Source organism: Miniopterus natalensis, chromosome 9 (genome assembly GCF_054644295.1).
Source record: "Miniopterus natalensis isolate mMinNat1 chromosome 9, mMinNat1.hap1, whole genome shotgun sequence".
In the NCBI taxonomy this organism is placed as follows: Eukaryota; Metazoa; Chordata; class Mammalia; order Chiroptera; family Miniopteridae; genus Miniopterus; species Miniopterus natalensis.
In genome coordinates, this window is record NC_142089.1 from 59512417 (window position 1) to 59584505 (window position 72089).

The 72089-nt window shown below is 45.2% G+C and overlaps 1 protein-coding gene across 2 annotated transcripts; it reads right to left on the reverse strand.

The window, feature by feature from the left end:
* Nucleotides 1-221: 221 nt before the first annotated feature.
* GCLM (glutamate-cysteine ligase modifier subunit) lies at nt 222-16635 on the reverse strand. 2 transcript variants are annotated; one of them, XM_087820603.1, is made up of 7 exons: nt 16379-16613; nt 11694-11759; nt 10318-10402; nt 6966-7025; nt 5343-5545; nt 4058-4172; nt 222-906 (listed from the first exon to the last, which is right to left on the reverse strand). In XM_087820603.1, exons 1-7 carry the CDS (start codon nt 16502-16504, stop codon nt 737-739), a joined length of 825 nt encoding a protein of 274 aa, XP_087676729.1. In that variant the 5' UTR covers nt 16505-16613; the 3' UTR covers nt 222-736. The 2 variants fall into 2 exon arrangements, with proteins under 2 accessions (XP_087676729.1, XP_087676730.1); XM_087820604.1 differs by lacking the exon at nt 4058-4172 and having other exon boundaries at nt 727-906; nt 16379-16635.
* Between the last annotated feature and the right edge of the window lie 55454 nt (nt 16636-72089).

Here is a 72089-nt window from a genome sequence, read left to right on the forward strand (position 1 = left end):
CCCTGTGTCCTCTCTTCTCTTCAGAGTCCACAGTGCCCAGCACATGATAAGAGCTCAATATTCGTGAATGGAAAGCAAAATATTAAGGATAAACCAAGAATTTACTTTGGTTTGTAAATAACAGCAAGAGAAAATATGGCACAAGAATACAAGGTTAAATCATTACAGGTAAACTTAAGCAAAGTTATTACGTAAACTTAAAAAAAATTGGTTTCTATCCATGTATTAAAGAAATGAATTTTATTTACAGTACTACTAGATCCCAGCTACTCCAGTTACTCTGAGATATAATCATCAACAGGAAAAATATCTTCCAGTATTTCAGTTTTAACAATTGTAACCTAATTGCTTAGTTATACTATAGAGTAAGAAGCAATTAATGAGTTTTTTGGAAATAAAAAATATGTATATACATTACCCTGATGCCTAGGCCAAAATATATCTAACAACAAATTTTCTGGATTTCTATTAGTCATAAAAATAAAGGAAAAATATATTGCAAATATTTTCTTTGTAGATAATTTCAATTAGAAAACAATAGTTTAATGAAAACAATACAGAGGTTCAGTGAGTGATAGGAGGCAAGAGAAGTATTCAAAACTTGACAGATAACATGTCAGATATAACTAAAGGATATCTGCCTCAATGACACTGCGGTAATTAGATTTTTACACATTTCAATTTTATCTTATATTCGAAGAAATACAAGTCAGTGGGTTATGATCCTAAGTCATAGTTAAGAACCCCTTCTTTTAGCTTGTAAGATGTAGCCTTTTGATTTGATGATTCCTCTACTTTTAACAATGACTGAGTATCTCAGCAGCCACAGTGGCACCCACTCATGTGCTTGGATGTCAGGGATGCTTTCCCGAAGAGCTTCTTGGAAACTTGCTTCAGAAAGCAGTTCTTAAAACAAACAAACAACAACAACAACAAAAAATCCAGAGTTAAATTTGAAAACAAAAGCACTTTCTATGTTGGTAAGCATTTAAATATAACAAAAGAAACACCTCAAAATTGAATATAAAATACGCTTATCCTTAATGTGTGCTGTAAAACTGAACCAGAATATCAGAAGGTCAGAGGCAGTCCTTCAGAAAGTATCTATACCTGTACTCCAGCCTATTTAATTCATAACTTTTAGTGAATGGAACCTGAATACTTGTATTTTTTTGAAGATCTCCATGTGATTCTAACATACTGCTAAGAAAAATACAAGAAAGTAGAAAGAAGAAAATAAAATGTTACCCATTAGCCTATCAACCAAAGACGGACCATTTCTGTTGCCATGTATTTTTTCCCATTTTTCCTATACCTATCTCCCTATCTCAGTATCTTTTTTTTCATGCTTTGTCAAGTAGTTTTATTAGTTTTCCATATGTATTTCTTTCATTTATTTAAAAATATTACAAATGTCCCTTTTTTCCCCCAATGACCCATTCCACCTTGTCCCATCCCCCTCCCCAGTCCCTCTCCCCACCGCTGTCCATGTCCTTGGGTTATGCATATATGCATATAAATTCTTTGGTTACTCTCTCCCCCTCCACCCACCCACCCTCCTCCATCCCTCTGACATTCGTCAGTCTCATCCATGCTTCCATGTCATTGAATCTATTCCATTCATCAGTTTATTAAGTTCTTTAGATTCCACGTATAAGGGAGATCATGTGATGTTTGTCTTTCTCTGCCTGGCTTATTTCACTTAGCATAATACTCTCCAGGTCCATCCATACTGTCCCAAAGGGTACGAGATTCTTCTTCTTTACAGCTGCGTAGTATTCCATGAGGTAAATGTCCCACAGCTTTTTTATCCACTCATCTACTGATGGGAACTTGGGCTGTTTCCAGATCTTAGCTAGTGTAAATTGCGCTGCTATGAACAAAGGGGTGCATATATTCTTTCTGATTAGTGTTTCAGGATTCTTAGGATATATTCCTAGAAGTGGGATCACTGGGTCAAAAGGCAGCTCCATTTATAATTTTTTGAGGAAACTCCATACTGTTTTCCATAGTGGTTGCACCAGTTTGCATTCCCATCAGCAGTGTACTAGGGTTCCCCTTCCTATCTCAATATCTTAAAAACTAAAAATCGTACTGGAGTTACAGCTTTCTCCTACCTTCCTGTACTCTTTATGTTCCCTCCTTTCATTCGAAATATATGAGAAGCTGCAAACTACTGTTCTCTGGAGATTTGGAGATTTTGCTTCCTGGCATTGCCATCAATTTGGCTCAAATAAACTTATAAAAATCTCTCCAGGTTTGGACATTTCTTAGGTAAACAACACAAAATCAAAGAACTATGCTAGTCATTAACTACATATTTATTTATTAAATAATCCTCACCCGAGGATATGTTTTTATTGATTTGAGAGAGAGAGAGAAACATTAACTGGCTGCCTCCCATACGTACCCTGACTGAAGATGGAACCCAAAACCTAGGCATGTGCCTTGACTGGGAATCAAACCAGCAACCTTTTGGTGTATGGGACAATGCTCCAACCAACTGAGCCACCTGGCCAGGCTTAACTACATACTTTTGATTAAACTATGTTAACTCCTTAGAATCAGTAAACATGAGAAATCTTTTAAGAGAATTGCTTCATTTCTAGATCAAAGTGTATTAAGATTCATTAATGGCATTTGCAGGATCAGCCTATAAATTCTAATCAAAGGGTTTAGACTTAAAATTAAAGAGACATCCAACTGTCAAATTATGTCCGTAAAACAAAAACATACAAAAAAAGCATCAAATTTCTCTTTTCATGTACATATGCACTATATTTTGCCATAACAATGATGTATTAGCATATAATTCACATGCCGAAATTTAGATAACCTGGAAACAAAATACTAGATACCTTAGTCTTTTTCTATTTCCTTTCCTATTAGCAAAAGGATAGTTTTTTTTCCCAAGTGGAGCTAGACTGGGGTACAGGCTCATCCATCTGCTGCTGGTAACAACTGCTATTGGTAATAATTACTGTTGGAAGAGCACCCAACCCAAAGTAAACAGGTAAGTTGATATAATATTAACAACATATGGAAAGTTAAAATTTAAATGGTTTATATTACAGAATGAATCAGCAATAGCAACTGTTAGGTTTTCACTAAAATGACTTTTTTTGTTGTTAAGTCTCACCCAAGGATATTTTTTCCATTAATTTCCAGAGAGTGGAAGGGAAGGAGGGAGGGGGAGAGGGGAGATTGGGGGGGGGGGAGGGGAGAGAGGGAGAGAGGGAGAGAGTGAGAGGGGAACAGGGGGAGGGAGGGAGAGACAGACAGACAAGGAGGAGGAGGAGGAGGGAGGGAGGGAGGGAGGGAGAGAGGGAGAGAGGGAGAGAGGGAGAGGGAGGGGGGGAGAGAGTGAGAGGGAGGGGGGGAGAGAGGGAGAGAGAGAGAGAGAGAGAGAGAGACTGACTGGTTGCCTCCTGCACCCACCCTGACCAGTGCCTGGATCTGCAACCCAGGTACTTGCCTTGACTGGGAATTGAACCAGAGACCCCTTGGTGCAAGGGCCAATGCTCTAACCACTGACCCACACTGGCCAGGGCTAAAATGACTTTTAAAAAATTTGAATCTATATGTTATGCTGTACTATCTCTCTGCTTTGAAATGTTTCAAATCAGAGAGCCTATATAGCATAGTGGGGAAAGGCTCCAAATTCAGCCAGGACCTATGTCCAAGTTCAAACTTTGCCCTAAAATAAAAGCATGTATGTTTTGAACTAACCATTAAGAATAGTTCTAGCCCGGCCGGGCGTAGCTCAGCGGTTGAGCATCGACCTGGGATCCAGGCGATCAGGGTTCGATTCCCGGTCAGGGCACATGCTTGGGTTGCGGGCTCGATCAATGACTCTCTCATCATTGATGTTTCTATCTCTCTCTCCCTCTCCTTTCCTCTCTCTGAAATCAATAAAGATATATTAAAAAAAAGAATAGTTCTAAGTAACAGCATTGGACATTTATCACTGTACACAATTAGAAAGTCAATTTTAACAAGTAGCTCCTTGTAAGATAAAAGCTCGAGATCAAAGTCTATAAATGAAAATCTGTCTTACCTTTTGGATCATTATGAGTCAATAATTGTATGTCATATTGTTTAGCAAATGCAGTCAAATCGGGTGGCATCACACAACAGGAGGCAAGATTAACTTGGTTACTATTTGGTTTTACCTAGATGTGAAAAAAAAATTATATCTCCTCTAAATTAAGTGTAGTACTAAAAGTAGGTAATGGTACAAGGACTCAATTTTAGAAAATATGAACTATCCCATTCTAGAGCACTTGAAGTTTATAAAATACTTCTCCATGAACATGTTGATTAATGTATGCTTTTCTAACTCAAGTTAGTGGTAACAGAAAGAAAAAATAGCTCTGGGGGGGGGGGGGGGGGAGCCAATATAGTACCACACTATTGAAGTCTCCAGTTAGAACCTGCAATCTAATACATCTGCCTCAGAAATCAACTGGAGTCTCAGTGTGACGGTTCCAACCTCAGAGGGAGTATGTGTTAAAGCAGGAGGGCGATCCAATACAAATGGTAAGTACATGTAATGTTGAAGCAAAACACATGGTTATCACTCAGACACATTTTGAAAAAGAGAAGAATCAGATCATTTCTAATAGCTCCTCTGGTTAATTTGTAGGTATATTCTGGATCACCCAAGGCTCCCCAGCAGGATCTTAGCCACATTCCAGCTGCCACCAAGTCAAAGGGAGAAAGGAGAACACTTTCTCTAGAGTCTTCCTGTCTATAAGAAACTGAAAGCTCTGAAAAGGACAAGACTGCAGGTGGAGTACAAGGAATAAAGAGAGATACGGAGAGTAAAGATAAAATACTAGTAAGCAACTTTCCTAATAATTTGTACTTATTAGGCCAGATTGTGGTGGGGATTAATTTATGATGCCCACTCCATTATCAAGTATATGAACTAAGTCTTATATATCTCTAAATAACAGTCAGCAAAATATTTGTTATAATGATATCCCCTTACTTAGGAAATTAGAACCATGGTCTAATAGTATCTAGTGAAAAATGTACTATTTTTATCACATAAAACTGAAGGAAAAAGACTTAATTCACTTGGCTATGAATACTTCAATACATATTTTCTACTGTTTTTGTCTCTCATTAAGTTCAATTAGACATATATTTGTTGGGAAAAAAACCCAATGCTGTATATAAAGTCAGCCTCAAAACTTCCACATTTGCATACAAAGTCACTTCACAGTGAATGTCACTATGTGCTTCATGCTCAACAGTATACAGCAAAGACTGTACGAGACAGTCATTGTCCCGCCCCGCCCCCGGCCCCCAGTGCTCGTGATCTAGCTGTCCTTTACCTGGGCCCACTGATACAGCTGTTCCAGCTGTGTTTTGTCCAGATCAGAGGTACCTATAGCAACAATCTTTTTACTCTGAACTAAGTTTTCCAATTCCTCCCAGTAAGGTTGCAAATGCTCCAAGGAAAGATTAGCTCCATCTTCAGTAGGAGGTGAAGCAATGATCACGGAATCCAGCTGTGCAACTCCAAGGACGGAACAGGCTGATGTGAAGGAAAACACACAGAGGATAAATGCTCGTCACATAATACAAACAAGTATTTCTGACGCCCTTCAAGCACCCCACTGAACTCTGAGTAGATATTCCTTAGCTTTATTAGTTTTCTATATAACAGATTACTCAGTTTCATAATTTATCTGTTACTTAGAGTATTTCCATCTTTTAAAAAAGTTTAATTGTCCAGCCCTGGCTGGGTGGCTCAGTGGGTTGAAGCATTATCCCTTACACCAGAAAGTTGTGGGTTTGATTTCCGGTCAGGGCACATATGGGAGGTAACAGTTGTTTTCTCTTTCTCTTTTTCTCCATCCCCTCTCAAAATTAATAAAAACATATCCTCAGATGAGGATTTAAAAAGAAAAGTGTAAGTTCATTCATCTACTTGGTCTTTGTGGTAGGTAAGTGGGTTTCTTTGATCTGCCTCTTCTTTCGGAACCCATAGCTACTTTAGGCTTCTCTTTCAGGGGGAACAGGCCTCCTTGTTTCCTAGGTCCCAGGATTTTTTGGCGGCTTCCTTAACTTCATAACATTTTCTTTTCTAGTTCTCTCATATAGGTGATTACAAGAATCCTGACCTAATATTCTGCAATTAGTAGTCATAGCAAAAAATAAGCTTGAGACTTGAAAAACCAAATGTATGGTCTTAATATATATTTATAAAGATAGATAATTTCTTAGTTTCTATAAAAATAATTTAAGTTTATTTTTATTGATTATTGTTTACTCCACAGTTATATCAGAGAGCTATTTAAATGTTCAACCTATATAAATACTAGAAGAATGTTTTAAAAGAAAAAAGTACTGAATAACTGAAATAATACCACAATAACATAAACCAAGTACTGAAAATAGATAAAAATGCTTTGCTTGTTTGTTGTTGTGGTGGTTGTTTGGTATTTCATCTATAGTATTAAAAGGGCTAAGAATATGATTAAGGCCCGGCCGGGTGTGGCTCAGCGGTTGAGCGTCGACCTAGGATCCAGGCGATCAGGATTCGATTCCTGGTCAGGGCACATGCCCGGGTTGTGGGCTCGATCAATGACTCTCTCATCACTGATGTTTCTATCTCTCTCTCTCCCCCTCTCCTTTCCTCTGTCTGAAATCAATAAAGATATATTAAAAAAAAAAGAAAAAAGAATATGATTAAGGAGAATTTCTATCTCCAAACACATAGTTAACATTTAATTATGTTACATCTTTTATATACCTCTTATATATCAAAATATTACCCCACAAAAGTTAGTATGATTCTATAGAAGCCTTAGGAAATTCGCCTAGAACTCTAAAAGGTAAAACTGGAATGAGTTCATTTTCTTTTTTATGTGGACCTGAACATAAGATATAACTAATACACCTACACTAATTTAAAGTCTGCTATAAAGATTAAAAGTCAACATTTTGCTTACCCATGTCAACTGCACTTCTAATTGATGATGAAGAGTTTGATCCTACAATGAACAGTTTTGCTGGGTAACAAAGGAAACAAAAACTGATTACTACATTTGGGTAACATTCTGCTACATAGTATTAACATTGCTAACAATACTAAGATGACAGATAATCCTGAATTTTTTTTTCTTTCCTAGTAATGTAATTTTATAGTTTTCATTTTAAGAAATAAAAGTGTATTTCCATTGTAATTTTTAAATTATATGCCAGTTGCCAACAAATATCTGTCAAAAGAAAAAAGCAAATATCAACTACCCATTTGTTAGAAGGCAGCTCAGATATAGAAATTTATTACCCAAAAAGTACATTTTATGAATTAAACATGAATGGAGCATATTATTTACTTTCTCCAATAAACTAAAATCTATATATAGACTAAATTTAAATTGTTTGTAATGGCCCGGATGGGTGTGGCTCAGCAGCTGAGCATTGACCTAGGATCCAGGATATCGAGGTTCAATTCCCGGTCAGGGAATATGCCCGGGGTTGAGGGCTCGATCTTCTGATCGGCGTGCAGGAGGCAGCCGATCAATGATGACTTTCTCATCATTGATGTTTCAACTCTCTCTCTCCTTCTCCCTTCCTCTTTTTGAAATCAATAAAGATATATTTAAAAAAAAATTGTTTGTAATGATTAGAAAAATGAAAACAAACAACCCACCCCTCCCACACACAATCCTATCTTCCTAATTCAATAATTTTTTTTAAATGTTAAACATTACCTTCTAGTTCTTGGTCATATGAAGCAGGGTATAACGTTCCTAGTTATATTTGGTTTACCTTTATGTAATTTTTTTTATATCTCTATGCAGTATTTAGTTATCTTAATTTTTTTTATCATAATAATGTATTCACTCTAGAAGTAAGGTAAACTTAAAATGAGTAGAAAGACCAAAAAAAAAATTGCCAATAGTGTCACCACCAAAAGCAATTATTGTTTACATTTCTCTGTGTGGTGTACTTTTAATGAATAATTTTACATACTCATTTATTTCTATTGAATTTATTGGGTTGACATGGGTTAATAAAATTACATAGGTTTCAGGTGTACAATTCTATAATATACTATCTGTATGCTGTATTGTGTGTTCACCACCCCAAGTCCAGTCTCCTTCCCTCACCACTTCCCCTGCTTATATCCCCTTCTCCCCACACTCATTTTTAATGGTTGAACATTATTCTGTAATTCTGATAGGATATAATTTACTAGATGATTTTCCACTGTTTGAAAATTTAGGTTAGTTCTAGGTTTCTGTTATCGCATATAATGCTAATGTAAGTATCTTGGTGACTTTTTATTCAACATTATGCTGAAGCATTTCCCAAAGACAAATTGTCAAAAATGAGATTTTAAGTCAAAGGATATGATTTTTTTGTATGAATATTGTTCTATTTTATTTACTTCCTAAAATTTACCAGACTACTAAAAGTGAAGAGTTGTTCTCAGAATAATATAGAATGTTATTAAAAATGTTATTAAAAATATACATGTATCTGCTAATTTAGTAGGTACAATATATACCTACCTAGGACCACATTAATTGGCATTTCTTTCTTCAGCTTCAACCAAGAAAGTTCAGTAGCTTTCTAAATTTATAAAAGTATAGCTTTGGCTTGATTTCAACTCAACTTTACATATCTATATTCACTTTATGTAAATTCACTGTTCAAAAATCTAAATTTACTCACATAGATAAATGTAGAAGGAGAGAAGGAAGAGAGGGAATCCAAAAGGGGAATGGATAGGAAACCGGCCAATGAAATACCCTATATAAGGTGCCTGGCGTTCAACATACACAACAAACTTTCCTTGTACATTTTTTTTTTAAATTTCTCCTCTCTTTTCTACTGCTAGATAATCTTCCTAAAACATTGCTTTCCTCATGTTACTTCTCTATTTAAAAGCCAGCACAATTCTTCTACCAGGTGAGTCAATCTTTACCACTTTGGTCCAACCTTAGCTCCACAATTATACTCTGTAAAAACTCTCCCCACCAAAGTCCCTCTGGCCATGAATGTGTGCCATTTGAAAGAAGAGGCATTTTTAGATAAGTAGAGAGAAGAAAGCTGTTCATATGGGGAGAATTTTGATATTTATCAAGCCTGCCGGGAACTGAAGACAACTTATAATAGCTCCAAGATTCGTCTAAACCATGATGAACTGCAATCAACCACTGAGAAATGCTGCTTTCACTTCCTTTTCAATACAAATAGCAATGTGAAATTAATAGGAAAAAAATGGGTTTTAGAGTCAGGCACCCCTGAATGGATTCCTGGTTCAATCACTTACTGGCTGTATGACAACTTTCAAGTTATTTAATGTCACCTGTGCTATGGGATAATAGACCTATCTTGTAGAATTGTTCTGAGAATTGTAAGAAATATAATAAAAAAGGGCAAATACAGTGCCTGGTACAAAGTAAGACTCAACAAATGGTAGCTGTTATTAGAGTCAAAAGACAATGCCCTATCTCATCTTATATGTCCATCCCTCCCCCAAATAATAAAGTAACAACCATAACACAAACACAAATGGTAATAAATAATAGCTACCTAGCACTTAACTTTGTGCCAAGCACTGTGGTAAGTGCTTCTTTTGTAATTTCAAGTAATTCACAAATAAGTCTGTGAAACAGATGCATCCCCATTTTATAGATGAAGAAACTGAGGCTCAGAGAGATTAAGTAACTTGTTAGCCCAAGATTATACCAGTAAATAATCTGCTGCACACCCAGGAATTTCAACCTAGTCAAGTTCAAGCTTTTCATCATTGTGCTGACTATAAGCTGAGTGCAAGAACAGTGCAGCTTTTCATTTTCTCATTCTTTGAGTTTAGCATAGTCTCTGGAAGTAGTCACTTGATACATTTATTGAATGGGTATAATATGTATTTTATTTCTCTCATGTAACTTGTTGCCCAGACTTCTTTCTATACTCCCAGGCCATCTCAGCCATTGTTTGGCAGTGTCCCACCAGGAAGGGAGAGCTTATGCCTGCTTTGGGTAGACAATGTTCTCAAGAATTCCCTTTATTCTTTCCATTTTCTCCAGCTTAATCTTCCCAATGCTCTGAAGTCCAAAATATAAATGAATAAAAAGGACTGCCAAGAACAGCAAGGTAAAGTTCTATTGTGACCACTGAAGTACCCAACACTGACCCATTATAACTCCCTCTAAGAGTGGACATTAACACCCCACACTTGATCACTAAGTCACTCATTAGCCGAAGCAAAGAAAGGCTTATTCCCATGCTCGACAAACCTATCACTTCTATTGTATAACACAATGAATTAGAAAGGCTAGACTTTACCAGAAACTTTCATTTCTTCTCTTTCATCGGGATTTATCTTTTCTACTGCATGAGATACAGTACATTCCAAGACATCTGGAAACTCCTATAATAAACACACAATGTTTACAATAAATATAAAATGTTTCTGATTAGCTATATATTTTCTATTGTCCATAATGCCCTCTAAAAGCAGCAGGGAACCCACAAATAAGATGGTTTTTTACCTGAGGTCTGAATGGGCTTCATTAGGTTTGCAAAGCTCTGAAATACAGGTAAAACACTGTGTGCGTGCGTGTGTGTGTGTGTGTGTGTGTGTCCATTTTCTGGGAAAAATGTCTCATTTTGATCAGGTACTCAGATTAAAAAACACACAAATAAATGGGGGGCGGGAGGCCTGTAAGGAGTTACAAGCACTAGGACAGTAGATAATTTTACTTAAAGAAGAAACCAATGAAAAATAGCATTATCCATTCTGGATAATGATATGTTAAAAACTTTCTACATTAGTCACAAACATTGGAAACCAAAACATTTTTTCTGAGTGCAATAAAAAAAAGTAAAAGTCATTCCAATACATAATGAATAATTTATAAGGAAAATAAAATGTTAGCACATATAAATCAGAAACATATTAACTCACATTTATAAGATTAAAACAAAGTAAACAGTGAGGCCTTTCTCATAATTCTTGAGCTTATTACTATAATGCCTGGAGCAGTAACTATTTACTAGACATAAACAGAGTAAATGGTCATCTCAGAGAAACAGAGACTGATAGAAGACATTAATCAACGCATGTCTAGCAGCTATTGAGTATAAAACTTGCAATATGCCCAAGGGAACAAGTATGTCCATTCTTTTAAAGTAGTCTATGTAATTTGTTATATACCTTTGGCTGAGTTGGATCCCAAAAAGTGGTTTACAGACAGATGTTCTGTATATTAACATTTATGATAATAATCATATATTGACATTTAGTGAAACACAGTTCCTTACTGTTTCAGCAGAAACTGACATTTTAAAAATTATTTTTAGTGACTATATTATTGGGGTGATCCTCTACCAAAGCAATACATCAAACAAAACTGATTAACAATAGTCATTCCTTTATCAGGCCAAATACAAATTGGAACAAAATACATTATGAGGAAACTCTGACGGGAATTAGCACAGAGAATTCTAGTGTCTGGTCTAGTTGAAGAGTTGTTCACACAGTCTAGATTTTCTGTTTTATGCTTAAGCCTACCGAGTCAGGCTGCATCTCAGCATATACGCCACAGGGAGTTTTATGCTATCATCTACTTGACTTCCCTATCAAGACTGAGGAAATTAATTTCCTGCTTACTTCACTTCCCTTTTGGACTACATCATTTCTTGACCCACATGTTACTCACCCTGACCAAATCAGGGCTGATTTGGGAGCTCCACTCATTCAAGGTCTTTTGGATACAATCTCGAAGCTGCAAAAGGAATGCATTTTGAAATTGTTAATCAAACTCTATACACTTTTCTGTATTTATATGATAAGAATGTATTTGTCTGATAAATAGGAAAAAGGTGTCAATAGGAAATACCATACAAACCAAAATTTTAGTTCTATAAGGTTGTTTTCTTCAACAAAGATAAATTTATATCTATTTTATCCTACTGTTAATTTTCAAATGTTGATGACCTAAACCCGTAATCTAATTATTTTTAAAGTATTTTACACCAATAAAAATTTAACTAAACTTCTGAGACATAAAAACATCCATAAAGAAACAAACAAAAAAAATCAAGAATAAAGTTTGCCCGGCTGGGCGTGGCTCAGTGGTTGAGCTAACACCTAGGATCCAGGAGATCGTGGTTCAATTCACAGTCAGGGCACATGCTCGGGTTGCAGGCTCGATCCCCAGTAGGGGGAGTGTAGGAGGCAGCCAATCAATGACTCTCTCATCATTGATGTTTCTATCTCTCCCTCCCTTCCTCTCTCTGAAATCAATAAAAGATATATTTAAAAAAAAAAGAAAAAAGAATGAAGTTTATACCCCTGGCCAGTGTGGTTCAGTTGGTAGGAACGCTATCCTGGACACTGAAAGGCCACTGGTTCGGTTCCCAGTCAGGGCACTACCTAGGTTAAGGGTTCCATCCCTGGGCCTGGGGCATGTAAGGGAGGCAAATGATCGATGTTCCTCTTACGTTGATGTTCTCTCTCTCTCCCCGCCCACTTCCCTCTAAAAATCAATGAAAATGTCCTTGGATGAGGATTTAAAAAAAAAAAGATAAGGTTTATAATGGAGAAACATGGGTTCAAGCCCAGGCAGCCTGACTAGAATTAATATTAACCACTATGTTAAATTTCTCAAAGACAAACAAGTGATTCCCTAAATGCGGCCAGAGGAACTCCTACATCAGATTCACCTGTGGTGTTTATTGTACATTAAAATTCCTGAGTCCCATAGTAGACCTGCTTAATCACTATAAAGGAAGAACTTTTATTTAACAAGCATCCCAAGCAATTATGTACTCTAAAGTATGACACATCCCACAGCCAAGTGAATGTCAATCCATATGTCATTTCCTAACACTTAGGTAGACCTCCAATTTGTCTTCAACGTTTTCTCATATAAAAAAATAAAATGTTTCCACTAACATTACAGTATGTTATAAATTCATTCAAGTGTTTATATTCTTTTATCTCTTATGTCAGTATATTTCAAACTTATTTGATAGTGGTCCAAAGTAAGGCACACATTCACATAGTGAGGACCTACATACACATAATAGAAAATTTATAAAACAATATTTATGTTCACTACATGCCAGGCACATTCTAATGGTGTCTATTAATTAGAAAAAAATATGCTGCTCCATAACTCACTAAATTGATTTATGACTACTAATGGGCAACACTAGCAGTTTGAAATCACTGCCTTATAAATATCCAAGGGCACAGTGCTTTGCATTCTGTGGACAATCAATGAAAAAATAAAGGTGTAACTAGAAAAAGTCCCTGAATTGCAAAAGCACTTTGCTAATAGCAATAACAGAGACTAAACTTCTGAACTATCTATGACTGCTTATGATAAAAACTGATATACTCACTTTACTGCTTATATCTTGGTACAAATAATTACAAGGGACAACAGGTTTATCAATTGAAGAGCTCAGAGTCACTTATGTTAAGATTTACAATCCACAACAATACAATAACCCACATGGATTCAATTCACAAGGTCTATCTTTACAGAAAGCATATTTATACTCAAATTAAGACCATAGATAAAAATTAGTTGATAATTATTCCAGACAATTACAAGTCAATATTCTTTTAAAAATTAGTAAAAGCTGAGGCAGCAGGATGGACTGGAAGTTAACAATTCTATCAGGAGTGCTTTGGTTCAAATCATGGGAGAATTGGATGAAATTTTCCTTTGGAAGGATGGCTCATTTGCATACTTAAGGCTTTCCTGGTGAATTCCAATTTAGAAACCATTTCTTTAATTAATCTTGGATTCTGAAGTGTCAGGATAAACCGTAGGAACAGTCCAATGTTACAATAGGAGAAATTTATTGACTATATCACAAACCTAGTGATTTTTAATCTTTTACTTTTAATCTTTAATCTTTTAATCAATGTTATCTATATTGATTGAACAGTAACCTTGTACTTTTTTGTTCTTTGTTTTCTTCATTCTTCTCACACACACACACACACACACTCAATGAAGATAAGTATCATCATAATGTAGTGTCATTAAATCTGCAGTTGTATAAAGTTTAAAAAATAGCATATGATTCAACTGGTCAACTACCCTTACAACAAAGAACTGGGCAAAACAGTCCTATAATGAATGGCCTGCCTTGCCAGTGTGGCGCAGTTGGTTGAGTGGCATCCAGAGTACCAAGAGGTCACAGGTTCAATTCTGGTCAGGGCACATACCCCGGTTGCAGGCTCTGATCCCCAGTAGGGGGCGTGCAGGAGGCAGCTGATCTATGTTTCTCTCTCATAGATGCTTCTATCTTCCTCTCCCTTCCTCTCTCACTAAAATCAATAAAAACTTATTTAAAAAAATATCTGATTTCATAAAATTCCAGTGTAACAAAACATCTAGGCAGAGATCACAGAATAAAAACAAAGCAAGTATTAGCACTAGAAGAGAACTTTTAGAAAATGTAAACTCTCTACCCAATGTGTAAATTTTCTCAGTCATGAGTGATTTATTCAGTTTCTTTATTCAACGAGGTTAAACTGTTTCAAGTAGCATATTCCAATTTGAAGCCCTAGTTATTACAAAGTTCTTTTTCACATGGAAACATAAACATGTATATTTTCCCTACAAAATGCTGTCATATCTCAAGTGTTCCTCAAATATTTTCTAGTTTCTTTAGTTTTTCCGTCTTATGCTGCACCCAAAATGAAACCAATAAACCAGAATTAGTCTTTTGAATGATGTGTGGGGTGTGACTCATAACTGCAATAAGAAATCAAGTTTTTAAAAATTAAAATAGGATAGGAAAAAAACATGAGAATATACAGTCCGTAATAAGGGTTAATATCTTCATGAAACCATACATACACATACAGTGTGTATATGTGCACACACACACACACACACACATACTGTACTGCAAGATAAAGGCATGTCTTACTGAGTTTGCAGTAAAAGACTTTGAAAGCCACTACTCTAGTGTGTGTTATAGTGAGATAAGAGAAAATTTCACCCAATATTATCAATGTACATGCAAAATGGTTTACTGAACCAGCAGCACTGGTGGAAATTAAAGATCTAGAACTAAATATAGAAATATAGGATCCAACCGGGGAGGTTTGAAGAAAACAAGACATACAAACTGAGCTGGAACTTGAAACTGAGCTGGAACTTGGACACGTTATGGTAAAGGATTCTGATTCCTATTAAAGTTACAACCAAGAGTTTTCATCCGGGGTTGAGTACTCACTCCCAACACCAGACCCGTGCACAGGTCCGGTGCATACTCAGAGGATGCCATGTGCTGCTGTACAGTGTATCACCAATCTCTTATATTGAAAAGCAGGAACTGCCTAGGAACACAGCTGATAACATCACATTATGATACAGTTTAAGACATTTTTTCTTTTAATCGAGATCTGTCTTATCTGGATGGTGTCAGACGGGTACCAGACTTACCCGGGTGATCACTTCGTAAGTTACATAAATGTCTAATCACTATGTTGTACAACTGAAACTAATACAATATTATATGTCAAATATAATTGAAAAATAATATTAAAAATATTTATCTTTTCGACTGAACCAGAAGCTAAGGGAGATAAAATGCCTGTATTTTAATGCACATATATTTTAATCCTCACAACGACCTGCTGAAGAAGATAGCCAACGTTAAAGCTACAGTCAGAGAAGAGTAACTTTCCCAAAGTCACAGAGCTCCATTTATTTATTGTTACTTTTTAACACTAAAATTGTCCCATAGCACCAATATGCCTCTGCAATTAATTGTGTAGAGTCAATGATTTACTTGTCCGCTCAGAAATGGCCGGCTACGTTACGAGCGTATGATGTCAGATTAACCTCTGCCACTTCAAACTAGTTATTAGTCTTCAGGCAAAAAAACTAAGATTAATCTTCGGCAAGAAAAATATATACTTTGTTTCAAAGCTGAATTTGAGTGTTTAGTCATTTGTCTGACAGCAACAGAGAACCTATTGTCAACATCCTACAAGCTAAGTGGATTATTACTATTTCATCTGAATTCTCCAAACACGAATCTCTCTTTTTCATCTGGACACGCCGTGGGGGAGGGAGCGGGACCGAGCTGTACACTGGCCTTTTCTGACCCCTAGCCGGGGACAGGGATCCGATACATTTGAGTTTGTCATCAGGCATAAGCACGAATGGAGGCATCGCTCTGTGTGAAGTTGCACCTGCCAAGTTTTTAAAGACCGACTGCCCCCAACAGCAGCCTTGGGGACTGCGGCCCCGGCCCGGCCCAGGTGCGCGCGGAGCCCGCCCGCCCCCGCTTCTCGGAACCGCCCGGCCGGCCCGCGGCCTGGCCCGGGAGCTCGGCGCCTCCGCCGGCGACGCTCGCCCGCCCTCACCTCCTCGCTGTGCGTGGACGGGCACTTCTTCCGCAGGCGGCCCCAGTTCAGCAGGTTCCCCGTCTGCAGGTGCAGGGTGCGGGCCCGCGCCAGGAGCGCGCCCGCCGCGCGGCTGTCGGTGCCCATGGCAGCGGCCGGCGGAGGGGGCCAGGCGCCGATGGGGACACACGGGCGGGGAAGAAGGCCGCCCCGCGGACTCAGTGCCCGAGGCCGAAAGCCGGGCGCGAGGCTGCCTGCCCTGCACGGCGGGACCTCGGCTTGCGCTCGGGCCCGAGGAAGGCCGGGCGGCGGCGGCGGCGGCGGCGGCGGCGGCCCGGGAAGGACGCGCTGGTGGCTGCAGTTCCTGCTACTGCGGCCGCCGCAGAAGAGTTGGCTTCCAGCTGAGGAAGCCCTTTCCGGGAAGACAATGACTAAGCAGAAATCGCGGCGTGAAAGTGCTTCGTAACCGTTACCCTTCCCGGGGCGAAGCGGGGCGGGGCGGGGCGGGGCGGGGCCGCGAGCGCGCTGCGGGTCGTGGGCCGGCCTCGCACTGGCCTTCGGCCTGCGGCGGGCGTGACGCCAGGACACCGGCGGGCGCGCGGGGCGCGCAGGGCGGGGCGGGGCGCGCAGGGCGGGGCGGGCGGGGCCGCCGCTCGGCAGGGCTCCCCCTGTCGGTCAGCGGACCGCTCGCAGCTTAGCGCCGCCTCCACCGAGTTGCACCGACTGCGCTTAGGGTCTCGGCCCCCAGCCAGTGGATGGTCATGCTGGTGGTTTCCTCACACACCTCTTGTTAAAAACAACAAGTAAAGAGCGGCAGTATCTTCCAAGGTTTTGAAAAACTAGCTGGTTTTAGTTCTCAAAAAGAGGTGTTAATGCACCAGCGCCCGTTCTCCTTTGCTGTGCTCCCCTTAGTTCATTTCCTTCCCCAAAGGCTTTCCCTCAAACTGCTCATTTCTCATGTTCATTAATTAGAGGTCCTTTGACTTTGCTGGGCAGTGTGTGAGGTCAAAGAATAAGAATCTTTACCCTTAAGAAGCTTCTAGAGACAAGGCCTGAGCATGTCTTATGAAACAGTAAGTGACAATATGAGGCAGTTTCCAGATGACTTCGGATGAAAGAGAACACTTAACCCCGTGAGACCAGGGAAGATTTTATCGTCCATTCCCTTCGATTATTTATTCCTATTACATTTCATATATGGTAGACTTAGTATGCACCTCAAATTGAACATTTATTGAGCTTTCTTCAAGAAACTTTTACTTTTGTTGAGACTAATCAGATATATTAAAAGGCAAACTGCTATTGAAAAGAAAGATGCATTCCAGTTAGTAAGAATTAAGAGAGGGGTGGAAAAGAAGTTCCTCTTTCTAGGTAGATGTTAGAAATAGAGCCTGACCTTGAGTAAATATTTGTTGTCTGAATGAAGTTGAATAAGAATTCACTGAGGAGAAGGGTAATCCCAGAAGTAGGAATAAACATGAACTATTTTAATTAATGTAAGTATTTGATTCCTTTGCTGAATTTGCTTTGGCGTCATTTCTTGACTTTTTGTATATTCTCTAATACCACGCAAATAAAGCTTAGAGGTTCTACCTCCTAAACTATTAGACCAGCCATCTTTCTGGGAATTTATAGCATATTTATTCACTGACATAAACCTGTTATGGCTTGCAAACCTGACTTTTCTGGGCTATTTTAACCTAGGCCACTTAGTCTCTCTGTGTTTTACTTTCTCCAGTCTGGGCAGGTTATAGTTTAAAACATATGAAATTGCTAATAAGTGATCAGTTTTGATGTGCAGAAATGGCTAATTCCCATGGTTTCACCTAATATAGTATGGACCATATTGGGTAGATATGAGGAATTGATGAGAGAACTTATGAAAAACTCTTAGTATAGTGCTTGGCTCATAGTAAATGCTCAGTAACTGAGAGCTCCTATTATTAATGTCTCTGCTCTTTCCCCCTCACAGTCCAGTTTTCACAATATTGATAAATACATGACATGAATTCACAGCAGCATTGTGTTATTTTAAAAAAATATTACATATGTAAAATCATTTGCTCTTCACAGCAACTCAGATAAATACATTTTCAAATTTTGTTGAAAATCTCCCTATTAATAAGTGATGGGGCCCCAATCAAAACCTAGATTATTCATCTTCAAACTCCTTCCTTTTCTATACTACAGTTTACTTTGTGATACAAAAAGTGTGTTTATTGTGGTAATTCTTTTTTTTTTTAAATAAATTTTTATTGATTTCAGAGAGAGGAAGAGAGAGAGAGAAACATGATGAGAGAGTCTTTGATTGGCTGCCTCCTGAACAACCCCCGCTAGGGATGGAGCCCACAATCCCTGGAATCCAACCTACATCTCCTGGATCATAGGTGCATGCTGAACGACTGAGCCATGCCAGCCAAGCATTATTTTAATCCTTGAATGTGTGTACATGATTTGTGTGCTATTTATGCCTATACATTTTTTTTTTTACTATATATTATATTTAATGATACCCTTGTCATTGTACCATAGTTTTGGGAAATTTAATCTTCTAAATTTATTTGGTGACAAAAACAGGGAATGCAAAATCTGAAGAACTTTATAGTATATGCAGTATATGGCTAACATTTCCATCTTTGGGAATAGTGTAAAGTTTGGTCTTAGATGCTTTTAGCATTCTTCTGTAAATATTAATAAATATAAAGAGTCACTAACATTGACTGTTGGTCTTTTCATTTTCCTTGACTTTCCTAGGATCTGATACTACTGTCCATGATCCCCTTTAAACCACCATCCTCGCTTGGCTTGTAAGACACTACACCAGTTTTCTCAAAATAGTTGTTCACAGAACACTTACAAAATTATAATGCTCTTGTTGGATGTATCCAAAGGAGTGATTTATTAGTTTATATAGACAGTATTCCTATAAACACAAATCAAGTGCTAGATGCTTAATAAATATTTGTTGAATGAATCAATGAATCAACATTATTTCTGATGGTTTGTTTTAGAGCTGGGATGAGTGTCTACATATTGGTTATTCTCTGAGGTCACAATCACCCAGGTTAATCATCTTTACTCAGCCGCTGCTGAACTATTGCTACAGCTGGAGCCTAGGGGGAGAAAGGGCCCCAAGCAGTCCCCTCTTCCCCATCCTCCAACCTTGGCCTCACCTCTCCTGTCCCTTTACACTGTGGAGTCCAGTCAAAGGAGGGGAAGAGAGAATGCCTTTCCTAAGAAAGCAGGCAGTATGGGCAATCTCAAATGGTCTTATGCCTGCTAGAAAAAGGGAAGTGAAATCAGTCATTCACAGGCATTAGCATACACAGGACCACAAAATTCCTGGAAAATAAATGGCATGGCTAGCATTTATTCAATCATTCAGGAAGTCTTATTGAATATCTAATGTGTCATTTAAGGACTGTTGTAAGGAATTTAGGTTGGCTTTTCAAGACAGAGATATTCCTTCCTTTTAGTACAGAAGACATAAAACAAAAAACAACTTTAAAATGATTTCAAAAACTCACCTGGGCTGGTGTGGCTCAGTTGGTTGGATCATTGTCCCCTGCACTGGAAGGTTGTGGGTTCAATTCCTGGTCAGGGCACATGTCTAGGTAGTGGGTTCTATCATCGGTCTGGGCACGTGCTGTTCAATTTGTTGTTTCCCTCTCTCTCTTTCTCTCCTTCCCCTTTCCTTCCTTTCTAAAAATTAATTTAAAAATAAAAAAATAATTTCAATAACTAAGGCTATGAAGAAAAGACAAGAATATGGTAACGAAGTGTGTGGAGAGTGGCAGTCCTGACAGCCATGCCTATAATCTGTTCATTGCTATGCCCAGGCATTGTGCACTTGAGCTGCACCATTAAGGGCCTCCACTGTCGGGGTTTTCTATTACTTGGAAGAGACGAGCTAGGGTTGAGTTACTTCTACCAAGGAAAGTGAGCAGATTTTTAATGAGGCCATGTGGAGTTCCCTTTCAGGAGGCAGCACTTCTCTGAGAATCCCTCTGGCTCTCGCATAGGCCTGGCTCACCTCCACAAAGCAGATGCGACCCATTCTCATAACACCAGACAGCTTGACAAAAATTCTGGGTATCAGGCTCCTGAAATTCCAATATTTCACCCTGAGTAAGGCATGGTACCCACAGATCACCCAGGTAAAATGACCAGCCATCTTCTGGATACTCCAACCATGATGCTACCTGAAAATGAGCATTACATGAAATTCTGGGCTTTGGAGTTATTCAGAACTTGGTTGATTTCTACTCAATCTCTTCCCTGGGAGCCAGACTGCTGAGAACTAAATGAGTGAAAATCCACAAAGCTCTTAGAACAGTGCCTGGCACATAGTAAATGTTCCACAAGGGTTACGTATGCATTTGTGTGTGCGTGTGTGACACAAGTATGGATTTGCTGTTATTTTGTGCAATATATTTTAAAATTTAATAATATATTTTTATATTATTTTTCCATAACAGGAAACATAGTACATAGATGTCTATCTCATCCATATTAAAAACAACCTAGTGCTTTATTATATGAATATACCATTATTTATTGTCTGTATTGATGGTCAGGTAGGTTGTTTTCAGGTTTTTGCTAGAATAAACAATGTGGCCATAAATATTCTTAGTACTTGCCTCTTTGTACATGGGGGACCATATGTCTCAGATAACTAAATGTAAGTATCACTGTCTTGGTGTGCACATTTTTTATTTTAATAGCTACCACTGAATCAATTTACACTCCAATCTAAATTGTGTTTCTTCCCACAATCACCAACGCTAGGTATTATCTGTTGTTTCAGTTTTTGACAATCTAATGGGTAATAAGTGGTATTTCATTATTTCTTGATTGCTAGTAAGATGTTATTGAATTATGATATATTGCAATCATACTCTATATAATTTTGCATCCTTTTAAAATTAATATAGTACATATGCATTTTTCCATCTTATCACACTAAATTATTTTCTATTCTCTGTTAACACAGACACGGGTGGAGGGGATAAAAAAGGGGACATCTAGAATACTTTCAACAATAAAGATAAATTTAGAAAAAGAAATTTTATATTTATCAAATATAGAATATACTGCGTTCCTAATTTAATGGTGAAGATAAAGATTCACTTAAGTTGTTTGGGAATATCTTTGTGTAACTTTCATAGTTACAAAGGTGAAAAGAAAGTAGTTTTAGTGTAAGCATACTCCCTGCAATTTCCAGTTGTAATTTAAAAGTTATTCCAGGCCTAAGAATTTCACAATTTATCACTTTTTATGTAAATTAGATGAATTACGTTATTATAGCTAGGATAAAAAATTATTAACTCTGCAATTCAGCACCTATTTTTAATAACATATCTTTTGATATATTAGTAACTACATTAATGGTAGTTGAGGGCTATCACTTTTACTGGTTATCTATACATATTATAGAGTATTGTTTTAGCAATTTCCTATTATGTTTGCACATACTAACTGGTTAAGGGTGGGAATAGTACCAGGCAATTCCCAATTGCTCCTGTGAATTTGCAATTGTGAGATTGTAAATCTAGGTCCTGCCTCTTTTGCTACTCACAATCATTTAAGAAAAAATGTACCCTTACTGGGCCATGCTCCTCCTAGGGAGATATAGGTCATGTACAATCTCTTGATGTCATTCCCCTGTACACAAAGCTGTATATGTCAATTACGAAATATGACTTTACACTTTGCCCCTGAGGAGAAAAATATTATGCAGACATATAAAACTTAAATGTGTCTTTCCATCCTATAGCAAAGACAGTAATTCTTCGGGGATAGAAAAAGAAAAAAACTGTGGGGAGTTAAATTTAGGTTAAATATTACATTAGATTTTTGAATTAGAAAAGAAAGGTAAAACATTAGTTGCTTGTCCGAAATGGCAGCAAATGTAAATAAAATTGCAAAAAAAATAAATAAATGTATACTGATACAAGTATTTACACATTTGGGAGAAGTGCTAACTATAGTTTGCAATTATACACACATAAGAGCACCCATAATTATGAGTCACATATTTAAATTTTATTTTTATATAAAAATATTTAAAAGTTCTAGGAAGATTAAAAATAAGGAAAAAGTCATAATTCTGATGTGCTATTTTTTGAGGATCATAGTCATAGATTAAAAAATGATAGATGACAGCTAGCCCAGAATGGTTATGAGAGCAAGGCTATTGCATCAGACTACCTTAGTTCAAATCCTGGCTCCAACACTTGCCAGCAAGATGTTTCTGGGTAAGTTTTTAATTCTTTCTAAGCCTTGGCTTTCTCATCTATAAAATGAGGTAATCCCAGCTCTCAACTCACACAGTTATTATCTAGATGAGATAATATATGTAAAATTCTTAGCATAATATATGGCACATATAGCTCAATAAATGTTAGCGGTCATAGGAACAGGTATATAAAGATATATTAAAATTTTTTGCATGATTTACTCTGAAAATACAAGACTTTTAGGACTATTAAAACATTCTGGCAAGGAAACTATACTTACTGGTTTCTAGTTTTAGTTAGTTTTATATATTATTTCATATAATTTATGGTATGTTGGCTGCCTTCTTCAGAGATTCATCCAAAATCCCTGGGGAAATACTAGATAATGACAGAAATTACCTTCAAATGTATTCAAAACTTGCGAATACTTGCTAATCCTGTACAAGTTATGTTTAAAATCTGACTTGTGTTGAACCAGTTTTGGGCTTTCATTAAATTGCTGGCTGTTGTTTGGGTACCCATGGACTTTAGGTCCAAGTCTAAGCTGCAGTGTACAGTGGGACGTGGTAACCTAGATTCTGCCTTGGGATGACCCCATCCCAAGATGATCAAGGAATAAAGTCAAGATAGCATGTTTGCTATTAAATGAAGAATTACCATTGTAAAAAACAGAAGGGGTTGGAAACCCAGCCTCCCCATGCTGCTGGGGAATCAGGAGCCCAGAGCAGGGGCTCAAGTGATAAGCAATAGAGGGACCTCAGGCAAGCTGGGGACTTCCTCTGGGGTCAGAATCTCATTTGTGAAGTGAAGGGACTGCATTGGATGATGCTATTTTTCAGTGGCTGACCCATTTGCCCAAAAGAAAGTTTTTTGGAATAACTAGCAACTGAGAAAGCAAAGGTTTATCATCATAAAGGCTGAGATTCAGAGCTCAAAGAAGGAACAGTATTATAATTCTTAGCGATATCATGAGAAATTTGTCTTTATTATAAGAGATTGAGTTGATGGAGGAGTGCTCTGTTGGTTTTCTGCCATCACTGTCAGATAAACATGCCCGGGGACATCCTGCTGGCCAAAAGGTTGAGAAACATGAAACAGACCTGCACCCAACCTCCAGTGTGGGACAAGCCCAGGGGAGCCCAATGTCCAAAAGATCTTAATTCCTTAGTTAACCTACAGATCATAAGTGAGAATAAATGTTGTTTTCCGCCATTAAATTCTGGGGCTGTTTATTATTAATGATTAGTGGCAATAGCAAACTGATATAATGCTCTAGCCACTTTCCTACTGCAGTGGTTTTTTTTCTGGCTGATTTGTAAGAACTAAAGACATTAATTGCCTTGTTAGTCTTTCTTTTTCTTTCAGTTCTAACCAGAGGATATAATTTTATTGATTTGATAGAGAGAGAGAGAGAGGGAAAGAGGGAGAAAGAGAAAGAAACATTGATGGAAGAGAGAAACATCAAAAGGTTGCCTACCACACCCACCCAACCAGAGATTGAACCTGCAATCCTAGGCATGTGCCCTCACCAGGAATTGAACCCAAAACCTTCTGGTGTATGGGGTAATGCCCCAAACAACCAAGCCACTAGGCCAGGCCTGCTTTGTTAGTCTTATGTCCCCTGTTTAGCATTTTGTTTTTAGTTTTGGTTACTGTGTTTATTGATTTACAGAAGCTTTTTATTTCTTTGTGGACAAATCTGACACTTGTCCTTATGGCTTCAGCCTTCGGTTTTATGCTTAGAAATGCCTTTCCACCTCAAGATACCATAAATAGCTCTTTCTGTTTTCTTTTAGTCCTTTTATTATTTCAATTTTTACACTAAAAAGACTCCATTTGGAATTTATTTTGATAAAGGATATGAAATAGGTATTATCTAATTTGTATGCATATGTGGGTCTGTTCCTAGCCTTTCAATTCTCTTACAGTGTTCTGTCTTCTATCCAGTGGCACACTACCTTGCTATTTTATTTCACTTCTTTTACTCTCACAGTATGATTTTATTTATATTGATAAAATGATGCTTTACCAGTTGAGGAGGCATATGCAGGTGTTAAAAGTAGAAAGTAAAGGGCAAAAATGGTAGCCTCAAAATTCAGGAGAGCGGTCACTTCTGAGAGTGGGGTTGGGGTTGTGAATTTGGAGGTGCACACAGCTGGCTTCTCGGGGGCTGCCAACATTTTATTTCCTGAGGTCTGGGAGGTCACACAGGGGTTCACCTTGTACTAATTATTTAAACAGCACCAAAAGTATGTTTACTTACTTTTTCTGAAAAGATGATGTCCACAATTTAAGAATGTTTCTATCCCTGGCAGTGTGGCTCAGTTGGTTGAGCGCTGTCCCATGCACCTAAAGGTCGCTGGTTTGAATGTGGGTCAGGGCACATGTCCAGACTGGGGTTCGATCCCCAGAGGCAACCGGTTGATGCTTCTCTCTCTCACCTTCTCCATTCCTCTCTCTAAAACCAATAAAAAATTTTATACATAAAAAGAATGTTTTTAGAAGCTCTTACAGCACTCAGAGAACCTTTTTCAAGCACATGTGTAAAGAGGATTTAAAAATAGCCAGAGGGGCGGGTCCTCCCCTTGGGAAGGTTCTGCCCTGTCCCTTGGAACATGCTGCTGGAACGTTCCCAGTGCGTGGGGGCGGGAGGTGGGTGAGGGTGGCTGTTGGAAACCTCGAAGCCTCCTCTCCCTTCAGGCCTGCAGGCCTGCAGGTCAGGTCCAAATGCGCTTCCCGTCCCTCTGCTGCTCCCCCAGCGCCCACATTGGGATTTGGGCCGCAGGGCCTGTGTGGCTGCTTCCAGGCCCGCGCCCAGCCTGGGCAGCTTCCCCGCTCTCTCTCCACCACCCTCGCTACCAGCTGCAGCGCTGTGAATGCCACCCAGTGTGTCACTGCCAGGCGTTCCCCTCGCACGCTCCTGGCCCAGTGAGCGCTCGCATGGCCGCTGTCAGGGAGCCCCGCTGCCTGCGGGGGAAGGCCCAGTTGTCCCCTGGCCAGCACCCCTGGCTGCAGCCGGCCTGTGGCCTCTGGCCTTTGACACCTCCCCAAGCCCTGTATTCAGGGCGCCTGAACTTTGGGCCTCTGCTCTGGGAGCCACCTTTCCAGCCTTGCTGACCTGGCTCTCCTGCCTCAGCCGTCACCCCAAACCGCCCAGCCGTCAAGGCCTGTCTCCCACGCCTTCTTCTGCACGAAGCTACCTTCAGCTGGCTCTGCCCCTCTCCTCAGGCCCCGGCCTCTTCTCCCAGGGTCAGGGTCTGGGTCCCTGACAGTGTCTGCTACCTGCCCACCCGCCCCTCCCAGGCCCTTTGTCCTATGTCCCTCACAGTCCCTCCAGGACACCCCTGACCACCATGAGGCCCAGCAGGGGTTGGGCCCCAGACCCCCAGTTCCATCTCAGGTCACTCCCAGTGCCAACCCTCTGCCCCCCCAGAATCCCCTCCCCTGGGCTCTGAAAGGCCCTGGGCTGCTGGCTTTCCCTCCTCCCCTCCCCGCCCTCCCTGCCCTCCCCCTGTTTGCTTCTCCACACCCCGCCCTCTGCTTACACTCTGTTGAGATGGCGTTTCCTCTCCATGAGCCTTTCCTCGTGACTCTGGTTAAACGTCCTACTTCTCCCTCTGAGCTTTTGCCCCATTTAATTTCTGTTGACATTTGCCACACACGTCCTCCAATTCTCCTTTTTCTATTTGCTTCTCCGGCCAATTGAATGACCAGTTCCTGGAGCTGCTGTGCTGGTTCTCAGGCCTGAATTGTAAACTCCCGTGGTTCTGAGTGTGTCTCAGTGCCATAGGTTACTTGGGAAGACAGGGTGACCCAATGACTACCGAGTCCCTGATTCACATCTGAGCTTGTACAGGTTCCCTGGCTTAGGCAACTGCACCTTTACATTCTTCCTTACATTCGAACTTCTCTCTGTTGCAGAATGGCGGTGATTTTAGTCCATAAAAGAGTGGGACAAAGCTAAATTGGGCAGATGCTCCATACCTTTCAGTGTCCTATATTTTATTATCACTGAAAATCAATTTGCTTCTCAATTCAGAGGAAGCCAGTTTCTCTGGGGAGTGGCTGCATTCCCCAGCTACCCTGAGGTCAAAGTCGACAGGGTTTGCATCTACTAGATGAGTTGGGGAAAGAAAACATCCAGCACACAATTTCAGAAAAATGTACTTGTTAAAGGCACCTAGAGCAGAGGCCTGAAACCAGCTCTGCACCCACAGGGGGAACCGGCGGCGCCTTTCCCTTCAGTAGTTAAAGCTGAGGCAGCCCCCAGCCTGTGCTGTGTCCCGATCAGACACCTACACCCCCTCCCTGCTGGACGGATCCACCCAGAGGACCCTTGAGGGCACCTCAAACTGGTGACAGCTAATGCTGGCTCCCTGTTTCTCCTCCCCTTCCTCCCTCTCTTCCCCCTCCTCTTCCTCTTAGTCTGAATTTGTTTTTTATTGATTTCAGAGAGAGGAAGGGAGAGGGGGAGAGAGAGAACTGATCAGCTGCCTCCTGCCCCCTCCTGCTGGGGATCCAGCCCGAAACCCAGGCCTGTGCCCTGACTGGGAATGGAACCGAGACCGGGTGCATGGGACAAGGCTCAACCACCTGAGCCACACCGCTGGCCGTCCTCAACTCTGCTTTTTCTCTCTTGGAACCACCTCCAGCAGTTCCCCGGGAGCCATGGAAGTCAGCAGAGCCCTTCTGTACCCTCTACTGCTCCACTCCCCACACTCACTTTGGGAATGAAAACCTCCGTTGCTCTCCATCCCGACCCTTAGTCCCTCTGTCCAGCCATTGCAGGACCTTATGAGCTTTGGATTTTCACAGCACCACCCACCGTCTTTCTGAACTGCACCTGAGCACCCTTTGCCTCTGTTTAACACCAGTTTCTGTTGTCTCTGAGCGAGATGCCCCTCCTCTCCTGTCTGCCTGGTGACAAACTCATCCTTGGAAACCCTGCCTGGGTGCCTGCGCTGGACCGTGAGCCCCGCGGCTCACTCGCCTTTGTATTGCTGGACCCGGCCGGCTGCCCAGCGCCCAACAGCAGATGCTCGGCTCCTGTCTGTTGACTTACTGTGCAAATCCACCACCTCAGGCAGGTGATCCAGCAGAGAGATGGCATATGTTGTCTTCTCATTTAAGTGGGTACCTTGGAGCCCCCGAGCAGCTAGCAGCCAGCACACGACTTTGCTTGCCCTGTCCCTCTGTGCCTTTGGCCGGGCAATTCTCCTCTTGTGCGCCATCTATTTCTCATCAGCCACCCTCCAGGCCAGTAAGTGAGGTGTCCTGGAAGGTCCCTGAGTTTGCAGTGAGTGCACCTAGGACCTCACTGACCTCTGCCGGCAACTCGCTGTGTGGCCTTAGACAAGTCAAGTATTTGTTTCTCAGCCTCAGGTTTTCCTTTTGTAAAATGGCAGGGCAGTGGATCAGACTAAAATGAGTGGTTTTAGAAGTTCTTGGGTAGAGGTGCAAGAGCTGCCACTGGGGCCAGGACCTGGCCTTCAACCAGAGCAGCTCTGACTTGGTGTGTTTTATTTGGTTTCACATCTGGCTAACATTTCGGTTGGGCAAAGGTTCCTCAGTCAAAACCTGTTTGAATATCCCTGACTTAGATGAATTTTATAATCCCTCTTGCCCTTCTATTATCTTAGGAACCACAGTTCTTCATTTGTTAATAAAATACACTTTGCTGGTCTTCTGAAAAGGGCTTATTACCTACTGGGGCAATTTCTCCCTTTAGTTTGCTTAAAATTGAAATCTAATCATAGGGTCACTGGATCTCGGGACTGACTTGACTTGTACAATCTTAGCTTGTTTGTGTTTTTATTGTCTTCCCAACTTTTGCTCTCAGTTCATGCTGAGATTTGTTAGCTGACTATAAAACAGCTCTGGGATGAGGTCATCTTGGAGATCAGTGTGCCACTCTGAGAGCTCAGAGGCAGGCTCACACTTGTTTTCTGTAAGCTGAGTGGGAAGAGAACCAGTGGGCATTGGCAGCATTCATTTTAACACCATTGAAAAAAGCATTTGTTAAAAAATTAAGATGCAAACTAAAATTTAGTGTATTCAAGTATAAAAGGCAAAAAAAACAGGCCTTTGGGTACTTACCACATGCAAGGTTCTGTGCTGGGGGTGACGGAGGGGAGTAAAAGCTAAGGCTGCACTATGTTATGTTGTAGAGTGTCTACCGATCAGAAATCTCCCAAGAAATGATTCCATTAACCTAAAAGTTTGAGGATCATAAATGTTTGTTTCCTACTGACAGTAAAGAGAGTCTTTGTGAGGCATTTTGGCCCTGTTGGTCTCACCTTCAAAGATGAATTTAGTTCAGACTTGCGCTTTCTCCTCTGACTCTGAATTCTTCGCAGTTTGGACATGAATGGTTGAATGGAGAGAAGGCACATTTCAAATTCTGCAATAACTGTTCCATAGTGACTGACTTCTGTTTGTTTAATTTTTTTAAATGAAGCAAACTTGCCAGAGAAAGCATGGCCTTTTCTTCCATGCCTTTCCACAAGCTGTTCCGTAAACCTGGAACATTCTTCTTCCTGTCCTCATAGCTTATTACTATCACTAGCTGATTCTTTAAGTCTCTCTTTAGAGAGTGAGGTCCTTTGGGAAGCCCTTAGATGCCTGGCCTATGCACCCACCTTGTGTCCTCCTGAAACAACTTGTACTTACCCTTGCTATAGAGCACACTTGCATTTTATTGTTTCAGTCTGTTTCATCAGGACTTCTATGTAGGACTTACTGGTACTAACCATAAACACAGCACATATGAGTTCACTTAATCCTCTCATTTCTATGAGGTAGGGACTCTATCATCACGGCTGTATACACGGGGAAACTAAGATATACAAGGTCAAGTGACTTGCCCAGGGTCACATAGCTAGACTACCTGGGATTCTATTCCAGGCAGTCTAGTTCCAGAGTCTATACTCTTAAGCATGATGCCTTTCCACTACCAAGACAGTCTGCTCACAGGTGTATATCAGAGTCCAGCAATTTGCTTGTCCCTTAGAGGGCATTACGGGACGTTTGTTGGAAGAGTGGGTGAAGCATCATCCCCCTCTCCAGGAACTGCCTGCGCAGGGCCTGGTCACAGAGACTTGCAGTGTGAGGTCAGGGCCAGGGCTGAGGGCCTGTGGGGGAGGGAGAGACTCACGCTATCTGGGAGCTGGGGGCTGATGCGTGGGCTCAACATTCTCCCCCAGGGACTGGGGTGTCAGCCAGAGGGTGAGGGCCTCTCTGGCTATGTCAGGAAAACCTGAAATGTGTCTTGTCGTGAACCTTGAACTAGTTACCCAGATGATCTTAATTCTAAGAGAAATACGATGTATTTGATTTGGAGAAGCCTATTGAAAACGTAAACAAAAATTTTCTCCCAATGCCCAGGAGTAAAGAAATGAAAATTGCACAGAACCATCTGAACGGTGGAATTTCCAAAGCTCAAAGAAAGAGCAACTTTCTTTTTTAAAGGAGTTTCAGTCTAAAGAGCTCATGTAGAAGAAGCTACCATGAGCCACCACAGGTCGCAATACCCAGGTACTAAAGGACAGCACGCAGCAGAGGCTGGCTGAGGACAATTGCCAGGGGGGTACACCTCCCTGCCTGCCTGCAGCTCTTTCCTCCTGAGTGCTGGGGGGTGAGGCATTTACAGGAGCTGCTAAAATTAACAGGGGTTTTTACGGTGCTGGTTCATGCATGGTCAGGTAGGCTTCAATGTACAGAGCTGGTACACCTCAGCAGGAAGGCGAGAACATTTTGCAGGAACAAAGTCGGTGCTTGGTCTTGCCCCTGCCCCCCAAACATGCCCGACTCTTTCCAGCATGTGGGTTTCTTGCCCCTTCCCCTCCCTGGGTCCTTCCAGTCCTTCCCCTTTTCCACTGAGCCCGTTCAAATAACCCCACTGCTCAGTCATCCCTCAATTTGGGGAATACGACCACTTTTGTAATTTCTAATAAAATGGTAAGGCAGCATGATACGGCCCTTTCCCACTTCAGCTAGGCTTTCAAGATGTGCTGCCGCCTAGCTCTGCGCATGCCACCCAACCTCCTGAGCCTTCACACTCATAACAGTTCCCGGGCACAGTGCCGAGCAGGCACCCGCCCTCCCAGGCCCATCTCACACCACAGCCCCCAGGAGCCGCCCTTTGTCTCTGGGTCCTCTCTGGTGCTGGTGGTGACCTGGAAGTGAGTTTGGGGTTGGCGATGGTCCTGTCACGCAGCACATACAGTAGACACAGACACAGGGAAGTTGGACACAGACTAAAGCTACCAATCTAGTGTCTATGTCCCTTTGCGATGGGGAGGAGCCCATCTGGGCTACAGAATAGAATGTGCTAGAGCAGCTTAATCGCTGGCTTAGTTATTAACCAAGTCAAGGAGAGTTTGGCTGAGGACCCTCACTTATATTGGGAGCGTCAGTCTTTATTCACTCGACTGCCTGACTCATCTTGATACTTTGATTTTATTGAAATACAAGATACCAAAGCCAAAGAGACCAAAAAGGTTTAATGGCCCAGAGTTGGCAGAGGCCCCTGGGGACCCGCCTGTCCACACATCCTATTGGTGCTCCAACTTCCTGCTATTTATTCCCCCCCAAAAGAGGCTGAGGCGATTTTTCATGGGATTAAAGATTAACTATTACGAAGGCCCCATTATGAGTAAGGAAACCTCGGTGGGGAGAAGTGCCGCAGGCTCAATGTTGGGAACCTGAATTTGGGTGGCCTGATCCCAAGGCTGTGCTGCCAGGGCAGAGAGAAGTCGTATGGATCCCTGGGTTTCGGCTCTGCCACTGTGGACAGGAACAGGCCAGTGTCTGCATGGGGATTTTCATTTTTACAATGCTGGGCCCTCAGTTGTTTAATCCAAACTAGCGGAACTATGCGGTGATGAGTGGGTGGCATGAAAAGACCTGCATTCTGGGCTGTGGGATCAGCATTTGGTCCTGACCATGATTCATGGACAAATTCTCTTAAAAGCATAAACCCCATTGCTCTGTGCCAGACATTTCCAGGCTGCTGACAGTTACTAGCATTTGCTAAGCACTTACTACTGCTCAGTTAGGCAGGCCCTGTGCTGTGTGCCTGGCAGGTGTTGTTTCATGTAATCCTGGCAATAACTGTTCCAGGTAAGCATTCTACCCCCACTCTACAGATTCAGAGCTGAGATGCAGAGAGGTTGGAAACTGGCATAAAGTCAAATAATTAGAACTGGCAGAGCTGAGACTTGAACCCAAGTCTGATTGATGCCCTAGCCTATGCATTTAGTATATTAGAGGAAGAACATCAAGAACCTCTCCCTTCCCACCACCTCAGTGAAATCAGTGGGGATAGATGTGCTTCCCTCTTCCTGATAACATGGTTGTCCAACTCCAACACCTTGGAAAAGACCATGAATTTGCCTCCAGAGTTGCCTCAGGGAGAGAGGCTTAAGCTGGTGACACAGCCAGCACCGTGGGGCTGTTTATTGCTTGGTCTTGGTAGAAATACGTTGGAGCAAAACTCGTAATGTGGGAAATGGGGTGTGAGGAGGCATGTGCCCTTCCTCTCAAAGCAAAGGTAAAAAGTCCAGTCTAGATTTGTTTTTAAAAAGCACCAACTGAAAGGGCCTTGGTAAGATTTTTGCTCTATGACTCAGACTGTGAATGTTTGCTACAGAGTTTGTTTTAAAGAGGAGGACCTGTGTTGGACCGTATCCAGGGCTGAGGTCAAGGCTGGGTAGAGCCCAACTGATGGGCTTTACAGATTGGTCAGCTTCTCTCCCATGTCTTGTCCCAGGATCTTAGCCAGCACCTGACCCAGCTCTTTATGTCACAGTCCCTGGGACAGACAGGCCTGAGAGGTAAAAAGATTTGCCCCAAATCACAGTGGTTTGGGATAGACTCAAACTAGACCTCCAGTCCCCCCCATTCCCCATGGGCTTTCCTTGCCTTCCAGGCCTTGTAGCTCCTCTCTCTCTCTGGTAAATGGACACATTGAGAACTTTATGTGGGAGGTCTGCAGTCCTAGTTACCTCTGTAGGCATTTAACTGTCCTTTTGTGTTGAAGTTTCTCTTCCAGGAAGAGACAGTTTAGTAAGTGCAATTATTTGTTGGAGTTTTGCCACCGTCTTTCTCCCCCAGGGACTATGAGAAGCTTCCAAGAGAGCTGGTGAAGCCTGACTTAAGAATGCCTGCAGGGTTAGGCCAGGCCAGCAGGTTATTCATTCAGCAAATGTTTATGGAGCTTTATGCCCAGAGCCGGAGGCTATTGAGAGAACCCTAAGATGCTTGCCAGCAAAAGAGCTGCCAGCCTGGCCGGGGCCACATACCAATCAGGCGACCAGAGATGATGTTTCAGGGGATGACACAGGGTGTTCCCAGAGAGAACTGGGGTTAACTCACCCAGAGAGAACTCTCTGCAGGGAGTTCTGAAACAGCTGTGAAAGAATGAGCCAAGGAGCAGGGCAAGGGTCCCAGGTCAGAGAGAGGTGACAGTTCAGGGGCTACACCTGGTTTAGTGCCTACAGCAAGAGCTGGAAGAGGGGAGAGGTGAGGCTGGAGAGGAAGGCAGGGCCAGGCTTTGTGAATCTTGATGAAAAACGGGACATTTTCATGAGTGCCCCAGGATATGAGACCTTAGGCCCACCTCTCTTACTCTCTCTTTTTTACTGATCTTAGAGAGGGAGGGAGGCAAGGAGGGAGGGAGGGACACAAAACCCCACATCAATGTGAGAGAGAAACATGGATCTGTTTCCACCGGTACGTGACCCAACCGGGATCGACCTCGCAATGTACCTATGTGCCCTGATTGGGGATCAAACCTGCCACCTTTTCGGTGTACTCAATGATGCTCCAACCAACTGAGCCACACTGGCCAGGGCTCAGGCCCATCTTTTGTTTGCAATCTAAGCATGTGTGAGAGAGGAACACTCTGATCCTGGTGGTGACTGTCCACAAAAGGAGCTGTTTTCCTAAGAACACTGGAGGCAAAATCAGTCAGGACGTCTAGGCCAGGGATAATAACTGGCCCTGGTGCTCCACAGCCTTTGCCCTTGGACATTGTTTGGTTCCAGACACTGGGGCCAGGGAAGCTGCCATGCTCTGTGCTTTATTTCCCGCACTGGTCACAACAGACACTAGATGACCTTCTTGTGGGTTCGTGCTCTTACCAGCACACTGCAAAGAAGGGCTCAATCCTGAAAAGCCAACTATCATCTCTTGTATATATTTTTTCTAAATGGGACTATCTTCTTGCATGTTACTATTATGAAAGTAATGTTTCTTAGTAAAAAAATTAAAATGTCAGAAGTGTATACAGCAGACGGTAGAATTTCCTGCCTCCTCTCCTAATCTCGTTTTCCCAAGAAAACCATTCTTCCTCCAGACTTTGAAAGAAGTGCATCGATATGTGTGCCCAGACAGTATCCCAAGTAAAAGCAGGCTCTCGGGCTCCTCAAAATGTCCTTCAGCTCTTCCTGGAAGTGCCCAGAAGGGTGCCTCACATGTGTGTGTAAACCTGTCAGTTGGTTGTGGCTCCACAGGACAACATCTCTGTTCCACTTCACGCAGACTTCTTTTGTATCCACTGCTCACAGAAGCTTGGAGAATATTACAGAAGCCAAACACCGAAGCCCATGCATGCATGCTGTCTCCAGATGTCTCCCAAGCTTCCAATCCTTAGTTGGAACAGTTGGGATGTGGAGTTTCAGGCAGAGGTGGGAAAGGGCCATCCATCTGCTCAGCATGTGCCAAACACCCTGTGTCACTGGGGCCTCCAAGGCTGCTCTGCTTAGATCCCAAGCATGTGCAGCTCTCCCAGGTGCTGCACCAGGCTCCCCAAGTGTTCTGTGGGGCTCAGGCAGGCTCCCCACTGGGGTCCAAGGTTTGGTGCAGAGTTTTCCCCAAAACTGCTAGGGCTCCATCAGGAGTTGGGCATGGCTATCCTAGTGCTTCATTGGGCTCCCCCAGGTGTTGTGTGAAGCTCTGGGAGGCGCTGCAGGAGGCTTCCCCAGGTGTCTAGGCGGCGCTCAGGGCATTTTAGGCCTTGGGGCAGCTTTCCCAGGCGCTGCCCTGGGGTCCCAAAGGGGGGGGGTGAGGTTGTGGCAGGCGCGGTGCAGGGCTCTCCCAGGCGCTGCCCTGGGCTGCTCAAGGTGTTTCTTTGGGCTCTGGCGGGTGTTGTGTTGTTTTGTGTGTTTTTTCCCTGCAATAAGTAGTCAGTTAAAGAACAAAATTAACAAGAGTCAAAATGTCACAGTTGTAGTTTTGTTAGAAATTATAAAGAAAAGGAGAGGCATAATACAAGAAATCATTCTGTATCACAGGAACTCAGAGCTCTCAGCTCAGTCATGTTTGGAATAAAAATGCCTTTCAACATACTACTGAATGACACCGGTCACTGGTCCCTCTAGTCTGAGGCCTCGGAGTGCGGAGCGGGTCGCCTGTCCTCTGTTGGCCACAGAACTGGAAACAAGGCTCAAGGGAAACGACAGTTTTCCTCTGGCAGAGTTCCTCTGGGGCTCAGGGGACCCCACATGCAGCCGGCACAGCAAGGGAGAAACCTGTTCGGGCTCCGACAGCCAGGACCCGGTCCTGTCCCCTGCGCTGCTCCTCCCCACGCCGACCTTCTCACAGGCCGACGTCCACTTGCTCCCTCGGGGCCCCTTACTGTCCCTCCCTGAAAACTGTCCTGGCGGTGCTTGGTGGCCAGTGCCCGGTGCGGCTCCTCGACGGCGCGGCTGTGGCAGCAGCTGGCGGGCGGTGGCGGGGTGTGGGGAGCCCGTGGCCTGGACAGCTGTCCCCGGAGGGACGGTCAGTGTTCTTTCCCCGGAGTCGTGGAGGAGCCCAGCCTGGCCCGTGACGTTCCTTGTGGCCCTGCGGCCTGCCTTGGGCACTGGGGGGGCAGCGGCGGGGGCCGGGGAGCGGGCCCATGGGTCTCTCCAGGGCCCTGGGAGGACCATCCAGGGAGCGGACCCCGCTAAGGCCTGAGGGGGCTCCCCTGGTGGGCGGGAGGCAGCAGCCGGCCGCGGCTTCTCTGCCCCGGGCTGCACCCCGAATGCGTGTCCAGGACAGTGGCTCCCCCAGGGAAGCCTGGTCTGCCCTGGGGCCGAGGGGCTCCGGGGCTGGGCATCTCCCAGAGTCTCCTGCTGGCAGGGGAAGGCTTCTGAGGGTGGCTCGGGGCTCCCTCAGGGTCGCCCACTGGGCTTCCTCACCCTGCACCATCTCGATCTTGGGTTTGTTTAAGGCGCCGCGCAGAAGGGCTCTTCCAGGCTCTGCTGGGGCTCTCCCAGGGCTTGGGGGGCTCTCTCAGGCCCTGCCCTGGGCTCCCAAGGTGTTTGCTGGGCTCCCCAGGCGCTGCTTGTTATCCTGTTAGACAATTAAAAAGTTGATTGAAAATAAAGAATAATACTCAGAAAATGCGAAAAATACTATAACCCAGAGATGGAATAATTTATACTCATCTAATTATGTTTTCCTTTTAATGACGTTCACACTATACGGAGTTAAAAAGACGACTTCTAAATAGTTGTGCTTTATGATTACAGTTTCATAAATTGAAACATCATCTGTGTAATGCACAGACAAAACTGTTGCAAAGGAAGGCCTGAAAGAGAGAAAATGCCAGCAGTGGCTGCTGGTGGCTGGGGATTATGTGTGATGTTCATTTTTTAGAGGGGGAAATTTTGCAGTATCCCAAGGAATATGCATTGCTTAGGCAAGTTGGAAAAAAATTAGGTTTTTGTTTGATTTTAGCGTGTAATTTGAAGATCCTGGTCCAGTCAGGTTTCTGTGATTCTTTCCACTAAAGGATAAAGAAAAAAGTGCTTCTAGATTTTCTTCAAGTACCATAGTTGACAATACTTAAAGAGAATTTAAAAATGACTTAGATTTTTATAATAGTATTGCCAACCAAGTTTCTAAGGAATTAGACCTAGAAAAAAAAGTAGTGGGTTATTTGAAAGGAAACGATCTTTTCACACTAAACTATGATTCCTGGTTATTAAACTAAGTGAAAATCTGAAGTAATCTTCAAGCTATGAGATATTGGCTAACTGTGCACTTCTCCTAAGCTCCCCGTTCCAGACTCACGGAGTCTCTTTGCCAGCTGGGCTGTAAGATGGGGAGACATGTACCCCCGACCCAAGAACTCTGGCTCAATATGCCCTGCCCAGAAGGCGGAGCTGCCCACTGCAGGGTCTCCATGAAGGGGTGGAAGGAACTCCCAGGGCACACCCCTGGAAGAGGGTGGCTGACACCTCTGTCCCCTTGATCAGCTAGGGTAGGCTGACATTCTGGGTCACTACTGTGTGTAGATGTGAGGTTGTGGGGGTCCCCCCATGTAAAGGTGTAGACAGGCAAGCATACCTTGGAGGTATTGTGGCTCTGTTAGAAGCCACAGCAATAAAGCAATGATTGCAATAAAGCAAGTCACATAAATTTTTTGGTTTCCCAGGGCATAGAAAAGTTATATTTACAATATATTGTAGTCTATTAAGTGTACAATAACATTATGTCTCAAAAATGACAGATATACCTTGTTAAATAGTCTTTATTGCTAAAAAATGCTAACCATCATCTGAGCCTTCAGCAACTTGTCATCTTCTAGCTGGCAGAGGGCCTTTCCTTGATGTTGACGGCTACTGACTGATCAGGGTGGTAGCTGCTGAAGGTTGGGAGTGGCTGTGGTAATTTCTTAAAACACAACAATAAAGTTTTCTGCATCCACTGACTCTTCCTTTCAGGAACGATTTCTCTGTAGACTGCGATTCTGTTTCATAACATTTTACCCACAATAGAACTTCTTTCAAAATTAGTCAATCCTCTCCAACCTGCTGCTGCTTTATTTACTAATGTTATGTAAAATTCTAACTTCCTTGCTGTCATTGCAACAATTTTTACAACAACGTCACCAGGAGTAGATTCCATTTCAAAAATAGAATCCCTTTTTGTTAATCTATAAAAAACAACTGCTCATCCATTAAGATTTCCCATAAAATGGCAGCACTTCAGTCACCTTTTCAGGCTTCCCTTCTAATTGTACTCCTCTTGCTATGATCACCACATCTGCAATTACTTGCTCCACTGAACTGTTGAACCCTCAATGTCATTCATGAGGGTTGGAATGAACTTCTCCCAAACTCTTGTTAATGTTGATGGTTTGACCTCTTCCCATGAACCATGAATGTTCTTAATGGCATCTAGAATGGTGAATTCTTTCCAGAAGGTTTTCAATTCACTTTGCTCAGGCCCATCAGAGGAATCACTATCTATGGCGGCCAGAGCTTTACAAAATGTACTTCCTAAATAATAAGCCTTGAAAGTTGAAATTACTCCTTGATCATGGGCATACAATGGATGGTGTGTTAACAGGCATGAAAACAACATTAATCAGAGCTCTTGGGTGACCAGGTGCATTGTCAAAGCGCAGTAGTATTTTGAAAGAAATCTTTTCTTCTGAGAAGTAAATCTCAACAGTGGGCTTAAAGTACTCAGTAAACCACGTTGCCAACAGTTGTGCTGTCACTCAGGCTTTGTTGTCCATTTACAGAGCACAGGCAGAGTAGATTCAGCTAATCCTTAAGGGCCCTAGTAAATGAGCAATGGCTTCAACTTAAAGTCACTGGCTGCATTAGCCCCTAACACAGAGAGTCAGCCTGTCCTTTGATGCTTTGAAGCCAGGCCTGTATTCTTCTCTCTAGCTACACTAGCCTTTTCTTCCAATATAGAGCCTATTTTGCCTGCATTGAAATTCTGTTGTTTAGTGCAGCCGCCTTCATTAATGATCTTAGCTAGATCTTCTGGGTAATTTACTACAGCTTCTAGTTCAGCACTTGCTGCTTTGTTTTGCCCTTTTATGTTATAGAGATGGCTTCTTTTCTTAAACCTCATGAACCAACCTCTGCCAGCTTCTGCTTTTCTTCTGAAGCTTCCTTACCTCTCTCAGCCTTCATAGGATTCAAGTTAGGGCTTTGCTCTGGATTAGGCTTTGGCTTAAGAGAATGTTGTGGCTGGTTTGATCATTTCTGCAGACGCTAAAGCTTTCTCCGTTTCAGCTGTTTTGCTTTCTTATCATTTGTGTGTTCACTGGAGTAGCACTTTCCATTTCCTTTAAGAAGTTTTCCCTTCATTCACAACTTGGCTACCTGTTTGGTGCCAGAGACCTAGCTTTCCACATGCCTCCTCCACAAGCTTAATCACTTCTAGCTTTTCATTTGAAGTGAGAGACCCCTGACTCTTTCTTTCACTTTAACACTTAGAAGCCATTGTTAGGTTATTGATTGGCCTAATTTCAACATTGCTGTGTCTTGGGGAACAGGAGAGCTCAAGGAGCAGGAGGGAGATGGGGAATGGTCAGTCGGTGCAGCAGTAAGAACACACACAACATTTACCATTGAAGTGTGTTGTCTTATAGTGGTGCAGTTTGGGCACCCTGAACCAGTTACAATAGTAACATCAAAGAGCACTGATCACCGGTCACAATAATAGTATAATAATCATGAAAGCGTTTGAAATATTATGTGAATTACCAAAATGTGATAGAGACAAAAAGTGAGAAAACGCTGTTGGGAAAACAGTGCTGATAGATTTGCAAGATGCAGGTGTCCAAAAACCTTTCCTTTTTTAAAAGCACAGTACCTGTGAAGCACAATGAGGTGAAGGGCAATAAAACGAGATGTGCCTGTACTTAATGTAAGTTCCATTTAATTTCCAGGGGTCTGGATACCGCACAAAATGATTTTAAAGCTGATGTAGAAAAATAAATAAGTGAAGGGATTGTCAAAGTAATAAAAAATAAAAGCTCTGCAGAGGGGGGATTCACCTACAGATATTAAAATGTAGCTGAGTAAAGCCCTGTCATGGAAACAGCACTGTACTGCCACGGGCCATGGGGCCGTGAGACAGGCACAGAGTCTGAAGGGAGGTCTGAGCCCGTGTCCACGGGCACTGGGGGTGTCGGGAAAGGAGCCTTTCCCATTGACCAGGAAAGGCAACACGGTGACCGATAGCATGTTGTGACAAAGTAACCTGAGCTCCTATTTCAGTGAATGAAACATAAGTTTAAGATGATTTGGAAATCAAAATATAAAGAAAGCAAATAAAAATTATAAAATTAGCCATGAATGTGGAGGATATTTAATAACCTTGCAGTAAGGAAGACATTTTCAAGAAAGACAGTTTAAGAGGAGAATACAGCTAATTTTCAGATAAAACTACTCTGGTAAGATTAGAGCTTACTTACATGCAGATGAACTCAGGTTGTGATCTGTTTACTGTGAAGATAAATGAAAATACATAAAATTAACAAAAGTTGCTGACCCTGAGCATATTTTACACTAAATTCAAGTCAAGTTTTAGTCGATTTTGAGTACTGGTAGCTCGGAGTCTCCTGGGGCCAAGGCAAGGACCCCACTGTGGGACAGCACATGCCCACCCAGCTCTGGTGACCTGCGTACCTGTGTCTCTTCATTTCTCTTTTGTGAAAAATCTGGAATGGGATTGCTGGTGCATATCATACATACTCTTTTCAGTTTTTAAGAAAATGGCAAACCTCTTTCCAAAGTGATGCAACCTGGCTTTCCCACTAGCCCCGTGTGAGACTTCCACGTTCCCTACAGCTTCTCCAGCACTTGGTGCTGTTGGTCTTTTCACTTTAGCCTCACAGTCTGTAGTGCTACCTGCTGCTGTTCATCTGCACCCCCTAGTGCCAAATGAGGTCATCTCTCTTTCTTTCTATTTTTAATCCTCAATCAAGGATAGGTTTTTATTGATTTGAGAGAGACAGGCAGACAGACAGACAGAGAGAAGAACATCAATGTGAGAAAAATCTTTTGGTTGCTTCCTGTACGCCCCCAACCAGAGGTGAAATCCACAACGTAGGTATGGGCCCTGACTGGGAATCGAACCCACAACCCTCTGGTGCACAGGATGATGGTCCAACCAAATGACACTCCCGGTCAGGGCCAGGTCAACCATCTGTATATGAGTCCACCTTGACAAACAGTTGGTTCAAATCTTTTGCCCATTTTAAAAGCATGGTTGTTATGCTCATAAGCGACTTTTGAAAGTTCTTTATGCATTCTGGATACAAGTATATGATTTGTAAATATTTTATTTGTATCTGTGGCTTTTATTTTCATTTTCTAAATGGTGACTTTTGAGGGACAAGTGTTTGTAGTGTTGGATGAGCAGCAGCTCAAGAAAAGGACCTAATGGAGTCAGCTCTGCTGGCATGATGCCAAGCAGAGTGAGTGTAGAAATGATGTAACACAAGCATGCTCACCACACACACACACCTGCACCGCACACACACATATGGCATATCCTCACACACACACAAGACCATGCCCGCACAGAAGCAAAAACCGGTGACTGAGTGGTGCTAGCCACTGGGTGACCTTGGGCCTAGCCCCAGCCCCGACTAAATAGCAATGACAAAGCATGGGGACACCCGTACCTCTGGCGATATTTGTATTCGAAAGCACCGAGGTTGGTTCCTTGATGAGGTGTCTGAGCTCTTTTTGTGACTTCGTTTCAAATAATTGTATGTGCTCAGCCTGTTGGACACTAAGGAGGAGAAAAGAGGAACAGGGCACTCAGAGCCGTCACTGTACACACCCACCCAGCGTCTCAGAGCCACCCCCCGGGGTCAGAGGGAGGGGGTCCTCACCCAACACGTGGGGCAGCTGCTGGAGGGACGGCAGCTCCAGAGCCCACCTGGCCTTGAGGCAGCAGCCCCAGCTCCTCACACTCCGTGAGGCCTGCTGCCGCCCCCCTCGGTCCCTGGAGGGACAGCTCTGCCTGCCTCACAGCCCAGAGAGTAAATCTGGACCTAGGAGTAGTGCACCGCCCAGCACACTTTCATTAAGCCAAGACTCTGGCTCCAGCGTGTGCCAGGAGCAGACCCCCTTGGGTTGCTCGCCCAGGGGGCGGGAGCTCCGTGGAGCAGAACCTCACCCGCATCCCTGGGCAGTCTGGACAAGCGCGCTTGCTGTGGCTGTGTCTGGACCTGACTGATCTTTCCCCCTTAGCTCCACCTGGCTCTCCCGGCATTTTCCACACTCCCTCCAAGCCGGGGTCACAGCTGGGGGATGTAAACTCGCACTTGTGGATATGCAACTGGGAATACTCATTCTTTCCCATGGTGTGCACAAATGCCATCAAAATGTGCTTCTAATCACGCCCCCTGGGTCTCCCGGAGCTCGCACTTGTCCTGAATAAATTTTACATAAAACATCTAACTCTGACATAATGGTAAGGCAGGGGAGCCACAGCACAGAATTTTGAAGCTCTCAGGCAAGGAACTCGAGGCCAGACTGCAAAGTGCGTGCTTTAAAGCGACGTCCACCAGCTTTTCCTCCAGCATGAACTCAGGGCAGTTTGACTTAATGCTTTCTTAATATCTTCCAGGAGGCTTTCTGGTCCACTGTCTGTGAATGTGGCTTTTCTTCACCCCTCTGCAGTGAGCACTCTCCATGTCTGCCTGTCTTCCCAGGGGGCCTCAGCCTCACCACAGTTTCACTCCCACTCGTGTTCTGAGGACCCCTCCGGATGCTCCTCAGGATGCTCCCAAGCTTCAAATGCAGCATCCAGCTGCCAACAGCTCCCCATGTGTCCCTGGCAGTGCCCTCCGCAGAGCGTTGGTGCCTTGGGTACTCCATCCCCTGGAGTGCAGGCTGTTCTAGTGACTTGCAGAAAAGGCAATGGGACACCACCTCCACGACAGGGTTAGAGAACCTGGCTTCCACCCTGCAGCCCCCTCTCCATCTCCTTTGCTCAGCTGCCCTGTTGTGAGATGCTCCTTCATGTTGGAATATGAATGTGCCAAGGAATGGAAGGAGGCCCCTGGCCCCCAACTCAGGTGAACTGACCCTGCCAACAACCTGGTGATGAGCCTGAAGGGGCTCTACCCAGTCAGATGAGACCACAGGCCCTGCCAGCACCTTGACTGAAGCCTCACGAGAGATCCAGGCTCAGAGGGCCTACCTGAGCAGTGCTGGACTCCTGACCCACACCCACTGTGGGGTAACAAACTTGTGGTTTTAAGTGGCTGCATGTTAGGGTAAGTTTACTCTAATATCCCAACTTTCCCCTGGAAATCTATTCTTTGATGTCCAAACGCCTTGAAAGAGATGTGTTCAGTCCTGTATTCAGGATGCTTCCCCCTCTTAGGGGTGTCTTTCTGTGCGTCCCCACTCACAGTGGGTGTGTCACCGTTGCCCTCTTGCTTGCCTGCATTAGAACCCTGGAGGTCCCTGTCCTCATATCTCCAGTTGGCCATTATGTCCTGTGGATTTTGAGTTCTCCAGTGCCTCCGTCTTGTCCCTGAAAACTCATCACATATGTCCTGAATATCTGTCGCCAGCTCCCAACCTGGCTGGCCTGTCCAGCTTGCCACCTCCAGGCTACTGCTCACACTGCTGTTGTGGCGCTCTTTCCAAAATGTGTTTCTGACCCCATCACCCCGCTGCTCTCGCACCCCCACCAGTTTGCTCAGAAGCTTTGGGAAGAGCCTGGGCTCTTGGGCACTGTTCCTATGCACTTCTATGGATCAGTTGTGGACATCCCCGCACTCGATCACCTTCTCTCAGAGGTACAGGGTGTAACCCTCCTGACTTCCAAAGAAAGTCTTCACAGGGTTGGGGAAGCCATCCTTGCCCTATTCAGGACTTTGATGCAGCGTGCCACATGCCCCGTGCCTCCCCCTGGAGCTTGTCGTTTGTCCTCTGCAGCTTGTCTGGCTGGTGGACACCCTGTCACTGAGTTGAATGTTTTCATTGTTGGGATTTCTGATCAGCACTTTTCTCAGTCCCCCTGCTCTATTTCCACGGTGTCCTGGTCCTGACTCGCCGAGCCTATTTATCTCTCTGAATATGTTAACCTACTTCTGTTTCATCTCTTTCATGTTTTCTGCAGTTCCTGGTACGGAATTGGCCCTGTGGCCTCTCAGGGTGTCCATTTGTCCTTCGGGTATGGAGCTCATTTCCGGCCAGGGGCTGGGCCGCCTGCCTGAGGTCACCTGTGAACATGAGGGGACAAAGGCTGGCCAACCTGGACTGTGGGCTTGGGGGGCACATACTCAGGTAAAGATGGAAGACGAGCAGCTGCCCGACCACCAGGAGGCTGATGAGGGCCAACAGCAGCACGAACACCCCGATTATCACAACCGCTAAGGTGTTTGCCTTTAGGTGGAAATATGGCAAGAACAAGAGCCATGTGCTCTCACTGTCGATGTCTGTGGGGAGAAGAGACACCCGGCATTCAGCGTCTGCTGATATGGCAGCGCCTCTCCTCAGGGCAGCCCCATGGGACAGAGCTTAGCAGGCGGAGGGACTGCCAACCTACAGCAGCGTCTCCCTGCCCAGGTGGGTACCTCCCTGCCCAGGAGAGCCCTTCGTCCCCCACGTGTGTGTCCTGCCTTTTGTAAGTGCCCTGGCAGCCCCCCTGTGTGCAGTGGGTGTTCTGATTCCCCCTATGCATCCAGAAGGTGAGGCTGGGAGAGGGTAACTCTCTGGGTCACAGAGCCTGACTCCTCTGCCTGTCCCCACCCCACTTTGTCCTGCAGGCCTGCAGCCTGGACAAGCCCTGTCCATTCTGCACCAGCCACTCTCAAGTAGCCCTGCAAGCCCAGAGCTGCCACGTGGGGCATTTCTAGGATATGGCCCCTGTGACGCTCACAGCCACACACTGCTTCCAAAGATTAAGTGCAAGAAAAGTCCTGAAGGCTGCGTGGGCAGAGCAGTGAAAACTGATTCCTCCAAGTGGGCTGGAGGGTGAGGCTAAGACACAAGAAAAACCCGAGGGGAAGCCAAGCAGAAAGCAGCAGCACGTACTTTCATATTGTGGATCGGTGCGGAGCACAGCCGGGTTCACAAGGAATTCGACAAAAATAAAGATCATGATGGCAATGAAACTGAGCACACAGAAGGCTGCCGAGGCGACTGTGCTCAAGAACCACCTGTGCGAAAGCAGACATGGCTCAGAGCTGGCGACGGCTACCCTCAGGGCACAGGAACCAGCGCCAGCCTGTCCCCACTTGTGGGGGCTCAGAGGGCCCAGGCTGCCCAGGGCACGTTCCTGACCTTGGCACGAGCCACCCTGACCTTGACTTCTGCCCTGTTGCATGGTAGAGCTCAGCCCTTCCTCCTCCCGCTCTTTGTCCTTTGCGCACTGCTTTCCAGTGCTCTAGGTGGCGTCACTGACCCCTGGCCACCACTGATCACACCTACAGTTTTGTGTTGCCTCACAACATTCAAGCGGGATCTCATTTAATCCCCATCAGAAGCTGCAAAAAGAGGGGCCAGTCTCAGCTCACAAAGGTAAACTGATTCTCAGAGATGGGGTGCTACCAGCCTAAGAAGCCCGGGCCCACCTACAAATTCAGTGCAAGATTCCAGAGTGTCCCCCACCTGTACCCATGGGCCAGCCTGCTTTTCCTTGCCGCCACCTATTCAGGCCAGAGCTCCCTCCCAGCCAGGATTCCCTTGCCTAGTCCTCTGTGCTCAGGGCCTGACAGCCCTGATGGGCAAAAAGTGAAGGGACCCAGGGCAGCAGGTCAAGCTCTTGTCAGCCCAGTCTGTCCCGTGGACAGGGCTGCTCCTCTCCAGCCTGAACCAGGGCCTCAAGTGCTATGCTCTGTGAGGACAAGCTTCACATAGCATAGCAGTTTTGTGTTGCAGGATGGGCTCCATCCAAACATATTTCAGAACCAGACAGGGACACAAGGGGGGACCCCGAGCACTGCAGAGCTGAAGGATGGGACACAACCCCCACTGCCCGTGGCCCCCCAGCACATAAACCATGTCAGGGTCCCTCCCAGCTCCTCCCAGCTCCCTCACCAGTAATTCCTGCTCCCGATACAGTTGTTGAGCCATTTGCAGTGATGGTCAAACCCAGCAATGCATTTGTTGCAGGTCCGGCAATGTTTGGCTTTCTCGCCCCTGGAAGGAAACATTTGGGAGAGGCAGCCTGTCAGCAACCTGTGCAGGGGAAGAAGCGGGTCAGAGGCCCCTCAGCCAATGGTGGAGAAACAGGCAGCAACAGCCCAAGCCAGAGAGATGCTGTGTCCAAGTCACCCCTGCCGCATGCTGCCAGGGTTTGAGGCCTGGAGGTCGGGCTAGGATCCCACCCTGAGCCACTGGGCCTCACTACCAGGCCACCCACTTATGTTCCCAGGGCCCCTAGAGACCCAGCTACCTGACCAGCCCAGTGATCTAGAAGGGCAAGGGGCTCATCTGAGAAACCCCAAGAAAGACAGTGCTCTTTGGCCTCTAGATCAGCATGGGGCTGGGGAGGGTGTTTGTGTGTGTGAGGGTCACAGCAGCCATCCTCTGCATGTAAACAGCCCCTGCTTGTCGGGGAAACAGCAGGGCACCACCCCTCCCACGTGGCTGTAGAGTTACATCTGGCAGTCCACCCAGAGGGCACAGGGCCGTTGGTGTCGCCTGGCCCTATGCCCCAGCACTTACACAGTGACCTCACATAGATGGCAAAAGAGGTCCTTGATCACGTGGTCTTGTTTAGATCTGTCGAACGTGGGCAGCGGTTTGCTGTACACCTTGTTCCTCACGCTGTCTTCCGCCGGGTCGATGGACACACAAACTAGGTACACTGTAACGAGGAACAATAAAATCCCGCCGCACACCTGGGGGTGTGTCAAGGAATAACTCAGCCCTGGGCCTGGTCAGCACCGCAGCAAGTGTCCAGGCTCTTGTGCTTGAGCAGGAGCTGTGCGCCCAGCTAGGGCAGGGCCCCAGGACTCTCTTGCCCTTCATTTGTCCCTCCAGGAAGGACAAAGCAGAGCCTGCTAGAAGGAGGCTTTCAAATTGGAGCCTTGGCCCCCTCCCAAGGGGCTAACAGTTGTATTTCTAAGGGTGTGGCTCCCATGAGCTTCACCAAGGGAAAGACCTGTGTGCACAGGTGGGCACCAAGCTGTCTCCTGAAGGGGGGGGGGGGGGGGGCCAGCCTTATTGGTGAATGGACAGCAGGGTTGGCCAGGTGGCTGGGTGGGATCTTCTCCTGGGCGCCAAGTGAGGCTGCGACTGAGCTGTGTGGTCCAAGGCCTTTGGTCCCATGTATGTACTCAGCTCCCATCAGACCACTGCCAGGGGTAGTGAGGACACCATATCTCACATGCAGACTCTCAGCCTCAAAGTGCAGGTGCTCAGGGCATGTATCTTGGGTTTGCCCAGTCAGCTCTGCAGAGCTGCCTGTGGCCAATATCCCACGTCATTCCAAACTGCGGGTCTGCGGACAGGCTACCTCCTGGAACTTGTCCCTTGGGAACAATGAGGAGAAGCTTCCAGGGGAAAGGGACCTTGATTTTTAGGGAACTTCCACCCAGATGCAGTGAGCAAAGCTGTCCACAGCCCCCTTGCACACGAAGCTGTCCAAACAAGAATAAACGCAAGTGCACCTAGTGCTTATGTTTGGGGAGAGAATCCACCAACTCCTCTGACCCAATGCCTTGGCTAACAGCAATCAGCTCTCAGCAGGTTCAAATGGACCCCTCGACACACAGGTCACCCACAGGAATGATCACTGAAGGAAAGTTGGTCCCATTTTGCCCAAGGTGACCTGGCTGTTGACACTCAGGGACCTTCCCTCTGGGTGGGCTGAGCCCCTGGCTTGGAAAGGCCATAGGGTAGGCGATGCCCCTCAAGGTCCCTGCTTTCACTTTCAGAGGCAATCTTCTTTGAGGTTCAAGTTTAAAATAAAGAGAAAAGAGGAGGGGGTTCCTGGTCACACTTGCATTACAAATCAGGAGCCACAAGCCCAGCCCGGAGGGTTTGCAGGAGCTGTTCTGAGAACAGGCTGGAAGGTTCCCTAGCAAAAATCTGTGTTGGTAAACAATGCAGAAGGCCCCAGTGCAGAAGGCCCGAGCTGAGGACAGGCCCTCCTCACATGGTTAACCTGTCCTCTGGGTTGCAGCAGCAGGAGGCAGAGAGCAGGGCCCACAGCAGGGTTCCCGATGCCACAGTCACCTGCTCTCTTCTCTCTGGGATAACATTGGTTGGCGTGGGGGTGCCTGTCTGTGGGGAATTGGACTGGCAAATGTGTGCCAAAGGCAGCCTGAGCCGGGGACATGCTGTGCCCACCACTTAGGACAAGTGGGAGGTGCAGCACAGACTGGGCACTGAGTTGCCCAGGGGTGGCAGATGGCCAGGGCATGTGTGGGCAGAGGGTGCAGGTGAGCCTGAATCCTTGCTGCACCATGCAGCAGATAGGAGCTCAGTGTGACCACAGGACAAAGACATGGAGCCAAAACAGGGCTGAGTTATGGGTAACAAGAGAGTGAAGATAATGGGTTAAGCAAAACCCACAGTTTGTGTCCCCCAAAAGATGCTGCAGGCCTAACCCTCAGCACCTGCGAGTGTAATGTTACTTGGAAATAGGGTCTTTGTGGATGATCAAGTTAAGGTGACGTCCTTAGGGCGAGTCCCTATCCATAAGACTGGTGTCGTCTTGAGAAGACAGTAGAACAGAGGATGGACGACGTGAGGACACAGAGAAGGAAGGGGTCTGCAACCAAGAGACACCTGAGGCCACCAGAGCTGAGAGAGAGGCCTGGAACAGGTCCTGCCCTGGAGCCTTCAGAGCGTGCTCCACACTGCCCAACCTTGATATCTGGCCCCAGAACTGAGAGAATAAATTTGTTTGTTTAACTCTCCCAGTCTCTGGTACTTGTTATAGCAGCAACCAAGGCGAACTCATATGGGGTCCACCGTGCTGTTAAGCGGGGCAGTTTGGGGGGTAATGAGAGGGAGGATAAGGGGTGGACGGGTGCCTGCACGCTCAGGCCTGGCCTGGAAAAGAGTTGCTGTTGCAAGAGGAACAGACAGACACAAAGCCTCAAGCCACCCGGAGGCACACCACTGACATGGAAAGGCACTTGTTTTCTTGGGCCCGACACAGAATATAGCCACTCCTGCACGATGGCAGACCTGAAACCCCACCAGTGAGGCGTCTGAGGGCTGACCTGGAAAGCTCTTTCATGGAGGACAGGGTCCCATAGCAGGCACCTGACAGAGGCTTGCAGTGAGCAAACTTGAGCTGTGCATTATAAAGGCTTAAGCCTTTTTTAAAGTCCTCATTAAGCTCACTCTTCTTTGTTGGACAACATAGATGGACCCCTGTGCATCCTTGTGAAAGCTGCGGTGGTCCAGGTCTCACCTCCTTCCAGATTCCGTGGCCTCTGCCCCCCACCCTGGGGCCCCCTTGCTGCCCCCTTGAAGCCAGGTGCACTCTCTCTGCAGCAACCCCAGGTGAGGGCCAATGCTTCTGGGTAAGCATCTGCACTTTTAGCCAGGACACCAAGGTAGTGAGTCTCACAGAGAACAGGGAAGACATTATGTGTGTGTGTGTGTGTGTGTGTGTGTGTGGGAGGGGGCGATATGTTGTACGCCTTGAGAACGGGAGTTGCATGGAGTGAGGAGTTGGGAGCAGAAGGTGACCCTTGGGGTTGACTCAGTATAGAGGACAGAGCTCAGAGGGAGAGTGTCCCTAGCACATATCTGGAGCCTGCTCTGGTGGAGGAGTCCTTCTAATGCTTCTCCCCGCTCCCCTGGCATCTCTAGACAACAGGCAAGTGCTGCTCCAGTGAAAGGATACCCCGTAGGCGGTGAACTTCCAGCCACCCGGAAGCATGGGAATAAAAATTCCCAGCATGATTAGAGTCAGTGTCACAAATACGGCCCACGGTACTGCCTGGTGTTTGTTGTGAGGCTTCGACCAGCCGTTCACTCTAGACTCTTCAGGCGGCAATATTTGCCTCACCCTGATGCTCCCAGGTTCTGGTAAAACTTGACTCAATTTCCTGCCACCACAGCATGCCTGCAAGATGAAAAAGGGGAGTATGGCAGGCCACTGTCCTCTTTCCCATAGCCTGTTGTGGCTGAGGACACTCCAGGCCTGAGAACCCACCACTCTGCATCTCCTGGGACCACTTTGGTAGCCGAGGTGGCAGGGCTGGGGCTGGGGCTGGAGCAGGCAGAGAACCCTCAACAGGAGGATCAAAGCAACTCCTGCAGAGCCCACCAGGCCACAGCCAGGATGCAGCTGTGGAAAACAGTTCTTAGAGAGTATGTGGCCCACAAGGCTGAGGAATCACAAGGGAAACCCAACCACCAGGACCCCAGGTATGGGCAGCTAGCACTCCCTCAAGGCTAGGGGACAGCCTGTGGCAATACAGCTAAGGTCAAGATCAAGAGCATGGCCGGGCTCATCTCCTGGTAGGAATGGCTGATACACAAGTCTGGTCTTGTTTATAAACGTGCACGGACTGACTCATCAAGAGACCCATCAGTATGAGGTGAAAATCAGGGTCAACTGGAGACCCTCATTACCAGGGGAAATGTGATAATGCAGGGAAAGCAATCTCTGCTGGTGTTATGAAGTGATCTTTTACTCTTTAGAAATCCTCCCTGAGGATTCTTCTTGCAAGTTCCCCTAAAAAACAGAACCAGAAACCATGTTTCCAGAGAGTTCTGTGTTATTTCTGTGCAGGGACACTGAAGACCTGTCACCTCTGGGCATCCTGGTATCTCCCAGGTAGAGTGGCTGGGAGAGAACCGTGGCCCCTTCTAGCCAGTCAGATGGTCAGGAGCCACCAGGGAAGGAAAGGACATGGAGTTGGAGAGACTGGGGAGTGTTGGAGGGTGTGGGAGAGGGGTGAATATTTCACAGCTGCTACGAGTGGTCTTTCAGAAAACTCTGCTTCATTGGAAATGTTTGCCTGTGCAGAGTCCTTCATTGTCCCTTCAGAAAAAATGCATAGCAAATAAAGTTGATATTGAAAATATTCTCAGATTCATTCTTATTAGGCGTGAATTCCCTTGGGAATTTTCTCCAGGGCCCATTTTGGCTGCTGTTCAGTGCTCTTGGTCATCCACCCTGGTTCTCTGGGTGTGAACCTGAGCTTGCTTGGGTTCCATGTCAATCTCAGGGAGACCTGAGAGAATATCATTTCTAAAACAAGAGCAAAGTACGGGGGTGGGGAGTGGGGTTGGGGAAGACCACAGACAGATAATATTAGTATAAAAACATGATTCCCAAATTAAAACATCTTGCTGATATAAGAGCCCACTAAGAAACAAACATATCCCTCCGGGCGTGACTCAGCGGTTGAGCATCGGCCTAGGATCCTGGCGATCGGGGTTTGATTCCCGGTCAGAGCACAAGCTGGGGTTGCCGGCTCCATCCCAAGTCAAGGGCATGCAGGAGGGAGCCGATCAATGACTCTCTCATCACTGATGTTTCTATCTCTCTCTCCCTCTCCTTTCCTCTCTCTGAAATCAATAAAGATATATTTTTTAAAAAGACAAGAAATAAACATAGCCAAACACCAAAGTCCAGACCAGAATAGTAAAAAAATAATAATATTAGTTCCAATGGATGGAGGCCTAAAGGTTGTATCTTTAGGCTTCAGATGTTGTAGAATTTCAAACAGAGCAATTCTACAAGTTCCGAGAGTCTTTGGAAGCTGAAGTAGATGCAGGCAAACTATTACAAAAGTGTGAGAGCTAAGTGAAATCTTAAAATGTGTGAGACTCAAAGTACACAAAACAAGTTCATGCCATCATATCTGAGAATTACCCACAGTGGTGAGCAAATGAATCTACAATTACATCTGAATCAGATCTACAAGCAAGTCAAGTTGGAGCAACATCCAATGACAGAGCTATGAGTCTGTGCAACTGTCAGTAGTTACCCTCGGTCAGACGGCAGAGCGTCCGCAAGATGACAAATGTCAAAACTATGTGCGCCAGGCAAACACTTACCGCCAGTTTCTTAGGACAGAAATAGGTAGGCAGTGACTGAAGTCTGAAGTTCTCAGAGGGGTTGCTCCAGGTTCTCCCCCGCTGTGAGCAGGGCTGTTGAAGATGTTGTATGGGGCCCTGGTACGTGCCATGCTGGGCTTCCCTTGGTGTTTCATGGGGCATCTCCAGGCACTGCTCCTGGCTCTCGCAGGCCCTGCTTGGGGCTCTCGCAGGTACAGCACCAGGCTCCCTTGGGTGTTGCAGGGGGTTCTCACTGATGCTACTCTGGGGTCCCCATGATGCTGCCTGGGGCACCTCCATGCACTGCTCCTCGATCTCCCAGGCCCTGCTTGGGGCTCTCGCAGCTACAGCACCAGGGGCCCCGGGGTGTTGCATGGGGCTCTCACTGGTGCTGCTCTGTGGTCCCCATGATGCTGCCTGGGGCACCTCCATGCACTGCTCCTCGATCTCCCAGGCCCTGCTTGGGGCTCTCGCAGGTACAGCACCAGGGGCCCCCGGGTATTGCAAGGGGCTCTCACTGGTGCTGCTCTGTGGTCCCCATGATGCTGCCTGGGGCACCTCCATGCACTGCTCCTCGATCTCCCAGGCCCTGCTTGGGGCTCTCACAGGTACAGCACCAGGGGCCCCGGGGTGTTGCATGGGGCTCTCACTGGTGCTGCTCTGTGGTCCCCATGGTGCTGCCTGGGGCACCTCCATGCACTGCTCCTCGATCTCCCAGGCCCTCCTTGGGGCTCTCGCAGGTACAGCACCAGGGGCCCCAGGGTTTTGCATGGGGCTCTCACTCATGCTGCTCTGCGGTCCCCATGATGTTGCCTGGAGCTCCTCCACGCACTGCTGGGGGCTCTCACCGATGACATGGTGCAGGGCTCTTCCAGATGCCGAGCCTGGCTCCCCAGCCTGTTGCCTTGGGCTCTCCTGGGCACTATCTGCCTCTCTCATAGGTTCCATGGAGCTCCCCCAGGCGCTGCGCTGGGCTTCCCCAGCTCCGCACAGGGCTGTGGGATCTAAATGGGTTTTTAGGTATAGCGGGTGTGTGTCACCACTCCCCACCCGGGGGTCTGCAAGCCCTCATGCCACTGGCCCCCTCAGCAGGGTCTGCACTCATCTCCATGAATAAAAACCAAGTGTTCTTTTTGAAGTATGTATGTGCCAAAGGGAAAATGTGTATTATCTAGGTCAAGTCCTTATCTCTTGGGAGATCAGATTAGCTCAAAAAAACTGGGACCAACTACCTGGCTGTCAAGAAATGTGACACTTGCTGGTTTTTTTCTGGCTTGAAAAGGGCACAATTAAAGTGAGCTCCCTGAAAGTGCTCCTATGGTCTCCCTGTGGGGACAAAGTGCCTCGTCTGGGGACAGCCCCTACCCCACCAGAGGGAGAGTCACTCCACGGGCAATCAGAGCCATCCACCTCCAGGCACCCATCCATCCCACTTCTGATGACCGCCTGCTTGGGAAATGCCACGTCCTACTGCAGATTTCCCTCTACCCCCCTGCTCACAGGAGAGAAATGCAACCATAGTGCTGTCCCATCGGCCAGTGCACACCCCCAATTCTCCGTGCTTCTTAAGGGGAGTGTGCTGCTGAGGACCCCGGGGCTGGGACAGCAGCAAAGAAGACAGTGGCCACACGACGTTGCCACAGCCAGCCAGTAGCAGCAGATGCCAGCTGCTCACTCTCCCTCACAGAGCCCACTTCCCCCACTGCCATGCCCAACGGGTCAGGCCCAGGGCCGGGGCCAGGGACACACTCTCCTTCCCCAACCCGCCTGACACACAGTTTGATATTGCTGCTGGAGGTGAACACGCACACACTACTCCACACCCACAATTTCACACACACCACACACACACATATACCACACAGCACACAGACACACCAAACACACACACACACCACACCATACAAATATCACAGACACCACACACACAACACCCCACACATAACATATCACACACCACACACAAAACACACACACACACACACACAGTACACTACACCCACAATATCACAGACACCACACACACACAGCACCCCGCACACACTAGACACCACACACCAAACACACACATACACACACCACACCACCCAAACCACATGGCACAAACAAACGCCAAACACACATAAGAACACCCACATGCAGCACACAAACCACACACTGCACACGTACACCAAAAACACATACACACCCACACGTCACACACATACACCAAACACACACAGCACCCAAGCCACACACTTCACAAAACACATACCACTCACATACACCAAACACACACACACACACAGCACCCCATACACATACCCCACACAAAACACACACCACTCACATACACTAAACACACACACATACAGCACCCCACACACATACCCCACACAAAACACACATCACACACATGTACAGCGCACACACCACGCATCGGCGTCTTTCTGACACCATGACCTCTGCGCAAACATTTCTAAACCCCGCCATGGGACTCAGACCCCAACATTGTTGCAGAGTTCTTTTGCTGTGCCCTGCTGGGTCTTGGACTATGTGTCCCGGCCCCCAGTGGTCAAACCTGCTGGTGCCCCGGTGAGAACAGGATAAGAAGTGAAGCACTTGCCTCCCGTGCAGCCAAACACACTCTCCTTCTCTCCGCTATCAAAGATATCCCGACGAACAAAGAAGTAGACACACTCTTGCTCAGCACAGGCCAAAATGAGGAGGGCGATGCCACCAGCACCTCAGGGCCTCCCTGGGTGTCACGGCGACAACAAAGACCAAGGTACCTCATAAAGCCCAGTCCCCTGAATGTGCCCATTGACAACTGTGGGGGAGGGCAGGGGGGACAGCCCCTGGACACACCCACTGCCAGCTGTGGGAGAGTGGGGGGAACTGGAGCAGGCCCTGTGCAGACCCTGAGGATAAGGCCCAGGGGGCCTCGGGCAGGGGGCTGGGGCGGCACCGCCCTTCGCCGCCTGCTCTTGAGCCTGTTTTAGGTGGTGGTCCTCAGTTTTACCTAGAATGCTCCCTATCACAGCCCCTTAGTGACAAAGCACACAGCTCACGGCCCTCGCTGACCTCCTTCAACAGCTCACTGGGGCCCAGGAGTCAACCCCAACCTTCCTTGTCACACTTGACTCAGTCAGCTGTTTTTGCTCCAGGAGCTGAGACTCACACACACTGTCCAGGGTGTGGGTGCCTCTGGGTCAGATCTGGGGACTGTGGCACCAACACAGCCATCTGAGCCTGATGGGCCCACGAGCTGCCCACTTGGTGGCCACAAAAGTGCCACAGCAGGAGACGAGTCAGGGAATGAGGGACATGTGAACACCTTGCGCCAGGTGGGAGTCAAGTGCCAGGGAGGGCTTTAATGGGAACCAGTCGGTCACTGGGAAGCAGCTCATCCACTGGCCACATCTTCTGTTGGCTAGTTTAATTGCCTCTCCATAAATAGTTAGATTCCAGTGAAGGGTCCCCAGACATTGCTGAGTGCCTCCTGTGTAGCAGGTCCTGTTGTTCCCGTTCGTCCCAGTCCCCCACATTCCCCTGCAGGCCCAGGTTGCCACCTTGATACCGGACACGAAAGGGTCTGGGCTGCCCGCCATTACTCGAGTCAAATCAGTAGACACGAGGTTGAATCTTCAGGGTGCGTTTATGAATCAGATCACCGGCAATCTGAGAAAGCGGCAGCTGGAACACCCTGCAAACACTGCCCTGACATTTCATTTCAAACAAGCTCATATAGGGTGAGCGGGTGGGGAAAAATCTAAAATGAGTGAGTTCCTAGGGTCTGCCTTCCTTCATTGACCTTGCAAAGATTAGCCCTGGAGAAGATTAGCCCCGAATGCTGCCTCCCTTCAGACAGGTCCCGTCCGTGATCTGGGCTCCAGGCTGCCTTATCTCCAGGGCCTGTTCTTCCTCTTGCAACACCTCCCCCAGTTTCCCAGGGTCTATAAGAAAATGTCTTCTTCCTAGTGAGTAGCTCTTAAACAGCTGTGATTCTATTTTTATTACATGTTCTTCCCCTATCGACCTGGCTCCTTTCAGTGGACCTGGCCCATATCCTGAGCCCTTTTCCAAGCAGCCAGAATGTGTGAACTCTGCCCGGAGTCTATGAAGAAGAAAAGAGTTTTCTTAGAAGAACTTCTTCAGAAGCCGAGTTCTAAAGATACCCTAAGTGCTCTTCACAAAGCCAGACATTTTCTCTGCTTGAAAGACTAACTAGTGGCTCCTGGGCTTAGGTGGGTGAGGGTGGGGAGGGTGCAGGGAGGGAGCTTGCCCCATGGTCTCCACGTGGAGGCTTTGACAGGTAGGATGCTCACAGAGTTCTCCTTTTCTCTGCCAACGATTACTCCTCATGCCCTACCTACTAGACAGAGACAGCTTCAGTTTTCTAACCTGTAAAGTGGTAATAATAACAACCTCATAAGTGATGCTGTAAGAATTAAATGAGGTTATGTCTCAAAGAGCCAAGCACAGTGCTGACACAGGGAAGGTCTCACTGAATGTCAGCATTCACTATGCTCTGGGTGATGAACCAGATAAAAGGCATGGGTTGGCCCAAGATGATGGAAAAAATTGATCAAATCAGGGAAAGAAGTGGTCAAGCAAGGGAAAACACAGCAGCTCAGGCAGTCACCTGAATTACTATCATCACAAACAGCCAGGTTATTGGACATTTTCGCTTGTCAGTCGGAGATGGCTTGTTTTGCAGACCATAAGGTTTCCTGGAAGATCGTCGTAGCCACCAGGAGGAGCACAGTGTGTCCTCTCTACAAAGTCCACACTTGGCCAACAATAAGACTAGAGAGTGATGGCCCACTAAAATGGAAGGGAAATTCTTCCATAAATCATTGTAATTCCCCAAATTGGAAACTTGACCAGGTAGTCAGAAGGTTCAAAAATGGCCTCTGCTTGTCAACCCATGGCAGCCTGGTTGGGTTTCACACAAGGTATCACTCTGAGCTTCTGCTGTGCCACAGGCTGGCATGTTGCTCCTCTTGACTCAAGAAACCACTCATGGCCTTCTGACTCACCAACACCTCTTCCTGTAGCCTTTTGATATGAGTTCCCACCTCCAAAGGCTAGCCTATGGTAAAACATAACCAACAGTAATTAAACATGTACTAGGTCTCAATTGCTGTGTTATTACATCATGCCAGTACCCATATGAGGTGCATTAATCTATTATCTATACTTACAGAGGAGGAGACCAGGCAGGGCCATTTGGGTAAGTTGCCCAAGATCACATTTTGTAGGAAGCAAAATGCCAACCCAGGCTCCTTGGTTCCAAAGTCTGCATTCCTAACTATTGCATAAGAGTCTGAGCAGAACTCAGCCCACATACTTCAGGGTTAGGAGCAGTATTACAGTGAACAAATGAAATAAATGCCTATGTGGCATGATTTGAAAGGTAGAAATGGCTCTTTATTTGGAATAAGCAAACAACAACTAACATATCATCCATATTTCCAGAAATTCCTATATGGCTCATTTCTTGAGATCGACACCTTAAGATGCTCTGTAAATGTTATCTTCTCAGGAAGGAAATGATATCTATTACATATTTACTATGTGCCAGGTAACTGTGCCCGGGCTCTCGGGTGATTCTTGAGCAAATTAAAGTTTGAGAACCTCTGCCCTAGGGAACGTCTCCATACTCTCGCTTCAGTCATCGCTCCTGTAGATGACCCAGACTCCCTCTGTTCTCATTCCTGAGCTCAACATCTCTTCTCCTGGTAATCTTACAGTATCCCTAGCCAAGTGAGTTTCAACCGGTGTGCCATGTTTGTGCCACAAAAAGATTTAAAACATGCAGTCCCTTACTAGTTAGTCAGGGACACTGACCCCTTTTCCCTTAGGATGTCAAAAAAATATGACAACAGTCAGCACAACAATAGCTGCCCGGTGCAAATGAGTCAAAATTATACCTTTGTTTTTCAGATTGGCACCAATATGTTTTTGCCACATACTTTTAGTAATTAGTTTATGTATGCCATGAGGTGAAAAAGGTTGAAAATTACTGCTCTACCCAGCAGCCTCAAAAGTCAAACTTTAAACAGCTCAGACCAGGTCACCTCTGACTTCTTCATGCCGGCCAGTGTCAGCACTGCCTTCCCGTCAGCCGGGCGGGAGATGTCGGGCCCCTGAGTGGTCTCTCCTCCCTGGAGGCCCCGAGGTCCGGCAGGCTCTGCCCTGAGGATGCCCCTTGAAGCAGCCTCCCTCTGCTCTCCGCTCCTGGGGCTTATTCCTGCTCACCGGCTCATTTCCACGCTGTCCCCACCCCGCCCCCACCGCCAGGGCCCGCGGTGCTGTCAGGCTGCGGTGTGGTCGCCGGCCTCTCCCTGTCCTTGCCCCTGTCCGCAGCACTGCGGCCCTGACCGCACCGTTGATGCGAATGCGGGGGGCTTCCCACCCGCAGACGCTCTGCCGGGCCGCCTGCCCTGGCCGCGGGCTCTGATCCCCTCTACCATCTCGTGCAGCTCCCCAGGATCCCCGGCTCCCTGACTGACCACAGCGCGCCCTTCCCCCCTTCGGGGTGTCCTTTCCACTCTCTTCACATGAACAAGCCTTGATTTCCCTTGAGACCTTCCCAAAGGCAGACTTTCCCAGGGCTCTTGCTGGTCACACTCGGGCAGCTCTGGCCGGGAAGGAAAGCGGCCTGGGCTGGGGCATCTGAGCCTGAACCCACGCTGTCCCCTTAGCAGCCGGGTGGCAGCAAGAAGTCAGCTCCACAACCTGGATGAAGACGGAGGGGTAGGCAGCGGGAGGGCAGAGTGGGAATCAGGCTGACGCGGGGGGCCAAAAACCATGGGCCTGAATGTGAGCTCTGCCCACTGCTATAGCTACGTGAGCACAGCCAGAGCCTCTGGGCGCTCATTTAATTTTCTCATCTGAAAAATGGGAGCACTACCAATATTTCTCCTCGAAGACTTTTGTGAGTAGAATTAGCAAATATCAAGTACTTAGTACATGATCCTTAACAATGGTATTATCGTGTACTTGGTAGGGCTTCCCATCCTGCAAAGCATTTTGAGCCTCAGCTTTTTGCACCCTCTTAAAGAATTTCTTGATTTATTAATGCTTCCCACCACTTTTTTTACTTACTTCAAGATTGGCTCTTTTTTCGACTAAACTTCAAGCTTCCTGTCCAGGGAATGTTCCTTACCTACCTTTGCATTTATTGTCGAAGCTGGCATAGTACCCAACACACTCAGAAAACATTGAATTTAGTTTCATTTGAGGAGTTAATAGAAGCCCCAGGCAAGCATGGAGGGCAGAAGAGGCTCAAAGTGTCCTTTGAGGCACTGCAGTGGGGACCTCCAAAACACCTAGGCGGTGTCCTGAGAGCAGTCTACACTTGAGGGATGCAGAGCAGCTGAGAAGCAGAGTTTCTTTCACCATCTGCCCTCCTAGAGGTGCTAAGAGGCCTCTGCTATGTAGTGCAATGTGCGTAAGGAACAGAACCCTCAGTCACCAAGCATGAAGGAACAGAGCCTTCAGTCACCCAACCTTCAGTCACCCACGCTTAAGTTCACATTTGGGATGGTCCTAAGTAGCTCCTGAGCCTCATTTCGCTCATCCATAAGGCTGACAAGAATAACATTCTTAACTCTAGGGGGCTTCTGAGAAGTTTAATTCGATGTGAAGTGCTTGCATAAAGATTCCCATCTTTGAGTGTGATGACTGAGAGATTTGAGCAAAAATGTCCAAAGGGCAGAATTAGCCTAATCTCTAATCCCATAGAACCTCACCACATGCACCATCTCTCTGCTTATAGGAAACCCCCTTCACAGTCCCTGCCCTCCAGGGGCTATCAACACAAATGCCAACTCCTGGCTGTGATGGTCTGCATCATGTATCACACCATGTGCATTCACATCCCCATAGGGCAAGAGACACAAGTCAGTTCTCTGTAGAGGTGATGGGCCACAGGGGGATGCAGGGCACACAGGCTGCCCTCCACACTTCTTAGAGCCCAAAGTGCAAACTGAGAAGTCCAACAGTGGTGGAGACGGGAGACAACGAGGCACACTCACCTTTGAGTTAAGGCAGGTCTTTAATCCTTCAAGCTAAGCCTTTTCTCTCTCCCACCCTAGCAGGGCAAATTTTCTTCAGCGTTCAAGAGCATAAAATCCCAAATATGCATAGAAATTTGTAATGCAAGAATACTTATATGGGTTTGGGTCTCTTACATTTTCTATACTGAATTATCAATGTTTCAAGGCTGAAGTAGGCTTTATTACTTAAGAAAGGGGTCTATAATTCTACTGAATTGACATCAGTTACCAAAACTGATTCATGAGGAAATAGAAATTTCAAATACACATATAAGAAGTAAAATCACTGAACTTCCAATTTAAAATACCTCACTAAGAAAATATCAGGTTCTGATGGCTTTATTGGTGAATTTTTACCTAATGTTTTTAGAAGAAATAATACTAACCATGCACAAACTTTCCAGGAAACATAGGAGGAAGAAATACTTCTCAACTCATTCCATGAGGCCTGTATACGATAGCAAAGCCAGACAATGTCATCACAAAAGAATATCGTAAGTCAATACCATTTATAACTGTGGAGGGAAATAACATTAACAAAGTATTAGCAAACAAATTCCATAATTTGTGTATATATATATATATATATATATATATATATATATATATATATATATTCAGTAATATACTTACAGGATTATACACCGTGACTAAGTGAGGGTTATTCCAGGAATGCAAGATTGTTTTAACATCTAAAAATAAATTAATATAATAAGAATATTAATACATTAAATTACATCAAACATATGAGCACACCATACAGTAAAAGCTCTTCACGTAATGACACAGGTATTTATGATAAAAAAAAACAACTTCACACCTTCAAAATATAGCTGTCAGAGGGGAGGAGAAGGGAGGGAACTGAATGAAAGGAGGTGAAAGGGTTAAGCAAAGAACCTTTACAGTAGACTGACAATGGGGTGGTGATGGCCAGAGGGAAGGTAGGGTGGGAGTTGGGTGGAGGGAGGCAGACAAAGGGGAGGGGGGCATCTGTAATAGTGTCAACAATAAAAATAAAGTCAAAAAAACTGGAGAAAATCTACATGTGTAACACAAGTGGACTGTTGAATCCATTTTGGTACATATATTCAATGATATGCTATGTTGCTATTAAATATAATACTATAAAAGAATAATTAATGAAATAAGTAAAATGTACAAAGCTATATTATTATTTGCAAAGGATATATACTGTGATATTAACAGTGAATGTCTCTATAGAAGGAGTATAGTTTATTTGTATTGTTATTTTTGTGATATTTTCTGAATTCTACATGGTGAAAATCAGTTATTTTATAAAAGGCTGGAAAAGGGTATGAGGGTAAAAACAGAATTTTCCCCTTAACACTTGATTGATAAACTTCTCTTGGTTCTATAATACAAAAATGTCCAGTGTATTGTTTTATTTGAAATCACGTTACAGCTCTTTTTAATGGCTGGGCATCATATTAAAGGCTACGGTGAGGCCTATAACCTAAGAAGCAAAAACGAGAGGGGGGCCTGAGGGGAGGGGCCAAGAAGGAAACGGGGGGGAGGGAGAAGGGGGGAGGGGAGGGAGGGGAACCAGCCCCACCCCCGCAGCCTCCGCAGGTGTGCCTGGCGCGCGCCCCTTTCCTGGAGCAGCAGGAGCGCCGCGGGCAGGGCGCTCGCGCTCCTCCGCAGGTTTGGAAACGCTGACGCGGCGGCAGAGCCCGGCCCCCGGGGCAGGTGCTGCTGGGGCCTCCGCGTCCTGGGTGCGGGGCCCGGGCCGGGGCAGGACGCGGGAGGGGGTTCCCAGAGCCGCTGCCCCCGGGCTGCGGCGGCCTCACCCCCGCGGCTGCCCGTCCGTCCGCGCGGCCCCGTCGGCGCGCAGGGGCCCGGGGAGCGCAGCAGCCGCCTGCCCGGGGCTCGGCCGCGGCAGCCTCGGTGCTCAGCCGGCGGCGGCCTCTGGTTTGGCCTCGACCGCAGGTCCAAGTCCCACTTTCCCGGGACCTCGCCCCACGGTCTCCACGGCGACAGCCCTGAGGCGCTTCCCCATTTCTCCTGTCTCTGCAGGTGGTCCCCCAAACGCTATTGGCTGTCATCAGCTTCCCGAGGGCCCCCGAAGACCACCAAGGGTCGCCCACCGTCCCCAGATCCACTTCCGTCCTGGCCCCAAGGGCTGCCAGACGCGCCCCAGCCGGGCCCTCGGGCTGTGGGCACTTGGAGGGGGAAGCGCAGCCCGGTGGCCAGAGGGCGAACCCTGAGTCCTGATGAGCTTGTGGTGAGTGAGCCAGGGATCCCCTTTATGAAGGGACCGGTGCCTTGGGACGTGCCCTCCCTGTGATGCTGTCACAGGGCACTGGCCATTCTTTCTTCTTTCTTTCTGTGAGCCATGGCTCAGGTGCTTTAAGCATATTTTATAACTGAGAACACTGAGAGGTTAAAGCACTTGCACAAGTTTATAATAGTGGTGAGTTTCAATCAAGCGGAAAATTGGACTTCTGAATCTTATGATAGATATTGAAAATGTATCATTTCTTTTGAATTTTAGCTTTAAATCACCAAACAGTATAAACTATGCTTTTGTTTGGGTGCATATTTTTCTGTATCTGCCTTTTAAATGCCAAACAAAATTGAAATCTTCTTAACAATAGTAAAAGCCATGAGACCTTGTGACTAAAAATTTTTTATTTCTAAATTACTTTATATTGGGAGAAAAAGGTGTTATTAAAATTTTTATGGACCTAGAGTTAGATGTTTATGAGCATTGTATTTCCATTTGCTGAGAAAATAATAGAGAAACATACTTAGATAATGTTTTAAATTTAATTTTTCAATTGCAGTTTTTAATCAGTATTATGTTGTATTAGTTTCAGGTACACAGTGCAGTGGTTAGACAATCACATACTTGACAAAGTGGTCACCCTGATGCTTCAAGTACCCACCTGGCACTGTACATAGTTATTACAATACCATTGACTCTATTCCCTATGCTGTCCTTTACACCCAGGTGACTATTTTGTGACTCCCACATTGTACTTCTTAATCCCTTTACCTTGTCCATCCAGTCCCCAACCCTCTTCCCATCTTTATCCATGAGCCAGTTTCTGTTTTGTTTGTTCATTTATTTTGCTCCTTAGATTCCACATATAAGTGAAATACTATGGTATTTGTCTTTCTCTGTCTGACTTATTTCACTTACCATAATACCCCTAGGGCCATCCATGCTTTGCCAAAACAAGATTTCATTCTTTTTTATGGCGAAGTAATATTCTATTGTACACAGGGTGTTCTCCCAAAATGTGTGCACACTTTAACAGCTGATAGCTCAATTTTGAAAATGAAATGCATTTTAATAAATACTGCCTTTATAATTATTCAAAGTGTGTGTATACATTTTGGGGGGACACCCTATATATGTAGCACCACTTTTTTATACATTTCATCTAGTGAAGCACTTAGATTGCTTCCATATTTTGCCTGTTGTAAATAATGCTGCAATAAACAGAGGTGCATATATCTTTTCCAATTATTGTTTTACTTTTCTCCTGATAAATTCCCAGAAATGGAATCACTGGGTGATGAGGAAGTTATAATTTTAAATTTTTGAGGAGCTTCCATACTGTTTTTCATAGTTGCTGCACACTCCGCATTTCCACCAACAGTGCAGGAGGTTTCCCTTTTCTCTACATCTTGGCCAGCACTTATTGATTTATTGATGGTAGCCATTCTGACAGGTGTGAATTGATATCTCATTGGAGTTTTAATTTGCATTTCTCTGATGATTAGTGAAGTTGAGCATCTTTTTAAAAATTTATCAAAGAGAGAGAGAGGTCTATTTGTTGTTCCACTTGTTTGTGCTTTCATTGGTTGCATCACGTATGTGTCCTGACGAGCGATCCAGCCACAACCTTGGTGTATTGGGGGGATGCTCTAACCAACTGAGCAACCCAGCCAGGGCTTTGAGCATCTTTTCATATGTCTATTGGCCATCTGTATGTCCTCTTTGGAAAAGTGTCTATTCAGGTCCTCTGCTCATTTTTTAATAGGATTATTTCTTTTTGTGGTGTTGAGTGATCTGAGTTCTTTATATGTTTTAGATATTAACCCGTTACTGGATGTATCATTGGCGAATATCTTCTCCCATTTAATAGGTTGTTGGTTTTTTTGTCTTTTTTTAGTGATGGTTTCCTTTGCTGTGCAAAACCTTTTTAGTTTGATGTGGTCCTATTTATTTTTTTTGTTTTGTTTCCCTTGTGAGATGTATCAAAAAATATTGCTAAGAGAAATGTCAGAGAATTTATTGCCTATGTTTTCTTCTAAGATTTATTGTTTTGAGTCTTACATTTAAGTATTTCATCCATTTTGAGTTTAATCTTATGTATGGCATAAGAAGGTGGTATAGTTTTGGGGGGTTTTTTTGCAAAAATCTGTCCAATTTTTCCAACACCATTTATTGAACACACTGTCCTTACCCTACTGCATTTACCCCACAGAATGGGACACTGAACTGACTACTCATGAGAAATACCAACTATTCAGTAAAGGAGGGATACTATCATTATTAATATGGAAGTACTACTGTGAATGGATTTAACAGAAGATTTTCTGTGGTGTTGGTTAGAAACTGGTGTTGGTTGAGATATTCCAGGCCTGGGGTTCTTTTTCTGTTTGAACCACTTTGACTCTACCTTCTTCTAGAACATTGTCTTTTAAAATAATATAGACAAGAGAGTAACTCTATGTTTAACCATTTATAAACATTTACACATAATATAAACAGAATGGCTCAGCTTTTTAAAAGAATTTCCTTAAGCATTTACAATTACTTCATTTTACCAGAACACAGATAACTGAGACACACTTAATTTGAATTAATATTCATTCAAGCTGAATTCTGTTAGTGGCAACATTGTACGCAGAAAAGAGGTTGCTTTTTGTTTGAACATTGGAAAATATGTGGCTATGGCCTTAAGGTATATCCTTAGAGAGAATACCATAATTTATTCTGTTTTCTCTTGGAAAATACTCCTTAGTTTTTCACTTGTCCCAGTCCAAGAATAAGCCCACCTTCTCAGGCTGTGTACTGACTTTTGTAAGGGGTGTCTGTGGAGGGCACCATCTGCTGGCCAGAAGAACTGGCTGTGGGAAGACTGCCCTTGAGAGTTAAGCTGAGTCTTCAGAAAATGTTTTCCTTCTAATTCCACCTCAAACCTGAAGTAAAATTCCAGGAGGGAAAACAGCTTTTAATAAACATGGCCAAGTTGGGATTCTCGTAGTGGCTTGTTTCTGTGACTCTGAACTAGGTGTCACATCTTGAATTAAAAAATTAATCATGAAAACTGCAGATCCCTGTCTTTATTTCTACCCAGATCAATTAAAAAACGTGATTATAGCTACTGTTCTTCCCCTTGCTGTTTAATCCAGTCAATGCTTTGGTCTTCTTTTCTATTCATTGAAAGGGTTTTAAATATTTTTACTGCTGTCTCTTTAGTTTCATCTTATGAACATATATTTACATCTGATATTAGAGGGAAGAAAGATTTCTCCATTTTTTTCTTCCAGGGCTATTTGTGTGATTTTTTAAAACAGCATTTTTCCCTTTAATTAATGACCATGTTATTTGAACTTATTCAAAGTTGCATGAGCTCTTTAGTATTAGGATATTTTGTGTTTTACTTGCTGTTCATATGGACAAAGATGTGAATATTTATAACACTATGCATACAATAATTTTTAAAATTAACTGCTTTCTGAATGTATTTCTAATTACCCTTTAAAGGCGGGGATTTTCTGGATTATAATTTCACTATAAAATGATTGTAAATTAAAAAGGTGTATATTTTTTATCCTCACCTGAGGATATGTTTATTGGTTTTTTAGCAAGAGCAGAAGGGAGGGGGAGACAGAGAAATATTGATGAGAGAAACTGGAATGTGTTACCTCTGGCATGTGCCTTGCCTGGGGATCCAGCCCGAAGCCCAGGCCTGTGCCCCCACCGGGAAGGAACATGCAGTCTTTTTGGTGTGTGGGACGGTGCCCCAACTCACTCAGTCATCCGTCCAGGGCCAAAAATGTGTATTTTTAAAATGGAGAAAGAAATTGATTGGCACGCTGTTCTATAGTATATACAATCCATAAAATGGATTCTGACACGGTCAGTTTTATATAGATTATTTCTTAAGTGCAGTTATTATTTTCTCATTTTCACTGTATATGCCCTTCCTTAAACGTGAATAACTGAAATCCCACAAAGACGAAAGGAATTAGGCTAAATTATTCCTTTGACACTTGCTTAACCGGAGGAGCAGCTATGTATCAGTATATTTCCCCGCTGATTTCCAACAACAATTGAAGCTCCTATTGCTTCTCCGACCCTCCCGTCCTCCTTGCACGGTTCCCTTCCTCCCTCCCTCTCCTTCCACCTTTCTTCTCTTACCTTGTAATTTGGTGGTCATGCCTATTATTCTCTGGAAGCTTCCTCTGTAATGATCACCTTTCCAAGTCCAGGGGAGTATTGCAGAGATCGTTTTGTATGTTTCAGTGATGTGCGTTTCTGAAGTAATTAGCACTATGTACCATCCCTCCATCTTCAACATTTTTTTAAAGTTAAAAAAAAATTCTTTATTCTTATGTTTTTACCTTTCTCGACTCTCTTCAGTTTTCCTTCCTGATTTCCCCACCCCCATATCCATATGGATATTTACTCAAGGTTCAGTCTTGGTATCTCAGCTCACCCTACACATTTTCTTTCTTGATTTTATAAACCCAAAAAGTATAAACTGTAGGTGGTTCTAAACTATTTCCCGGCCTTGACTTTATTCTAGAACTTCAGAACATCTCCAGTTGCCTTCTAGACCAAGCTTAATTTTCCCCACAATCTTGTCTCTCTCTGAGTTTCCCGTCTCTATTATAATGAGGGCAGAAATTTTGAGTTCTTTTATCACATTCCTAATGCCTCGTCTAGTATGCTGCACCAAGAACATGCTCAATAAGTATGGAAATAGTTGACTTTCCTGGAACAAGGGCTTTGACTCTTGTAATCATCACCTACTTCTCTTTCATTACCATCCACACGTCTTTGAGCCACTTTCTTGTTTTCCAATCATTACTTCTGACCTGGAATTTTGTAGCAGTTTCCTAAGTGGTTTTACTGATTTGATTTCTCCTCTGTCTGGTCTGTACTGCCTGGTAGAGCCACCGTTTCTTACTGTAGTTCTGGTCACTCATTCAGCAAGTCTTTCCTGAGCACCTACGTGCTCAGGGTCTGTAATAGATGCAGGCATAAGATGATGCACTAGCCTTGTCGTAAGGAGCTTATAGTCTAGCAGGAGGAAGAGACATAGAAATGAAAAGTCAATTGAACATGATGTGATCAATGAAGGCTTCTGCCGTATTTCAAAGGATGGCTGCTTATCTTCATCTCACTCCCCCCCAGCCCCCAGCCCTTCGGTGCGCTCTCTGCCCTGTGGGCTGCAGGGCCTCCTTCCCGCTTCGCTTTGCCCTGCCAGCCAGAGGCAGGGGTGTCCATTTGTCCTTTAGCTCTGCCGCTTCTTGTCCATCTGGCTGCTTAGCTTGCCCGCCCCGTTTGCTGCCCGATCCCCGCTGGACGAGCCGGGGCGGCCACTTTCCATCTGGGGGGGGGGGATGTTCAGAGAAATACAGGGAGGAGGCAGATGGAGGCCTCTTCGGAGCTTTAGGATCCGATTTCTTTCCTGATCGCCTTCAGGAGACACAAGCTTTGGTCCCCCGGCACAGCAGGCTTTGTCACTCTGCCAAGTCTGGGGGCTTTGCCTTTCCTTTTGCAGCAGGGTCTTCCCTCTCCGAACATTTCTTGGACAATTCGGGGAACCGACAGGCAGAACCGGTCGGCCTGCTGCTTCCTGTGCTCTCCGGGCGGGTCTGCGGGACGGAGGAACTGCCACTGACCATTTCTTTGCTTTTTTCTCTCCTTTTTATTTCAGAACATGGCAAGTCTGTATTTCCCAGAGGGTGCCTGAAACTCTCTACTTTTATTTTATTAGCTTTATTGAAGTATAATTGATATACAAAAACTACACATATTTCATGTACGGAACATATGCATACACAAATGATGCCATGACCTCAATCAAGGCTATAAACACAGCGTTACTTCTAGAAGTTTCCCTGTGTCCCTTTGCTTTTGCTTTTTGTAAGAATACTTCACATGACATCTACCCTCCTGACAAATGTTCAAGTGCACAGCACCTTGTTGTCCATGGTATGTTGTACAGCAGATGCCTTGAACTGAATCATCTTGGGTAACTAACTTCACACCCATTGAATAACAACTCCCCATTGCTTTCCTCTCCCATTTCCTGACAACCACTATTTTATTTTTGCTTCTATAAGTTTGACTGGTTTAGATACACCGCACATAAATGGAATCATGCAGTATTTGTCCTTCTCTGCCTGATTTCGCTCAGCATGTCTTCCAGGCTCATCCATGTCATTGTAAATAGTAGGATTTCCTTCCTTTTTCAGGCAGAATAGTATTCCAACTATGTCTATGCAACTTTTTATTCATCCATTCATCTATTGATGAACAACTGGGATGTTTCCATGTCTTGGCAATTGTGAATAATGCTGCAATCCACATGGGTGTGCACATATCTTTTCAGATCCTGATTTTGATTCTTTTGGATAAAATAGCCAGGATTGGGATTGCTGGATTATATGGTACATTTATTTTTAATTTTTTTTAGGAGCCTCCATACTATTTTCCAGGCAGGCTGCATCATTTTACATTCCCACAAAAATGAACAGGGTTCCAATTTCTCCCCTTCCTGGCTAACACTTATTATTATCAATTATTATTTTATAATTACCATCCTCATGGGTGTGAAGTGATACCTCATTGTGGTTTTGATTTGTGTTTATCAATGGTGACAAATAGAAAGCTTTTCCTCTAAGGCCAGGATTCCCACTCTTGACCTTCTAGTCAACATATTCCTGGAAGTACTTGCCAGAGCAATTAGGCAAGAAAGAAGAGTAAAAGACATTCAGATCAGGAAGGAAGAAGTAACATTATTCTTTGCAGATGACATGATGTTATTTGTAGAAAGCCCTAAAGATCTTGCCAACAAAACAACAACGCCCCCTGGAACTAATAAGCACATTCAGTACAGTGGCAGTAGATACAATCAGCTTGCAAAAGTCAGTCCTATTTTTATAGACTAACAATGACCATTCTGCAAAGGAAATTAACAAAACAACCTCCTCACAAGAGCATCAAAAATAAAAAGGTAACTAAGGCATAAAGTTTATCAAGGAGGTGAAAGACTTGCATACTGAAAACTGTAAACATTGATGAAAGAAATGAAAGAAGACACAAATAAATGGAGAGACACCTGCTGTTCATGGATTGAAGGATGTAATATTGTTAAAATATTAAATGACATTCAGAACTTTTTATTCTGTCTCCCTGTCCTTTCTTACTGACATGCCCTGGTACTGTTCTCATATATTAAGTTTCATATGTCATGTTTTGTGCATCTGTTTCTAGGATGTTTAATACTTGCCAGTGACCTGTTTTATGCTACATCAGTGTCATACCATGTAAATAACTTTAGCTTTATAATGGTTTTAAATATCGCGTGGAACACTTTTGTTCACTGTGCTTAGCTTTGTCTTGCTAATTTTGGCCTTTTGCATTTACATATCATTTTTTTAAATTGTCATATTTCTTCAAAAATCAAAACCTGGTCTTGATGAGAATTGTATTCACTCCATAATCAGTGTGGGAAGATTTGCTATCTGTACAGTATTTGAGGCTTCTAAATGTTCATGAATATGGTATGTCTTCCTTTATGTAGGCTTTCTTTCTTATTTCTGTCAATAAAGCTTTACAATTTTCTCCATAAAAGTACATCTTTTGTTAGATTAATTTGTAGATAGTTTATGCTTTTCAATGGAAACTGTATTTTTAAACATTATGGTTGCTATTCAGATGAATATGATTGTTTTGCTTTTTCAAACCCTCTTTTGGAAACAATTATAGACATAAAGTTGCAAAGATAGGACATAGAGTCTTGTGAGCCCTTCACCCATCTTCTACCAACTGCGACATCTTATGTAACTGTAGTACAATATCAAATCAGAAATCGACACTGCAATGATATTGTCAATTAGATTATAGGCCTTACTCAGTTTTCTCATTTTTGCATGACATTCTCTCTCTCTCTTTCTCAAGGGCTTGAACACAGGTCCCTTCCTTAGGTGGCACCCAAAGGCGATGACCACAAATGGCTCTATTACAGGGCTTGAGCAGCATCCAGAACAGAGTCTAAGCAGAAAGCTGTGTGGACACCGCGGAGCCTGCAGTCACGCATCACCCCAGGCCCTGTGCACAGAGAGCCCTGCTCTCCTGTCCCAACCTGCTCCCCCATGGCCAAATGTGGAGAATGGTGTATGGACCCCACTCTCTGATGCCTAATGCCTCCAGACCCAAACCTCCCTTTGGGTCCTTGGGAAGCTGCTGGGCTGAAGTGTGGACACTGGGCCGGTGGCCCATTGAGGAGCGCCAGGGCACTCTCCAGCTCTAGCACCCCACTCTGCTCACCCAGCCTAGGGAAAAGGGCGACCATCCTGAAATGAAGACTTTGATCCAGAAGCTGCTAGAAGGTGAGGCTAAGACACAGGACAAACCCGAGGGGAGCCAAGCAGAAAGTAGAACCATTTACTTTCATAGAGGGGAGCCTTGTGGAGCACACACGGGTTGATATGGATTTAAATATATAAAAAGGTAGAAACCAAGCACAGTAACCAGGTTGATCCAGAGTCCAAGGAGCTGAAGAACCACCTGTAGGGAAAACAGACATGTCTCAGAGCTGGTGACACTGCCCTGAGAGCACAGTGACTGGCGCCAGCTCGCCCCCACTTTGAGTTGGCTCAGGCAGCCCAGGTGGCCCAGGACAAGAGCCGAAGCTTCCCCTTGGCATGGGCAACCCTGAATACCCTGCCTTCTGCTCTGGTTGCATGGTGAAGCTCAGCCCTTTAGTCTCCTGCTGTCTGGAGCATTTCCAGTGTTCTTGGTGACGTCACTTATTTGTGGCCACCACTGATCACACCTACAGTTGTATGTTGCCTCACAACTTACAGATGGTGATCTCAATCCCCACAAGAGGCTGCAAGGAGGGGGACCACCCCCAGCTCACAAAGGTAAACTGACTCTCAGAGATGGGGTGTTACCTGCCCAAGCTGCCTGGGCCCACCTAGGACTTTGGTGCAAAATTCCATGTCCCCAGCCTGCAGCCCATGGGACAGTCTGCTTTGCCCTGCTCCCACTTATTCAGACCAGGGCTCCCCCCCAGCCATCACCCCCTTGGTCCCCCAGGTCCCTTAAGCTCTGGAAACGTGAAAAATGAGCTTTCTGGGCTCAGCCTGGAGTCGGGAAATGACTGTTGCAGTTGAAGAGAAGCCCTGAGACAACAAGAGTGTGGTTCCTCAGTGCCATGCTATCGTCAAGGGCCCCGGGAGGGACTTGGGAGCCAGGTGTGTTCCATGGAGAGCACCCACACAATGTGTAGCCTTTTGTGGCTAGTCTCAGTACCCAAAGGCAGGCCTGGAAAGGCTTGACCACGCTGTGCTTGCAGACAGCACAGGCTTCTGAGGCCCATGTGCACATGTAGCCTGTGACCTGGTGGGAGGGAGCTCACCTGGGAAAACCTGAGAAAGTAAGTAGTCTGTTGCCTCTAGATCAGCTGTGGGCAGTGAGGGTGTGTGTGTGTGTGTGTGTGTGTGTGCTCCTGAGGGTCACAGCACTAGACTGCTGCATGAAAAGAGCCCTTGCTTGTAGGGGAAGCAGCCCCGCAGGGCCCCTTACAAGTGGCTGTAGAATGAAACTTGGCAGGCCTCCCAGTGGGTGCAGGGCTGTTGGTATTGCCTGGCCATATGTCCCAGCACTCCCACGGTGACCCTACAGAGATGGCAATAGAAGTCCTGAATCACATGCTGGTGTTTTGATCTGTGGGCAGTGACTCACTGCAGATATTCTTCTGCCTCCCGTTCTCTCGCCCTGGAGTGATGGGAACACATCACAGTGGTAGCGTGGGGTGCGGGCAGGTGCCGCTCGGGGCTTCTGGGGGTTCTGCATGGCTTCTCCAAGCACTGCTCGGGGCTCGCCCTGGCAGTTGTGTGATGCTGTCTCGGGTGCTGCACCGGGCTCCCTAGTTGTTTGTATGGTACTGGGCTGGGGCTCTTCCAGGCACTGCCTTGGGCTTTCTCCTGTGTGAGGCTGTCCCAGGCTAGACACCAGCCTCCCCAAAGGGTTTCTGTGGGCTCTGGCAGGCGCTGCACAGTACTTTCCAAGGGGTTAGGTGGGTCTCTTACCTGCACTACTCAAGGCTCTCCCACACATTGTGTAGGGCTTGCCTGGTGATGCATCTGGTTCCCAAGGTGTTATGCAGGGATCTTCCAGCACAGCTCCGGGCTCTTGTAGGTAGGCTTGGTCAGAGCTCTCCCAGGTGCTGCATTGGGTTACCCAAGGTGTTTCTTTGGGTAGTGCTGAAGGCCCCAGCCCAGGACAAGCTCTCCTCACACTTTTAACCTCTCCTCTGGTTTCCAGCAGAAGGAGGCAGAGAGCAGAGCCCACAGCAGGGTTCCCGCTCTATCACCTGCTATCTTCCCTCTGGGATGACTCTGGTGGGGAATTGGACTGGCAGATGTGTCCCAAAGGCAGCCTGAGCTGGGGACATGCTGTGTCCACCACTTAGGACAAGTG

Bases quoted from the DNA above. Each gene is read 5' to 3' on its own strand.
- GCLM (XM_087820603.1), bottom strand. From the start codon at position 16,504: ATGGGCACCGACAGCCGCGCGGCGGGCGCGCTCCTGGCGCGGGCCCGC. The intron at 5,546-6,965 runs GTAAGCAAAATG...CCTTCACATCAG, and splicing joins TAGAAGTGCAGTTGACATGG to CCTGTTCCGTCCTTGGAGTT. The intron at 4,173-5,342 runs GTAAAGGACAGC...TTTCACATCTAG, and splicing joins AGCTGTATCAGTGGGCCCAG to GTAAAACCAAATAGTAACCA.